We start from the raw sequence: 72089 nt of genomic DNA, 5'->3' as shown, positions 1-72089 counted from the left end.
CTCACAACCTCTCATAGTTATTTCTACATCATTACTTCCACCACACTGTTGCATCCTACAAACCTTGTAATTAATCAATAAATACAGAAAATAGGCGAATTATAGTAGAAAACACTTCCCTCTCCATCACATCTTAATGCTAAACCACCACTTATTATCATCCTAACCTATTATAACTTGATATTCTATCTACACATCTCTTCACTAAATTTGAGGTGTTGTGTTTTGAAAAATATAATGGCAAAGGAGATGCTCAACCACATGCCTCTATATCTCTTTAGATAAGTTGTTCACAAAATTATTTGTGGTTATTGAAAGATATTATGTTGGGTTGATTTTGCTTGTTATTTGGTCATTCAATTTTTTTTATTTGATCAATTGATAAGCCAATTTTTAAACATTGGCCTCAATGTCACCTTCATTAAATTGGTACACTATAAACAATATGCCAATGAAAAAGTCACAAACACTATTTTTCATTATCAATCACTCTTTTTCAAAAATACCATATGCACTTCTTGATTTAGATGTGTAGAGGGTTTTTATTAAAAACCTTCAACATTTTTTTCAGGACAAAAAATTACTTATGGTGATATCCATCATTCCCTCATTTTTGCACGACCTTGCATGACTATGATGATTGCTACCTAGTTTGAGGCAACTTCTTATGCCTTGTTGGGTCAACTCCTACTTTGCCATCTGGACCATGTATGTATAAAAAAAAGAGTAATAATAATAATAATTTCTTCAAAAACATAATTAACAATATTGTACATAAAGTCGATATAACCACATCATCTTCATTGGAGTTATTTATATTTGTGTGATCACAACAAAACTAGATTGGTTTGCACCACTCTTTGATCCATTACATTCTATCCTCTAACAACTCCTATCCAAAAATTTAGTTCAATTATTGGCCATTCACCCCTAGATGTAAATAAACCCCTTCCCCCAACCTATGACTTGAAGGTCTTCTATCAATTCCACCATGTACCTGTTGTGACATAATCACACATCGCCCCATTGCAAATGGGGCCCCCTCTTTTTCTTATCATATTTGTAGAATAGGGTGTCTTAATTTAAAGTTAGAGTCAATTAAAAAATATAAAAGAATTAAAAAAATATAATAAAAAAATTTTAAAAAATAAAAAATGCAAAAAATGCAAAAAATGAGAATCATGAAAATTTGGCTAAGGCATGGAAAATAAGCAGTGCCTCTCAGTAGCACTCCTACTTTTAAGCAGTACCCCTTGATGCCACTGCTGCTTTTAAGCAGTGCCCCTTGATGCCACTGCTGCTTTTAAGTAGTGAAATAAGTAGTGTCTTTCAGTAGCACTGCTGCTTTTCAGTAGTGCCTTTCAGTAGCACTGCTACTTTTAAACAATGCCACCTCATGTCACTGCTGCTTTTAAAGCGATGTTTCTTAGTGTCACTACTGCTTTTAAGCAATGCTCATTAATATTATTACTACTTTTAAGCACTGCTTTTCGAAAGCATTGCACTCTTCGTGCATTGCTCATCACTGCTTTTAGTGATGCAAGTCACTTAAAAGACTTTTTAGTATTCAATCAAAAGCAAGTTCAAGTTGATGAATGAAGATGGTAGGAGCGTGCAATGCAAATGCTTGAGCAACAATGGCTTGAAAAACTCCCACGATGCAAAGTGTAGAAGACATTCAATTTGCAAGTTGATAAGTGTTGATCATTTAAAGATGTTCAATTGCACAATGAAAAATAAGTTCGATACATCTTTTACAATCAACTAAGTGATATTAAATAATTGGTGTGATTGAGGAGAGTAAGGGTAATAAATTGACCAGGTATGAAAGGTGGCGAACTTAGGGGTTGGCGAATCGGACCTCGCAAAGGTGGCCTTCCACAATGCAAGCGGTGAACCACATTCAATGCTAATATTTTGAGGTCAGAGGGAAATCGCATTATCAAATAAAGTTTGCAAGACATTCGGTTTTTCTATGGTCGAACCGCTAATATCATTTGCAGGACATTTGCTCACATTCGGCGACTTGAACATATAATTCGGAGCCCTTTCACATTGAATATTGAGCTTGACGCCTCTCTAAATTACGTGTAGGGTGGTCATGGCAGATTTGGTTCATTTTTGAGTTTCCATCTTTGTTGTCATGTTATTGATGCTTTATTTAATCAGGACACGGCTATTATTTTGCATTTGATTTAAGTTGATTGTTTATTTGTATTATCAGTACAACTAACTTAAACAATTCTCGCAGGCACATAATGGCTGGATCGCAATAAGCACTCATCAAGAAGGAAAATATTGCATTACGTCACATCGCAAGCTCATGCAAGGAAGGAATACGAGTCACTCCAAACGTGATATGTGCATCAAGGCACAAATGTGGATTATGCATGATGAGTAAATATCAACATCAAGGCAAAGGATAACTCTCAACATCGAGCACTCTAAGGATGTAGAAATTTTCACAATCTTGAATTTCTTTCGGAAATCCAAGAATCATTGTCAGTATAGCTAGATGAAAGCTTGCAAATGCAGGTGATCAAGACATGCGATCATTTAAGAAGAGTTAACCAAAGTTAAAAGATCAACATGAACAAAGTCGTCGTCACATCAAGCGCTCGCACATGTTGAGTATCAAGAGATATGCCGCATTCAATTGCAAACTTGTGATGAGTTACACACTCAATCAAGCTAAGGTGGCGCCCAATCATCATTTAACCAATCACATTATTTTGTGAAAGGCGTCCAGATTCGGTGTATTTAACTCATCCACATGGACACAAAGTTCAATGTACCTACCCTTATCATTCATTGGTTGAATTTTCTAAGGAGGACACGTTTCCCCTCAAATGTAATCATATCATTGGTCAAGCATTAAATGCTTTTTAATGGGTTCAACAAACCCTAATTAGGGTTTCTATCTTTTGATCTTGGCCATTGATCTCAAATTGATCTGAGCCACTGAAATGTAAATGAGGGCACTATAAAAGGCCTCACTTCTTCATTTGTAAGGTTAATAGTTAGAAAATAGTAAGTAGTCCAAGAATATAGAATAGTGTAGCAGGTAGTAATTAGAATAGAGTAGCTAAAGGCAAAGATTCTTGCCAAGATATTGTTGCAAAAGACATGTAAACTTCATTGAAGATATGGTGAAATTGATATGTTGATTCAACAGTTTGCATGTTCTTTATACTTCTCAATTTGATTTCAATTTATTTAAATGAATAGAAGAACTATGTGTGATCAATGGTGAAATTCGTATGTGTATACACCTAAAAATGGTCTAAAGATAATTAATTTAATAAGCACTTATTTAATTAATCCCCCTTCCTAATTTAATTGAATTCATTAGACAATTTGATTAAATTCTCCCTTTCATCTACTTATTAATAAATCTAAGGATTTATTCATTAAGTTCATTCCATAGTCCCTTTGATTAATTAATTCAAATTAGTTAATCTTCCCCCCATTTCAATCAATTCTTCTAATCCCCTAATTAATTAAAACAAATCAATTTATGAGTTGTTGAGAATTAATTAGTCTTTTCCTATTATTTAAATTTTTAAATTCAAATTACCCACATGCCTCCTAACTTCTAGCCACCTAACCTAACCATCCCTCTAACCTAACCCATTCCACCTAACCTTGGGTTTAACCAACCCTATCCTATCTTGCACATTCTAACCTCCTTATCCTAACCTCCTATGGTGTGGATATTCTTCCCTTAAGACACATGGCACTTTGGCCACATGTCTCCTCTCTTGGACACTTGCCCTTTTATGAGCAAGGCTCCTTGACACTTATCACCACAGAGATGATAAGTGTCCCTTCCTCCAACCTCTTCTCCAACCTCCTCCAATTTTACCCTTGATATCTTCAGACTCAATCTTGACCGTTGATTCTTGCCACCTCACCCCTGGCCTTGGAAATCCTATAAATATCCCCTATTTTGGAGCACAAAGGATTCCATCTCATTATCAATTTAGACAGTGTTACTATAGGCATATCATTTGAGCACTGTTGTTATAGGCAATTGCATCTTAGATTTAGTTTAATTTGATCATTTTCTAGCATAATTGTTGAATCATGTAGCTTAATCAATCTCTTTTCTAGCATAATTGCATCATCATCATCATAGTTTAATCATGCATATCATTAACTTAATTAGTCTCTTGGATCAATCTAGCATAATCAATCTCATCTTTGCATATCATTATCATTTCAAATCCTCCATCTAGGTATAGTCAAGTCACTGGGATTGCTTATCCAGATCTGAGAGCAAATCCATACTCGCATCTCTTAGGAGGCGATAGGTCACTTTGTCATGGTTCATCTTTCATTTTCTTCTTATTTGCTAACCATGCTTGTAATGATCTATTGAGTGTTTATGTTGCAGCTACAGGTATCACACTTCACAGGCATGACATTTTGGCACCCACCATGGGGTCGAAAATCTCATTTTTGGCCTCTTAGTATCATCAAATTTCCAATCTAGCAAGTTTATGGCTGGGTCTGATTCAAAATTTCGTACGAGTTCCCTTTCTGCCTCGTACGAGTTCCTTTGTGTCCTCGTATGAGTAGATGAAAATTGTCGTACAATCAGGTGAGAATTGTCGTACAAAATTACGCTTCTTTGTTTTCAAAACAGATTGCATTTTAGGGTTTTCATGCTTCAATTTGATTATTACTAATTCTAACCCTGGTCTGTTTGTGAGTTTTTCGATAGCCTAACTGGTTTTTGCAGAATGATTATCGAAGATTATGCTTGTCAAAGCTTCATTTCATCTAAACATCATGACTACTAATGTATCTATTTTGCAGGTTGCCTAGGAGGACTCAACCAAACTTTACATCTTATTTAAATTTTCTAGGCACACTTGTTTTTACTAAAGGGAATGAACAAACATGTATTATGTGTTTTGATGATAGGCGAGTATGCTCTCACCTTTCTTAGGTGATTAGAAAGCTAGACTCATCCTTTGCTTTCAATAATGCATATCTTTAATAGGCCAACCCTCCCAAGGAGCCTATAAGCCCAAAGCCATTAAGGTCGGTGAGAGGGGAACGACCCAAGTGGGAACGACTAACGCCAAGTACTCCAACCCACTATAAAATAAATGTGATTTGATGAAAATCAAGTCAACGACAGTGCTCGGGAATATCTCTCCTCCATACCTTCGGGTATATCAAACCTTAGTTTTCAAGGCTAGGAGACCTCCTAATTGAGTTTATACCTCGACGCGCTGAACAAATCCCTTACTAGTTCCAATTAAAATTAGAAGCTACCCGATTCACCTCCAAAAGGGGGATAATATTTGTGCAAGAGAGATAGTAACTCTCCCAAGACACTTGCCATATCATGCCCCCATTAGCATTTGGAGTCGGATAATACGACATTGAGAATCCATTGCGTGAGACTCAGAGGCCGTATTCTGATTAGCTATTGGGTGTGTACCTATGTTTGCAAGCAAATGTTTTCTCTCTCAACCAACTTCCTTAGGTAGCGTACTATGCTTGAGGTCACTTATCATATCACGTGTTTGCTGTGTCTTTGTCCCTAAACCAAAAAATCAGACATCTAAAAAACTGGAAAATAGAAGCAAAACATCAAACTTCATTAATCAAAAATCTATCCAAACAATTTTTTTGTCTATGTTCTATCCTCGATCGTACACGTTTGTTAGTTTGTCGGGCGAGGCATCTAGTTTATCATCCGGTCCAGTGAGAATTGTTGTACAAGTCATCTTAGCAGAAAATTTTGTGTTATCTTTTATCATCTGGCCCAGTGGGAATTGTCGTACGAATCATCTTAGCAGAGAATTTTTTGTCATCATTTGTCGTCTAGTTCTGTGAGAAAGCTCGTACGAGTTTATGTCTTTTGTCATGCGAGATTTCTGGTTTGTCGTATGAGCCTGTCTAAATTGTCGTTCGGGGCTGTATAATCTATCGTACGAATTTATGTCTCTGTCTGTCCAGAACTGTCTTCTTGCATATCTTTTTCAGATCTATCATATTTGCTTGGTCAATTTACAATGAGCATAAACACCTGTTATCTATCATTCTGTGCTTAGATTATCTCCTTGGATCTCTTGGTCAAGTTATCATCTGTCAAATCAGACTCTACAAATAGACACCTCAATATTTTCAAGTATTCGCCTTCAACAAGTTCAAGATCTAACATCTCAAAGTGCATTATCAGCCTCTTGGATAAACTGATCACTCAAAACATAGTTTCTCATCAGGATCTATCATCCTCTATCACAAAACTACAACATTTGGTCAGGACAATTTTGTCCCACATCGTAGGATATATCGTTCCTGTTGGACTTGGTTTTTATCAAAATCATCATCATTGCACTCCAAAACCGAATATCCAAAAACTTGCAAACTTTTAAACACTTGAATCATCTTTTCATGTCATATCACTCTATCACATTTATATTGACAGTTGATCACTTATCAAAACAACTTTTGGAAAATCAAATCCTAGCACAATATCTAACACACGTGTATGCTCGCTTTAACCAGGGCTCAGAGATGAAAGATTGTGGAGACGAAAATCGAAACATTGGAAATAACTGAAGATCATAGAACCATGGAACACGAAGATGAAATACAAGTTGAAGAGAAAATAATAGAACATGTCAAAGACATCAAAAAAGATCCTCAATTCGATAAATTTATACAGAAAATATTGGAGGGAGAAAAAGAAAAATATTTCCTAATGTTAGCAAAATCTAGTGCTACACTCCCCCAAGATTTTCATGTGAACAAATTGACACAAAAGAGAAGTGACCCCCCCTAATAATGAAGAATATGAGGATATTTTTGGTCTCAAAATTAATGACACGTCAATTCCTAGTAACATCAGAACCAAGGAGGAAACTTACATTCCCAAAAGGGATGACGTAGAAATTCTAAATAACATTCAATCAAATGAGGATACAAGAAGGGGTAGAGATGATACAAGAAGAGATCAAGATCCTCCTAGAAGGCAAAATCATGGTTATGCAAGAACAAATCATGTTGATAATCCTATCACAACTCTCACACAACAAATACAAACACTGCAAACACAAATTCAAGATATGCAGAGAGGAAATGTTAGAAGATACTCGCTTCAAGAAATTTGTCCTTATTCATTCGACATAAATCTAAACATGATACTATTTCCTATAGGTTGTGAAACTGCTAGATACAAAAAATATGATGGAAGCATTGACCCTCAAGATCATATACGAGAATTTTGCACAATGAGTATGAAGTTTGCACATGAGGATACCTACTTGATGAGATTATTTCCGAAAAGCTTAACTGGATTAGCTATGGAATGGTTCTCCAAACTTCCACCTGGAATCGGATCATTCTCAGAATTGGTGGATAAGTTTGTTTCACAATAATCTTATAACATACAAGATGAAGTAACAATGCTAGACCTATGTAATGACAAACAAAAGAGTGGAGAGCCTTTCATGACATTTTTACAGAGATGGAGATGGTTAGCTTCACGATATCCTTGTACAGTGTCAAAGTATGAAAAATGGACATATTCATCGACAACCTAAATGATCAAATGAGTTATCATCTAAAAATGAAAGGACATCAAAGTTTTGGAAAGATGATTGATAATGGAATCAAAATGGAGGAAGCCATGATAAAGAAGGGTGAGTTGAAAATATACAAAGAAGGAGTTCACCCTCCTAACAACACTAACAACAACAACAATGATAAGCCAAAGTTTTGGAATAGAAATCATAATGTCATCAATGATGGAATAGTGGATAACAACAATGTGAAACCAAAACAGCAGGTTTTTAAATTAATCCAATCACTCAACAACGACTCGGCAAAACAACCATCACCAAAAAGAAACTATCAAAAATTTCTTTTGAAAGCAATTTACAAACATTGGTGAACCCCTTGGGTCAGCACTAAAGACACTTCTCGCAAACAAATTGATTAATTTTCTAGAAGAAAGGAACTACGAACCTCAAGTAAAACCCCCTTGGTGGAATGATAACCATTATTGTGATTTCCATCGAAACAAGGGACATCACACAGATAATTGTCAGCGGTTGAAACATGTCATCCAAAATTTGATTGATAATGGAGTAATAACTATGGATGGACATACAACAAACGAATCTCATACAACTTTTAAAACTCCACTTCCAAACTATGAGAAGGGTGAATCATCAACAACAAATAATGGTAAGGGTAAAGAGAAGGTAAACTACGCTCATACGTATGATAATGTGGTAAATGTGATTGTAGTTAAAGGAAAAAAAAATCAAGAACTTGCTCATGCTATCACAAGAAGGAAAGCTAAAGTTATTTTGCTAGGTCCTACAACAAACATGTCATCCACTACAAAACAATATAATCTAGTGGAGCAATTGCAGAAAACAGCCGCACAAATATCCATCTTAGAACTTTTAAATCTTTCACCTGCACACAAAGAAATTCTTGAAAGAGCATTAGTAGATACAACAATATCTAAAGATCTGAATATATATCAATTCCAAACCATAGCGGGACACGTCACAACCCCTCACTGCTTATCATTCACCGAAGAAGACGACATGTCCTTGCAACATCCCCATAATGTTCCCTTGCATATCGAAGTCATCATTCATAAGATGCTAGTTAAACGTGTCCTAATAGATGGAGGAGATGGCTTAAACATTTGTTCTTTGAGTCTAGTCTGTGCTCTAGGTTATTTAGAAGATGCAGTTGATCCCCCCAAAAAGATCACCATTAAAGCCTATGGTGAAGAAGAGCGTTACTGTAAAGGAATTGTGATGTTACCCATCAAAGTGTGACCTTTACAGAAAGACACAACATGCCAAGTTCTAGACTTGGACTTATCATACAACATAATCTTGGGAAGACCCTGGATACATGACATACAAGTTGTGCCATCCACATATCATCAGTGCCTAAAGTTTCCCTACAATGGGCAGGAAATCACGATATCAGCAGATTCAAATCCATTTCAGTATTGTAGTAATCTCAAACCAGCTAAAGAAGTCATTGTTCCTCATAATAGGGAGGCATCATCTTCGAACACACAATCTAAAGAAAAACCATTTGCCTCAATTTTGTCAAGAATGGGAAAACAAATGCAGCTAAGAGATCGAGGGAATGGAGAATATTCAATATCACAATTACCACTTTCTCCTAAATCCTTTGGAAAACCATCAAACTCTCAACCAATTGTGAAACATCTTCTGATATTTGATGGAGCATTTGTTAGTGTTGGGACCTTATTAGAGGAAACAAAAGACAAAGATGTACTATAGTGGCTATACAAGGATGAAGGAGTTCAACAAAAGATCAACAATGTCTGCATACCTACAAAAAAGTATGGAAAAGGATTTAACATTCTCAGAAAAATGGGATACACTGGAATAGGTCCTATAGGTAAAATAAAAGAAGGTATATCAGAACCTATCCAACCTCATACTCAACAGGCTACAGACAAAACATGCTTAGGGTATGAAAAAGTTACTCTACTAGAAGACACATCTTTTAGCCAGCAACAAGAGGAATATGAAAACAGACAGGAACAACTTGCAATTGAAAGAGAAGAAACATCAGCTAAGCAACAAGCACAATAAAACATGAAATGGGAAAAGAAGCAAGATTAAAATCAATAGGAAAAACAAACTAAAAGCACCTCCCAAGCAACCTTAAATCTTAATCAAAACAAGCACGAACTTGGTACTAATCAAGGAGAGCTCATAACAAGGTTGACAAAACTCAATCTCAGTCCAGAAGAGGTTGAATATGAAAGAAGAAAAGATATAGCAAGAAAAGATGAAGAAACAAATCAAATGCTATATGAACAAATCTGTAGATTACAAGCTGTAATTGAGATGAATTTTAACAAATGGGAATGGGATTCCTATCATTCCGAAGAAACAGCTGAAGAAAATTGCTTTGAAGAAGATGTAGGAGTTGATGTAGCTCACACATATGCAAGGCAAATGTTAGGAACTAGCCCACTTGAATTAGAATCACTTGGCTGACTTGGACTTAATCGAAGATGATCGAGAGCTCCTTGTGCGAGGTCATTCTGATGAGGGTACCATTATAGACATTGATATACATATCAAAAACTTTGACATATCTATCATGACACTTGATACCCTCGAAACATCTCAACCTGAGGACCCCTTACCTCTAATCCATCCCAAACTTATTGATTGGGAAAATGAAGGACATAATGGCATTGATACCTTTCCGAATGACCAGTCCATATCCGTATATCTTAATGCAATCAAACCCGCAACAAATTTCACTAGGAATTTCAGCAATGCATCTTCCAGTCAAGTGGGTGCCAAATCTCCTAGTCACAAAAAGGAAAATAAAGAAAACAATATCAGCTCTAATGCCGAAAACCATTTCTTGGCAACACTAGATCAGGAAAAAGTAAAAAGAAAGGTCACATCTAACGGTGAAAATCTCCTTGAGATGCTGAAAGATGGGAGATTTGACACTTTACCTACGCACTATCAAGAAAGGTCATCCATTTTAATCTAACACATAGAGGCAGTTAACATTGGGACAACAGAGCAACCAAAGATCCTACATCCAACAACTTCTCTATCAAAAGAAGAAATGCAACAATTTATGGAATTATTCTAATGAAGACAAATCAATTTTGCCTGGTCATATGCAGACATGTCAGGGTTGGATCCATAGCTTATTAGGCATCACTTAAATGTCAGTCCAAGAGCCAAACCAGTTAAACAAAAAATAAGAAAAATGCATTCACATATTGCTCTTCTAGTCAAAGCAGAATTAAAGAAATTATTGGATGTCGGATTCATCAGACCTGTAGCTTATCCTCAATGGGTATCCAACATCGTTCCTGTTTCCAAACCAGATAAAAGTATCAGAATATGTACAACTTCAGAGATCTTAATAATGAATGTCTAAAGGATGACTTTCCTTTGCCTAACATTGACATTACTGTAGATTTAACTGCTAGACACTCCATGTTTTCTCTAATGGATGGTTTCTCCGGATACAATCAGATTAAAATAGCACTTGAAGATCAAGAAAAGACATCTTCCACATGCCCATGGGGTACTTTCTGCTGGAACGGCATGCCTTTTGGACTAAAGAACACAGGTGCTACATATCAGAGAGCTATACCAACGATATTCCATGACATGATGCATACATTCATGGAAGATTATGTGGATGACATCTTGGCAAAATCATACAACAGAGAAGACCATATAGGTATACTAGAAAAGATCTTTGACAGGTTAGAACAATACAAGCTATGACTCAATCCCAAGAAATGTGCCTTTGGTGTCACTTCAGGCAAGCTATTGGAATACATTGTATCAGCTAGAGGTATCTAAGTAGATCTAGCTAAGGTCAAAGCAATCATGGAGATGGCATCTCCCAGGAATATCAGTCAACTCAGATCACTCCGAGGCAGACTCTAGTCAATCAAAAGATTTGTTGCTCAACTGGCAAATAAATGTCAACCATTTACTCATCTATTACACAAAAATGTTCATTTCAAGTGGGACCATCAATGTGAGGACGCATTCAACAATATCAAGGCATATCTCATGCAACCACCCATCCTAATGTTACCAATTCCAGGAAAGTCGTTGTTACTCTATGTATCGACCACTAAAGTATCATTAGGAGTTCTGCTTGCACAACATGATAATGAAGGAAAAGAACGATCCATCTACTACATCACCAAAACATTAGTGGGATACGAGCTCAACTATTCTTCAATAGAAAAAGCATGCTTAGTGGTAGTTTTTGCTTCTCAAAAATTAAGACACTATCTACTATCTCACTCCATCAAGTTGATAGCTAAACTCGATCCGTTGAAGTATTTACTCAGTAAAGCAACATTAATAGGATGATAAAAAAAATGGATCATGATATTGAGTGAAATTTGATATTGAATATGTTGATAGAAAAGCTATAAAGGGACAAGTCATTGCAGACAACCTAGCCGAGGCACTGCTTCAGGATAATCGTCCTTTGCAGATTGAATTTCTCAATGTTGATATCCTAACGACCACAACAAAAACATGGCAATTATACTTTGATGGTTCATACACACAACATGGATCAGGAGCAGGTATTCTATTCATCACACCACAAGGTCATACAATTCCAAAAGCTTACAAATTAAGCTTTCCATGTACCAACAATACAATAGAATATGAAGCTTTGGTTACAGGTATCAAAATGGATATAGAATGGAACATTACACAACTTCATGTCTTTGGATACTCTCAGCTCATCATCAATCAAATCAATGACGATTATCAAACAAATGATGAAAAGTTAATGCCTTATAAAAAGATGGTTGATAATATCAAGAAATACTTTGTAGAAATAACTTTTCAGTAGATTCCAAGGAATGACAACAAAGAAACAGAGGCCATGGCTACACTTGCTTCTCTCCTTCAAACACAGGAAAATCAACAATGTTATGAATTCCTGGTGGAAGAGTTGTTTTACCCTGCTCATAATTGTCCCGATTCCCAAACTATCTGTCACCTTGTTGGCATGATTCCTCCCGCTATGGCCCAACTTACACATACCTGAAAGATAACACCCTACCTCCTGATTTATCAATAAACCAAAAGAGAAAATTTATTTGGCAATCCTCCCATTATAATCTTGTCACGGATACCCTTTTTAAACAAGGTTTAGACAATACTCTTTTAAGATGTCTCGAACAAGAAGAATCTGAGAAGGCCTTAAATGAAGTCCATAACGACATTTGTGGCACTCATTCAAGTGGTCTTACCCTTTCAAAAAAATTCATACGCTTGGGCTATTATTAACCAACTATGGAACAATATTCTTTTCAGATAACTAGAACATACAAACAATGTCAAATCCATGGGAATTTGATTCATGCACCGTCGTAAGAACTTCATGCTTTGGAAACATCTTGGCCTTTTTGCCAATGGAGTCTTGATCTAGTAGGAAAGTTAAATCCTTCTTCATCTAATGGTCACAAATTCATCCTTGTAGCTACAAATTATTTCACAAAATGGATTGAGGCAGTACCTCTCATCAATATCACAAGAAAACAAATTGTTGCATTTATCTTGAATTACATCATCTGTCGCTATGGAATACCCATGAGTATTATCACTGATAATGGATAACCGTTCAAGAATCAAGATGTCCAAGAGCTATGTGAGAAATTCAAGATTCAACATATATTTTCCACACCCTACTATCCACAAGGGAATGGGCAAGCAAAAGCATCAAACAAAACTATTCTGAAAATCCTCAAAAAGACAACGAATGATGCTGGCAGAGATTGGCATATTCAATTGAACCCTACTCTATGGGCCTACCATACTAGTATCCGCACACCAACAGGTGCCACACCTTTCTCTCTTGTCTATGGATCAAAATCAATACTACCAATAGAAGTGGAGATACCTTCTATGTGAGTATAATTAAAAGGTCTTATTCCAGATGAAGAACAACGAGTATCTAGATTGTAAGAGTTAGAATTGATCCATGAATGAAGACAAAATTCCTTTGATCATTTAAAGGTATATCAACAAAGAATGTGCCGAAGTTATAATCACAGGGTCATACCACGAGTCTTTCAAGTTGGGGAACTAGTATTCAAAGAAAATCCACAAACCAGTCAGATCGAGAAAAGAAAGGAAAGTTTGAACTGAACTGGTTAGGTCCATTTGTGGTCACAACAATATTTGGGTCAGGAGCATATCGGCTATCAACACAGGACGAGGATCAACTCAAGGAACCCATCAATAGCATGCATCTGAAGAAGTTTTATGTCTAAAAAAATAGAAAATCCAAAAATAGTGAAAAAGCAAAAAAATCCAAAAACATTGAAAAAGTAGAAAATCCAAGAATAGTGAAAAAGATGAAAAATCCAAAAACAGTGAAAAAGCAGAAAAATCCAAAAATAGTGAAAAAGCAGAAAATCCAAGAACAGTGAAAAAGATGAAAAATCCAAAAACAGTGAAAAAGTAGAAAAATCCAAAAACAGTGAAAAATCCAAAAACAATGAAAAACAGAAAATCCAAAAAAAAAAAATCAAATATGAGAAAAGTGCAATAAAAACAGATGGTGAAAATCTGACAAACAGGCGCTATTTGTCTGCTAGCTCTTCCATCTATTAATTCATGCATCCTTCCGCTTTCATTCTTTTCCGTCAGCGTTGTTCATATCCATAATAAAGCCTTTGTACATACGTAGACATCCCAGATGGCTTCTCGCCATGGTTTGGATCATTCGGTATATCATAACGAATTTGTTTCTAGGCTTGGGGCAAAATCTTGCACCTAGATGCGGGGAAATTTTTTAATCATTTTGAGCTTAATCAAACAGGCAGAACAATAGTCGGGCAACACTTATGAAGCGAAAATTGAGACACATCCAACATCAAACACGAGATCAAATTGTCAACCATCAAACTATCGCAAAGTCAGTCTAAGCACATCACACACTTTTCAATGGATGGTATCTTTTAGATAATGATTTTAGCATGATTACATTCAAATTTTCTATCTTGATTTTCACTATCATGATTTCTGAGTGACTCCAAGATGTCTTTGATTAGAGGAACAAGGAAGGAACATGATATTTTTCTTGTCTGTTGTTTGTAAATTAATCATTAATATGTGCAAATTTATCTCGAGACATGATCATCAGAGTATCATCGAAGACATTTCTGATTTGCGTATTGAAATGATTAATACTACCTGTTTTACGCAAGCAACACTCAGGTCATCTTGGTTCAATTATACCTCAATGCTTGTGCTAACTTTTCATATCAAAATCTAGGAAAGTAGTGCTCAGGTCATCATGGTTTAATTATACCATTGATGTTTGCACCCACTTCCCACATTTTAAAAAGCTCAATGATGAAAAAACACAATAACCCAATGACTGGTCCGGTCGTAGCTTTGCATTTCATTTGTATTTAGCTTGCATTTCAAATGAGCATGGGATCCCACATGCTCATTCTATCAAAGGTTAAATCTATCGCAAGAATCATCAAGGTATTATCATAAGTGTATACGCAATCAGACTGATGACTCATCTCTCTCCAGAAATTGTCGACCCAACAAAAATTTAATGTTATTCCCTCAACAAAACCAACATTAGCGTATATGAATCTTCCTGCAACTTGATATCAACAAATATGTCAGTTCTTTATCTAATCAACCTTATCAATTCTATCGATCGATCACATCTAAATCAAATCTATCATGTCTTATACAAGATGTATCTTTCCTGAAACTAGACGTTCTGATCATGTCTTATACAGGATATATCATTCTTGAAACCAAACGCTTTGATCATCTTTGTCTTATACAGGAGGTGTCATTCCTAAAACCAGACTGAATCTCAATTTTATCAATCTAATCAATCAAGCTTTATCAATAATCAAGAACCACATAACCGTGATCGTAGAACTTGCACTTTCATCAACCACAGTTGCAGAAATCAAATCATTTCTAATTGGAATATCAATTTCGCAAAGATCCAAAAACTCCAAAGGTCAATTATCTCAATTGATCTCCCAAGGGGGCATCATCGTATCATAATTTATCAATCAATAGCTGGGGCATCCTATAGAACCACTATCATCATCAAAACAAGATTATTTTTTGAATCAATGCGTCATCACACCTTGCTTCAAAGAGGAGCAAAATGTATAACCTAAAAATGGTCTGAAGATAATTAATTAAATAAGCACTTATTTAATTAATCCCCCTTCCTAATTTAATTGAATTCATTATGCAATTTGATTAAATTCTCCCTTTCATCTACTTATTAATAAATCTAAGGATTTATTCATTAAGTTCATTCCATAGTCCCCTTTGATTAATTGATTCAAATTAATTAATCTTCCCCCCATTTCAATCAATTCTTCTAATCCCCCAATTAATTAAAACAAATCAATTTATGAGTTGTTGAGAATTAATTAGTCTTTTCCTACTATTTAAATTTTTAAATTCTAATTACCCACATGCCTCCTAACTTCTAGCCACCTAACCTAACCATCCCTCTAACCTAACCCATTCCACTTAACCTTGGGTTTAACCAACCCTATCCTATTTTGCACATTCTAACCTCCTTATCCTAACCTCCTATGGTGTGGATATTCTTCCCTTAAGACACATGACACTTTGGTCACATGTCTCCTCTCTTGGACACTTTCCCTTTTATGAGCAAGGGTCCTTGACACTTGTCACCATGGAGATGACAAGTGTGCCTTCCTCCAACCTCTTCTCCAACCTCCTCCAATTTCACCCTTTATATCTTTAGACTCAATCTTGATCGTTGATTCTTGCCACCTCACCCCTGGCCTTGGAAATCCTATAAATATCCCCTATTTTGGAGCACAAAGGATCCCATCTCATTATTAATTTAGGCATTGTTACTATAGGCATATCATTTGAGCATTGTTGTTATAAGCAATTACATCTTAGATTTAGTTTAATTTGATCATTTTCTAGCATAATTATTGAATCATGTAGCTTAATCAATCTCTATTCTAGCTTAATTGCATAATCATCATAGCTTAATCACACATATCATTAGATTAATTAGTCTCTTAGATCAATCTAGTATAATCAATCTCATCTTTGCATATCATTATCATTTCAAATCCTCCATCTTGGTGTAGTCAAGTCACTGGGATTGCTTATCCAGATCTGAGAGCAAATCCATACTCGCATCTCTTAGGAGGTGATAGGTCGCTTTGTCATGGTTCATCTTTCATTTTCTTCTTATTTTCTAACCATGCTTGTAATGATCTATTGAGTGTTTGTGTTGCAGCTGCAGATATCACACTTCACAGGCATGACAATATGTCCATACTACTAGTAGTTTTCTAATTATGGACTTGCCTTATGTAGTCAACTGGAATCATTCAGCTAAAGCTTAACTTCAATTGTCGCTTCTTCATTGATATGCATCGACTTGATGGTGTCTATGCTTGTAGCGGTGATTTGAACATCATAAAGCTATCCTTAGAAGATCGCACAAGCCTTGTGGAGATATTCATAGCATGTCGAAGCAAGACTTAGTTAGAGTTTCATCAAAGATCATTCATTGCTCCTACATTCTTAGGATTACACTAGATTTCTCTCAACCCTTTTTCTTTTTCCTTTTTTAAATCAAATCAAGCGAAATTCCACATTTCAACATCATTCGAGCATTCAGGTATTCAACGTAAGTCCCCTCGCAAGTACAACAAATAACATCATACACCATTGAAGCTATCCAACATGTTAAGACCCAACATAAAAGAACCTTGGAGTCATCTCAAGTGATCCTTTGCAAATCTTCAGTATTTGAGAGTCTTTTTTATCAAGAGATGATAGAGTGCCTTTGGTATTTTATTATGTGTTCAATAGTGCATCAAAACACTATCAACAATACCTAGGTGTGACATAGAGAAGTGCATGTTTCTACCACATGTTCTTGAATATCTCATTAATTCTAATTTCATCTAGGTAGTGGACATATATAATAAAGGTTACCAATTTGTCACCCAACCTAACCAACTTTTAAAAATATACAAACCCATTTCCACCACAAACTTCTAATTTGCTTGTTCCGCATTCACACATTTGTAAATTCTACTCAAGTCCCATATTGGATAGTGAGTCTCTTCTTCATCAGCATGTCTTTCCATGGTGAGCATGGTAGACATTCAACACCCAATTTCTTAGGTTGAAAATATTCTCGATCCCATCATTGTTTTTTTTGCTGATGTGCCTACTAGTTTGTATGATGGCCCTTTCTACATGCTTAGGTTAATCAAAAAAATGTTCATGATGGTTTGGTTGACATAGTTAAAATGGTGTATATAGCGATAGAGGAATTTTTGTGCATGAACCAACTCAACAAATATGTGAATTGTCCTTCTATTATCTTTTTGCGCATGCATGCCAAACTCTTCATTCCAACCATGGATTATATTATCCTTACTATCTAGATTAGACCAAAGGCCCTGTAAAACTCCTTCAACATCATTCCTACTTTAGATCACTTTCACATCCGCTTGGGCCATCCATAGCTTACTTGATGAAATATTTCACCTATTGTTCATAAATGTTTGAAGTTCCCTTATAATGGTGTAGTGCATATTTTTTCTCATATTGTATACTATCCATTTGCCATTTATGATAACTTTTCTCTTGACTATTTTTGGCCCACTCCTTATGGTTCCCTCTAGCTTTGAATTGATATTCAATTTAAACTCTATTAGAAATAAAAGTTGAATCAAAATTCTTCCCCAATTTCTTCATAATCTCCATTTGCATGTCCAAAGGTCACTTGACCTCAATTGGTTATTTTGATTTCTCCCTCTCCCATTTATAGGTTAGGGAACACAACTTGTGTTAGATGATTTTCCCCATTCTTCTTCTATATCTCAGACATGTACTTGATGTAATCAATTGGCTAGAATACAAAAGTGTTGATGTCATACCACTACTCATGCTATTATTGATCCATCTCCACCTCCTCCTTTCAACTTTGTACCTCCTACTTCCCAAGATACTAAGAAAAATAAACCATGAAGAATACAAGTAATCTTAGCTCCTTCTATTGACCCTACTCTTCTTCTATGGATTCTTAAATCCTCACTATTTTCTAACTTGCTTGGAATACAAAATGCAAGTGTTATTTCCAACCCTACTCTTTCACCCCCTTGACCCATTCATTTGTGTTCTCCATGAAATATTCCAGGAACTTTTCCCTTCCACTCTTGACATTGATGTCCCCCATCCACCTCCCAAACAAAAGATTGAATGTTACCCTAGTCACTTTCTTGGTAACTTAGGCCAAAACCTATTTCAACACCTGTAAGCCCCTCTATATTAGTTCTCTCTAGTGTGGACCTTTTTCCACTAGTTTCCTACTCCTACTACTCAAGATCTTGTTCTCAACAATGTAAACTAGTCTTTAGTTACATATCTAAACATTAATTTATCCACCCTTTCTTTAGAAGAATGCATGTTTGAGTTTGTTTAAGACATTTATATGATTCTTGATACTTTTCTTTGCCAATTTTTTTATGAAAGACATTACTCTTACTATTTCACAATATCTAGTTGTTAGCTCTACTATTCCTTCCATTCTTATGATCGGTTGACCTACTATAGCTTGAAATTTTTTTACGCCCCCATGTTTATTTCCTTGCCTAAACAGTCAAGTAGAAAATCCAAAATTTTATCTAAGTGAGAAGGCTATTAAAGTTCCCAGCTTGTAAAAAATCCAAATGGGTGCCACCATTTAAAATGTGCAAGAAAATTGGATAAAAAATAGTGAATTTATAGTAGGTTGGAATTTTTGGGTGTTCCAAGAATAGCCATAACCCCAAATCAATTCTCACTCCTAATAAAAATGACAACGAGCCTTTGATGACAGAGTTCTTAAGTATTAAGTATTTTTGTCATCAAGCCATCATTGTTTCCTTTCCATTCACCCATTTTCGACATGGGTTGTACTCCATTCCCTCAATCCTCGAAACCTACCAAGTATTCACACCTAAGTGTTCATCCTTTTGATGTTTTAGTGATTCCAATCACACATGAGGCATTATGCCTTCTTGACAACAAACCTCAGAGAAGTTATGATTATTGAAATTTTAAAGGGATGTGAAACTATTATTGACAATCGATGAGGTTATTGGAACCTCTATCAGTATTGATTACAGTTCTTGGAATTATTATTGGCTTCAAAAAGGGAAGGAGTAAGAAATTGAGGTGGTTCCCAATACCCTAGAAGCCCTTGAATGGTTCCCAAGTAACAATAAAGTTTTGACGATGCCTAGAAATAAGACCAAAGTGATAAACAAGATAGAAAAGAGATTGGAGATTTTGGGTGTTTCAATAACCCCTGAAACTGTTGACAAAAGGTTTTATTTCTAGTTCCTAATGTAGTATGAACCCTTGATAAAGCATATCAATCATGCATTTTGTAATAATCAAAGCTTCAATATGGGGGGACGTTATAAGGACATCTCTAGTTTTAGTTTGGAAAAATTTCAAGTGAATTTTCCATGCATACGAAAAGTCATAGCTTGAGATGGTTCCAAGAACCATCATCAATGTTTGATAGCCTTTTTGAGAACTGTATACACATAAAATTGGCTATGAGCAATTAAATAAAGATTTTATATTTATTTAATAATTATTCTTCTATTAAATAGTTAATTTGAAAAGATTAATTCATTTAATTCATTTCATGTCCTTCTATTAATTAATTTAATTGAAATATTTTATTAATTAATTCATTTATCCTTTTCTTCTAATCAATTAATTAAATATCTAATATTTAATTATTCCTCTAATCAATTAATTAAATATCTAATATTTAATTATTCCTCTAATAAATCAATTAAATATCTAGTATTTAATGATTATTCTTCTATCCTATAGTCTCAAATATTAAATAATTTCTTAAATTATTTAATTCCTTTCCCAACTCACCTTCCATCTCCACTTCGTCTTTCCTTTGCCAACTCATCCATCATGTGGCTAAATTAATTCAACAAAATTAAAACAAATAAAACATTTATTAGCCACTTATCTCCAACTTCCAAAATAAATGAAATATTGTGTATGTACACATATTTCCTAACCTTCTTCTATATTCTCTCCAACATCCCTATATCTTAGGAGGACTTGAGTCCATTTGTCCTCTCATTCCTACATGTTCTCCAACTATCCTATATCCTCTCAAGTTTTCAACTCAGTCAAGGCAAGATGAGTGACACTTGTCTTCACCTCCCCCCTTTCTCTCAACCTTCCGCTTCTTGCTCATAGCCATCCAATTTGCAAGATTAGGTCATGATCGTTGATCTATGCCACCTCAGCTCATGCACTCAAAAATCTAGAAAAAGAGGTCTCCTAAGAAATTTTGAAATTAATAGAAAAATAGACTAATAGCTAATCATATAGTCATCTAGGAGTCTTCATATTGCATCTATGAGTTTGAGTTTGAAGCAAATAACATTTTAGAGTTTTTGAGCATAAATCATTTTCATAGCATTTTAGCTTAATATCATTTGCATATCATAGTATCAATTAACTATCAGTCAATTCTTCATATGCCATCTTGGAAGCTACCAATGCTTGTCTGAGAGAAAATCATTTGCAACCAGGAACAATGGAGTTAGGACACAATGAGACTTAAATCATGAAGGTAATAATGTTTTTTATTTTATATTCATTTCATGTAGTTTCATTGGTTGAGTTTGGATTTCTTGTAGTATTTCATTTTTATTTTGTGAAGCTAATATGATGTCGGTAGCATTCTAAAGATGAAATTCAAGTCGACACATTTTGGCGCCCACCAGGGGGCTGGAGCCTCACATATATCTTTCTAATATCCTATCTAGTTCTCGTACACATAAGTTTAACGCGTCTATAATGCAGATTCACACCTGTGTGAATTATGATAGCACATTCATTTAATAGATTAGCACTTTTTGTCTCGCAGGATAACACATTTGACATTTAGGTTAGCTCTTTTGTTTGCAAATCAACGCATTTAATTATCAAATTAGTGCTTTCCTCTTGTAGATTAAAGCATGTGGCATTTAGGTTAGCGCTTTTGCCTGTGAATTCACACATTTAGTTCACAGAGCAACACTTTCATATCACAGGTTCACGCATTTGTCACCTAGGTCAACACTTTTGAGGTGGAAGACAACGCATTTGCTAAGATGGCGCTTTTATTCTCAACTAATAAACTTTTCTGCAGATCCGAATGTCCAAGAACTGTAAATTTCAAACTACTAACATATCTATGTGCAAGGTTATTTTAAAGCAAATTTCATGCATTTCCTCACATAGTTAATTATGAGTTTTATTTTGGAGAGTAATACATCATATCTTGCTCATTTAGCTTAACTAAGGGGACAATCGACAACATGCAACTTGAATTTTGAGTGAATTTTTTAAAGTAGTTGCACATAGATTGTAGAAGGCTCAAAAAAACTTGTGTATTATGTGTTTGATGAAGTAGTAGACAAGTATGCTCTCACCCTCATACGATGATCAGAAAACCAGACCTACTCTATTTTATGTGTAATATTTAGAGGGCCTACCTTCCCGAGCTGCCTTGAGGGGGCCAGTGAGAGGGGAACGACCCAAGTGGAAACAGGCTAATATTGAGTCCTTCTGATCCACTCTAAAAAAAATTATGTTTGTGACAAAAGTAATAAACAACATGTGCTGATAAGTTCATACCGACACTATGTTTTCCCATAAACCCTATGGAGCGTAACCTCTATAGGCTAGGAACCTTCTGTATTTATAGAGCTGAAAGTGCCTCATGTATGGCCACATGACTGAAAGCCTTACTAAAAATCACTTGTACTAGTTGCCAAAATCCTTCTAATTGTTAACGCAGGAGGTCGGACCTCTGAAGTGGCTCACACACATATGGTTCTTAGTAGAGATATAAAGTTTGCCATGGGGAGTTTTCATGAAAACCGGTGCTTAGCTACCCCGTAGAAGTGAGTGTCGAGGGTGGAGTCAAGCATCTAAATATCTTCTCTTTTGGGGAGTTAAACTAATGTAACACCCTCTATGTTTTTTCTTAATTATGATCTTTTGGATTCATGTTGACTTTAGTTGTGTATTGTTTATTGGGAGTAGTCATACACAATTTATCTATTGAAGGTTGTTTATGCTTAATGACAATGTTTAGGGACATGATTATGTTATAATCATTTATATAGAAGGACCTATTTATGGTACTATGGTTAATGGTTATAGTTATGATTTCCTAATGATTTTGATATGATGAGGATATAACAATAATATAGGGTTTGATGCTTATAAATTCTTATGGCTATATGTGAGATGATGTATTATGTTTATGATGGATTATGATGTACTAACATATGTTTCAACTAATTCTATTTGAGGATTGATTATGATTACTAATGTTATTATTAGACATATATATAGATATATGTGTGGTGTAGGTGTTTTATGTTTTGGGTGATGCAGGCACTAGGCATTGACTCCACCTAGCTTTACAAGTATGGGTGTACCTAAACAATCCTCGATGGTGGTACATGGAGATAGCATTAAGGCCCGAGTGACCTAACACTAGCCATTGTCCTGAATTAGGGCAATAACCTTGGTCTTGAGTTTAGTTGTTTAGATTTCCATAAAGCCAATGTTTGTATCATTAAGTCAATTGGCTTGGTTGTGTGGTGTTTGGTGTTTTAATTTTGGCAATATTTTTATACGTTTATTTTTTATTTTTTTAATATTATTTATGTTGCGATTAATATCCTTTATGGTGTAAATATTTATTATTATTATTATATCATTATTAATATTATTAATATTATGTGATATAATTGCTTATATAAATATTGTTTTGATTGCTCTATTATGTAATTGTAAGCATAATTAACATCTGTTAATACATTTATGGTGAAGGGGTAATTAATAAATAATGTTTTTCACCTATATAATTGCATATAGGTGGTGGTAAACTATATTTATTGACTATTAATTCATTTGGCGGGGGTTGGTTGAAATGGGAAACAATTAATTGAATGGTTTATTTAATAATCTTGGGTTTTTTATATTTTTTGGTTATTTGGTCGTTGTGTTTCCCGTACAAGTTTTTGCGAAAGGAAATATTATTTCTTTTCTTTTCTTTTTGAGACGGGGTTGTTGCAAATTTCAGAGTTTTTTAGAAGAAGACTGAAGTGATTTTGAAAGGGTTTTCAGAAAGAATTTCTTGCATTCTTGAGTGGATTTTTGGAGGAGATATTTGGTGATTGGTGTTGTGTGATGGATTGAGGATTGCATGGAGTTTATTATTGCTTCAATTTGATTATTTCCTGGTTGGAATTTGTTGTTGTCTGTGCGAGTTTTGTTGTGCAATCTTCTTATTTCTCCTTCTTTCTCCTTATTTTTGCAAGATTCGAGGTAGGGTTTATTACCCTCTTTGTTTGATCTTTGTATGTTATTTTATTTTTTATATTTGAAATGGAAAAATATTGTGTTTAATACATTTATTTTCAATATAGAAATGGTTTTAATTTTTGGTTATGAATGTGAAGTTATATGTTGAAAGGTTATCATTTTCTTTGTGCAAATTAGGGGTTGTTTGAGAGTTTGTTGTCTTGTTTTCTATGTATGAGTGTCGGGGCTGATTTGGTTAAGTTTTGGAAGGTAATTATACCTATTTAAAATGGGTTAGTTCCTAATTGAGTGCCCGAAATCACCCCTATTCAAATGCGTAGGGTTATGTGCAATTGCGCAGTTTCTGGCTTCAACTGTGTAGTGTTGGGATAAAAAATGTATATTTATAGGCTAAAAATATGTAGCAATATCCTTCAAATGTGTATAATTAACCTAAAAATGCACATGAATTGATATCAAGTGCACATTTCTTTGTTTGATCTTGTTTCATTCCTGGATCATCCCAGAGGCTCAGTTTGATCTTGCACCCTGTCTATCATGTGGTTTTGGGTCTAATTAATCTTATTTGGGATAATTTTATGTTCATATTCCCTTTCATATGTTTTTTTATGGAATAATACAATTTTTATTATTGTTGGAAATGGTTTCATTGATGAATCTTAATGGATAAGATCGTAGAAGGCCTATGTCTGTGATTTATGATTTAGTATCCTGATTATGGACTTATGTATGATTCATATGAGATATCTATGCTATTGATTTTTATTTTTCCTTGTAACTGAACCCTAGGTTAGAGGTGTCTAGGTGAAATTTAGGAGAGTGGCTCTTAATGGGGATCAGAGCCCTAAAGTAAGTGCTAGGATAACTCATTTAGGGTTTTGTAATTAGGTGATAACCTAATTAATGAACTAGGAGGGAAAAACATAATAACAAGATAATATGGTGCCCCATCCATGGCCTTGAGTGCTTTTACAGACTAAGGATGGGATTGGGAAGGCCTATCCATCCATGGGGCATTGATATAGCATGATCAAACATCCTTGTCTTCATGAAATTATTGTTTGGTTCTACATGACTTGTCAAATGGGGGTTGGGGCCTAGAGAGGTATCCAAGGTAACTCATATTTAGGATATACAATGAAACTCTTATCTTCTTGTATTCTAGAGCTCTATCCTATGTGGTTGTGAATAGAAGCCTTTGGTGGAACCTTGATGTGTATCTTACTTATACTGGTGTATACCTTATGTTCTCATGGATGTTGATGATTATGCTTAAGAATAGACCTTGTTTCTCTTTCTTATTGTATTGTTTGTTTGGGGCCTTGTGTCTATCTCTTAAGCATGGTGGGGTGGACGTAAGGGTTCCACACGGTCAAGTGGTTGTTGCCAACCTCCATTGGGGACCGGTGGACTTGTTCAAGTGCTTTGGATGGATCTTGTCATCTACTTTCTAGTACCTCCTTATTCATGATGTTGATTATTTAGGTATTGTATTAGCATATGTCATGTATCATTATGAAGCAATGTAATTGTAATTATTGTTATTGTATTTTGGAAGCTTCATATGGAGGCTGATGTAAACTGGATTAATGTACTTTGTATTCATGTAATCCTAGAGTAGAGTTGAAGTGGTTATGTGTTGGTACCAACTACTCCTATGTGATGGATGATTTATCATATCTTATGCAAAAGGGTTATAATAGGAACACTTGATTTGGTTTTTAAAATAAACTTAGTGATAGTTGTAGTTGTTTAGGTTTTATGTAATGTTATCATTATATCGGTTATGTTTTATGTATCATAGACCTTGTTTAGGAGCGTTGCATAGTAGCAACGTTAGGGAAACTATAAGAGGACTTAGTTTCTTTGTATGTTTATCTTTTGCTTGTGCATATTTAATGGTTAATCTTGTGATGAGTTTATAGATGCGATGCATTATTTCGTTTAACAAAAAATATTCCGATGTTATTTCAATTAGTAAGTTGTTAGTCCTCTAAGGTTCCTTCGCAAGTCATTATAGGCTCAAGGACTTTATCAATCTTAGTCATAGTAGATAACATTGTGAACTTGAAAATAATTGCACTTTATGAGTATATAGGGCTATGAACAACAAAATGAAAAGGAGATCACATATGAGATGGGCCAAAGTATAAAAAGTAGTCTTTTAGCATCAAGGTGTAGGGACAAGTTATTCACAAATAAATGGGTTAGATATGATAGTCTCCTTGAAAACTATTAACATGCATAAGTTGTCAAAGACAGTCTCTTGGCAAGGTAAAGGGCACTATGAAGAGGTGACAATTTTGAAATATCCATCAAACAACACTTATTTCTTGCATTAAGAACATACGAAACCTAAGTGTAACCTTTGCATACCAATCTTACCTTGTTTCTTACAACATGTCCATCTTCATCCAACTTATTTAAGAACACCCACTTTGTTCTAATAACATTCTTATTTGTTGGTCTAGGGACTAGTTCCCAAGTCTGATTCTTCTCAATCTGATCTAACTTTTCCTTCATACCCTTCATCCAATTTTGATCATTACATGTTTCTTCAATTGTCTTAGGTTCAACTTTAGAAAGTAAACACAGAAGAACTTGTTCTTCAACAACTTTTCTTCTTGTAATAACACCTTTGTGTTGGCAATGTATTGTCATTGATGTCAACTGATAAGTATGTCAACTGGTATGCAAGATGTTGTTACCGACATTGGAGATTGTTGGCATGTTGATGTCAATCAGTATGGGATGTCAATCGGTAAGTATGTCAATCGATAAGCAAGAAAACCTGATAAGTGCGGTCCGAGATAGCATGTTCTAAACCGACAGAACAAAGAAGTGCACGATATGAAGGTTAACTGGTTAGTGTATATCAGTAGCATGTTCAATCGGTGACCAAACTTGAACTAACACAATCAAGTGAGATGGATGTTGACAGAGATGTCACGTGGACTCTAGGTGGTGAACGTGCAGTGGTATGTGAATGGTGTGTCAATGAGGTAGTTGCCGACTAAGTCTGTATTAAATGTCAACTGTGAAAAGCATGGATCAGTTGTAAAGGATTGTGGCTCAAAGCACATCGAAGGGCAGAGATTTTATTCTTTGACATCATGATCGAAGTAGGATATTTCATCATCTTGTTGATATGGAGAAAGAAACTGCTAGATCATTTATTGTGATCGACAATATCAAGACTGATGAATAGAGTCCAGTTTACTAAATATAGTAAATGTTCATAGGAAGAATAAAAAGAGGACAGTGCTTTTTGTTGTACTATTGCAAGTTGTCGATTCAAGAAAGATGAGATCTGATTTGATATGGATTGAGGTCGGTAAAGAAAACCCTAAGCATTTGAAGTTTGAGTTTTTATTTTGGCAGGAAAGCATATATATAAATATGTAGATAAAAAACTTAAGTAAGTTTATAGAGGATGCTTGATGAGAGATTCATGATAAAGTGAATCTCTGTGAGGCAAGAGTTTATTAGTCTGACTGTGATAGAAAATATTGAAGCGACTGAGTGTTGGAAAAGAACCGGTAAGGAAGGTTTAACCAGCAAGGGTTAAGGTAATCGATAAACTGTTATAGAAGTTAACAGTTTGTTAATCCAACAGTGTTTGAACCGGTAAGAGAGCAGCATAGAATGAAGGAGAGAAGAGTGAGTTTAAGAGAAGATTCGACAAGGTTGAAACTGATTTGTAGAGGATTCAGACAGTAAGAATAGAGGACCACTAGAAAAGAGAAGCAGTGTAACATAAAAGAGTTCAACCGAAAGAGTGAATAGTTTCCAGATGTTACAAAACCCATTTTTAACCAGGTGTTTATCATTGTATTGATTTATATCTTATTGTATTTCATTGAGTGGGTGCTAGGTGCAGGGGTTGGTGCCCTAAACATTGTAAAACTATTATTTCATTGTGAGGTTGGATTGGAGCAGTAGATCTCCAATAATTTTTCTCACCGAGGTTTTTCCCACATTGGGTTTTCCTCGTATATCTGGTGTTATGTGATGTTCTCTTGTATGTGGTTGCTTGTTAGTGCTTTCATTATCCTATCGATTGCATACATTGTTTGAAATTGTCTATAATCACTAATTCATCCCCCTTCTTAGTGATATCTTGTGTTCTACAATTAGTATTAGAGCCTTAGGTTCCCTATTTGTCAAAGCTTTCTCTAGCTTGGGTAGATTCTGGTTTAATAACACAATGGTAAGGAATGAATCCTCCTCCTCCAAAGCTCCCATGTTTGATGGTACCAACTATGCCTTCTATGAACAATGGGTACACTCTCCCTAATAATCATCCTATAGATCTAGATGCTAAGAAGTAGTATGAAAACAATACCAAGGCCAAGCATTCTATTTTCAGTGGACTGTCTGATAATGAGTTTGTTAAGGCTATGCACTGCTCATCCGCCAAGGAAACTTGGGATAAGTTGAAGAGATTGTTTGAAGGAGATGTCAAGTTTAAGGAGACTAAATTTCAAACACTAAGAGATCGGCTTGAAGGCTTGAAGATGAAAGATGAAGATAATATTGTTGATTATCTTCACATAATTGATGAAACTATGAACACTATTAGAGGACTTGGAGAGGATATAGCCGATGAAGTGAATATCAAAAAGGTACTTAGATCACTCACATATAAGTATGACATAAAGGTCTTTGCAATAGAAGAAGCCAAGGATCTGAAAACCTTTTCAATGGATGGTTTATTTGGGTCTTATGAGATGCGAACAACCGGTAAAGGAACTTCATAGAAAGAGGCTGCTTTCAACTCCATCAAAAAGGGTAAGGAAGAAATTAATCATGGAGAATCTAGTGAAGTCTTGGGCATAATGGTAGAAAAAATTGTAAGGAAGCTTAAAAGAGGATCCGATAGGTACAAAGGAAAATTACCTCTCAAATGTTTTAACTATGGTAAAATAGGACACTTTGCTTCAAAATGTCTCTATGCTAAGAATGTTGGAGAGGAGCAACAAAGCACCACTAGACCTTCGGGCAATGATAAAAAAAAGAATGCTTACTGAAAAGATAGAAGAAGCCACTGGAAGTAGAAGAACATGTATACTATTGAAGATGATGCCACAGATGAAGAAAGCGCCTCAAAAAATGACTGTTGTGAGGATGAAAGAGAAACTAGTCTCTTTATGGCACTAGATGAAACGATTGATGAAGATAATGAAGATGAAGACATTGAAGCTGAAGTGGACTTGGAAGGTGAGCTCATAAGTTCTCTTGAGGAGTTAAGTAAAATGAGAAGAGATCTCAAGAAGGTTAAGTGTGTTTCTACAGAAGAATAAGACCTTTTGAGGCAATCCCTGGATGAGTCCAAGAAAACAATTTCTGATTTGAAACTCCAGTTGGAAGAGGCCAAGAGGACATGCAAAGTTACATCCTCTGATTTGATAAGGAAGGAGAAGGAGCATCACAATCTCGAAGAAGAAATTTTAAGGCTCTAAAAGGAACTTGAAAAGAGCAAAGATGAATTGAAGATCAGAAGCAAGTATGGGGGCAACACTTAAGCCTTGGACAAGATGTTGAGTAAGAAGAAGCACTCAAAAGACACTGGAGGTTTAGGATTTGAAGAGGAACATAGTTCAAATAGAAAATACACATCAGATAAGGAAATACAATTTACTTCATCAAAGTGAGAGTAAAGAAAAAAAAACCTTTACTGTCAACAAAGCTACCGAGAAGAAGACCTATGCTGAAGCAGCTACAAGAAATATGCTTGTGAACCAAAATGCTCAGAACTGGAAGGCTCACTCTCTATACGAGAATGCAAATCATAAAGGAAAGTTCAATATTGATGAAGAGGGGTTCACTAAAGTCAATAGCATGAGAGGAAAACATTTAGTGAGACAAAGGTTTGTCGGTCCAATGCACTGAGATTGGTATGTACCCAAATTCCATGGTTACTATTACTAGTGTAATAAGTTTGGTCATATAATTGTTGATTGTAGTTTGTTGCACAAGCCCCCTACTAGTTTTGAAAGTATAAATCTGTTTGCTACACTCCAGGAGATGAATGTCACTTGTTATCAATGTAATGGTTGTGGTCATAAGAGTTATGAACGTAGGAGAAGTCAACCAATATCCTACAATAGTTTTTTAAATTCATCATTCAATATCAATGTGAAATGCTATCATTGTCAAAATGTTGGCCACATTGAAAAGCATTGCAAACTCAGGACTTCCACGAAAAAGAAGTCAGTACCAGGTAAAAAATCAAAAGAAAAATCGGAGCAGAAAATTGCAACTGACAAGAAGAAGGAAGCCAACCCAGTTTGGGTTGAGAAGGATAAGAATAAAACCAAATCAAGTCTGATTGTGTAGATTGCCCTGCATGTAGAAAGAAGAAATTTATGGGTTGTAAACAATGGATGTTCCAATCACATGACTGGAGACAAAAAGACGTTCATCAAGTTTGATGATTGGAATGGAGGTTCGGTGAGGTTCGGAGACAACTCCTCCATCAAGATAAAAGGCAAAGGTACTTTGAACATAAATGGAAAATTAAAAGCACATGATGTATACAATGTGGAAGGACTAAAATATAGTTTGCTAAGTGTGAGTCAAATGTGTGATAAAGTATACAAATTCACATTTAACTCATAAGGAAGGATAGTACTGGACAAATTGTTGCAGAAGGTAAAATGATAGATGGAAATGTGTACAATCTGAAGGAATTCTTTGAATCCCAATGTATGATGGGACAAGTAGATGAAAGTTGGCTGTGGCATAGAAGATTAGGCCATTTAAACTTTGATAATTTGGTTAAGGTGAGCAAGAAAGGTTTTGTGAGACATATACCACCAATTATCAAACCGACAAGTACTTTTTGTGATGAATGTCTAAGAGGAAAGAGGACTAAGGTAACCTTCAAGACCAAAGAACATAATACCTCAAGGCTCTTAGAACTTGTGCATACAGATCTGTGTGGTCCAACTAGAACAAGAGCTTTAGCCGGTGAGAGATACTTCATGTTGCTCATTGATGATTTCTCAAGAATGACATGGGTCACTTTCCTACATGACAAATCATAAGCATATGAGAGGTTCAAAATATTCTGGAAGATGGTTGAGAAGGAAAGTGGATGCCAACTGAAGTGCATGAGATTAGACCGGGGTGGTGAGTTCACATCAAATGAGTTTGTAGACTATTGTGAGGCATGGAAAAAGACAGTATTCGACCCCAAGAACACCACAACAAAATGATGTTGTAGAAAGGAAAAAATAGACTATCAATGAGATGGCTAGAAATATGTTGAATGAGACAAACATACTGGATATGTACTGGAAGGAAGTAGTACATACTGTTGTATATACATTGAACTGGGTTCAGCTAAAAACAAATAGTAGAATGACACCTTATGAAATATGGTATGACCGGAAGCCATCAGTTAAATATTTCAAAGTGCTTGGAAGTAAATGCTCCATCAAGAGAGATGAAGATAGTTTTGGTGGTTTTGATTCTAGGAGTGATGAAGGCATCCTCTTGGGTTACTATACTCATAGAAAAGCCTACTAATGCTATGATAAAAGACTAAGGAGGGTCATTAAAAGTGTGCATGTAAGAGTTGATGAAGATTTGCATAAAGGAAAACAAGCACATGTAAACCGGTATTATGATTCATGTGATGAAGATGAGGTTCAGTTAGAAAATGAACTGGGAGAAGCACCCAACAAGACCCCTAATAGATATGTGCAGAAAAATCACACGAGAGAGAAAATTATAGGAAATAAAAGTGACGGTGTACAGACAAGAAGAAGACTTGCCCGGAATAATGAACAAGTGAATTTCTGCCTCATGACTGAAATGGAACCCAAGACATCAATGAGGCCAACAAAAGTGACAAATGGATGGAAGCTATGGAAGAAGAGCTACATTAGATTGAAAAGAACAAGACTTGGGAATTAGTTCCTAGACCAGTAGATGAGAATGTCATAGGTACTAAATGGGTCTATCAAAACAAGATGAATGAAGAAGTTAAGATTGTCAGGCATAAAGCAAGGTTAGTGTGCAAAGGGTTTTCTCAAGTAGAAGGAATTGATTTTGAATAAACATTTACACTGATTGCAAGACTTGAGGCTATTAGAATGTTCTTAGCATTCTTTGCCTTCAAAGGATACAAGGTCTATCAAATGAATGTTAAGTTTGCTTTCTTGAATGACAATTTGGAAGAAAAAGTCTACGTAGAACAACCGAAAGGTTATTTGTTGCATGATGATGAAAATTTTGTATGCCGATTGAAGCTAATATTGTATGGTTTAAAGAAGGCTCCAAGAGCATGGTATTTAAGGTTGGATAACTATCTTAAGGAGCAAGGTTTCAGAAAGGGAAGTGTAAATAGTAATCTATACATAAAAGCAGATGGAAATCACTTGGTTATTGTTGTTGTATATGTGGATGATATAATATTTGGAGGCAACAAGGATATCTTGTGTAAAGAGTTTGTTGATCAGATGCAATCAGAGTTTAAGATGTCAATGCTTGGAGAGCTATCATATTTTCTTGGTTTACAAATTTCATAGCAAGATAAAGGAATATTTATATCTCAAACCAAGTATGTCAGAGATATGTTGAAGAAGTTTCAGATGAAGACAACAAACCGGTAAGTACCCCCATGGTGACAGGATGCAAGTTGAGCAAGGCTGATGAGTCACCGAAAGTGGATCAGACCCTGTATATATCCATGATTGGTAGTCTGCTATACCTTACTGCCTCAAGACCAGATATAGTGTAGGCATTATGCATGGTGGCAAGATTTCAAGCTGCACCTAAATAGTCACATGAGAATGCAGTTAGAAGAATTTTTAGGTACCTACAAGGAACAATTAATTATGGCTTATGGTATCCAAAACAAGTAAATTTCACAATACAGGCCTACACTTATGCTGATTGGGCAGGTTGTATTGATGACCAGAAAAGCACAAGTGATGGTGCATTCTTTTTAGGTGGTCAGTTAGTTTCATGACACATCAAGAAGCAGGATTCAATATCCTTATCTACTACCGAGGCAGAATATATTGTTGTTGCTACATGTTGTTCTTGAGTGTTATGGATGAAGAAAACCCTCAAGGACATTCAGATAGAAATATCTGACCCTATTTCATTATGATGTGATAACTCAAGTACAATCAATATTTCAAAGAATCTAGTTATGCACTCAAGGACAAAGCACATTACTATCAAATGCCACTTTCTCAGAGAGTTGGTTGCAGAGCAAGTAGTGAAGGTAGAATATGTTCCCACAAGTGAACAAGTTGCTGATATCTTGACAAAACCTCTATTGGTAAACAAATTTGAGTGTCTAATACACAAGTTAGGATTTTTCTCACCAGCTTTATGCACTTAAATGTGTATGGAGATCTGGGGTTCAAAGGGAGTTCATAGCCATATATTTTTTTGACTCTTCGACCATATGATGGACACAGAGGGAGATCGGACGTCTGTATGGCAATATCGGCTGGTTTGAAGCTTTGGGAAGTTGTCTATTCAACTTGTCTATCTACCAAAGTCACAATCAGCTTGACTGGGAGAGTAACTTCATCAGGGGAAAATGTACTCATGAGTCTATGTTTGTGGTTTTTTCAGTGTCTATTCAATTTGTACTTAATAAAAATCACAAATTGAACCGCAGGGTGAAAGGGAAAAGTGGACTGGCCTACTGGTAATTGGTGTCTGCTGTAATACCCTAAAATTGGTCATCTAAACCATGGGCCCCTAATCTCGACAACATCACCAAGGTCCTAACCAAAGGCAATTAAATCAATCTTCAACACATTAATTAATTCTTTAATAATCAAATGTTACATGACAAATCAAATAATCAATATTAATTAAATATTTATTTAATTAATTGAATCATTCCAAGAATATCATTTTGATGAATTATCCTATTTTAATTTATTAAATATCCTAGCATATTTAATTAATTAATTAATTTTCCATTTAGTCATAAAAAAAGAATTAATTTATTACAAAAGAGGAATTAATCACAAAGCAAGAGTTAAATTGAAAATAAAATAAAAGAATTGAATTGAGAGAAATCAAACTTGAGATATTATTTCTTTCTTCTAAATTGAGATAACTTGAAATCAAAAAAGCAAATAAAAGGAATTTAATTGCTTTTTCTAAAATTGGAACTCAAAGCTTTTGAGAAAAAAAAGAAGTTCAGTTACATTGAAAAGACTCTTTTCTTGAATAAATCAAAGAATTATCTATTTTTATCACAAATGCATGGAATTAATTAAATCTTATTTCTAATGCAACTTGAACTTCTTATTTAAATGCATTTCAATTAAACTATAATTGGAATCTATCTCAAGGTTAACTGAATCTAATTTCTCAATTATTTCATTTATCCTAAATTGTGCTTTTTCTTGTTCTCTCTTGTAATTCTCTATAAATTCAGCCTTCAGTGCTCATTCAAAACACCCTGGAGATTTATTATTATACACTTTTCGTTCTGGAGTCATTGAATATATTGTGCTTGCTTTTTGAGATTATTTGCATCTTAGTTTAGCTTTTTTCCATATTTAGTTTATCCATGATTGCTTGAATCCATTATTGCTTGAAACCGTTATTGCTTGAATCTTTCATCCATCTTGCATCCATTTAGCTTAATATCATGCTCATATAGATTAAATCCTTCGTCTTGGTGTAGTCTAGTCACTAGTATTGCTTATAAAAATCTGAGAGCAATCTTATACTCGCATCTTTTAGAAGGAAATTAGTCGATTTGTTATGGTTTTATTATTCATTCTTATATATGTCTAACCATACTTGTAATGACTTAATTGAAGTGTTGTTCCTGCAGCTATCAGACTTATTTCAATTTTTCACACACACATTTCTGGCGCCCACCGTGAGGCAAAAGACTACATTTTTCGGCCTCCAAGACTAACATACATACATACATACATATATATATATATATATATATATATATATATATATATATATATATATATCAGATTTTTTACTTTTCGAATTTTTCGTCCATACAGTTTCTGCGTAATATCGTACGACATTTCCTATATGCCAGAATGACAAATCACAAGTGTCATACGATTTGGTACAATTTATCGTACGACCTGGTAAGAATTGTCTTACGATTCTATACTTTCTTGGTTAAAAAGAAATTTTCATTCTTTCGGTTTTCTGTCCAATTTGATTATACTGACGACTGACCTTGGCTTCTTATCTGTTTATTTGAAGAATTTTCATAGCCTAATCAGTTTCTTGCAGAACGCTTGTTGAAGAATATGCTTGTCGCACAAAGACAATATGACTACTGATTCATTGTCTTTGCAGGTTGCCTGAAGAGATTCAACTAAACATTGTGTATTCATTGAATTCATTATTTTAGGCACCTAACTTTCTATCTGGTTAATGAACAAATCTGTCTTTCATGTTTTAAGAAAATTCTGAGAGGTAGGAGAGTATGCTCTTGTCTTTATAAACAAACAGAAATCCAGACACTTGAGGCCTTTTCTTTAAGTTTGAGATTTGTATATCTTTAGCAGGCCTACCCTCCCGAGGAGCTAATAACTCTATAGCCATTACAGTAGGTGAGAGGGGAATGACCCAAGTGGGAATGACTAAACGCCAAGTACTCCAACCCACTATAAAATAAACGTGATTTGATGAAAAATTAAGTCAACGACAGTGCTTGGGAATAACTCTCCTCTGTACCTTTGGGTATATTAAACCTTGGTTTTCAAGGTTGGGAGACTTCTTAATTGAGTTTATACCTCGACGCGCCGAACGAATCCCTTACTAGTTCCAATTAAAATTAGAAGCTACCTGGTTCACCTCCGAAAGGGGGGATAATCTTTGTGCAAGAGAGATAGTAACTCTCCCAAGATACTTGTCATTTTGTGCCCCCATTAGTGTTTGGAGTCGGCTAATATGGTGTTGAGAATCCATTGCGTGAGACTTAACGACCGTATTCTGATTAGCTATTGGGTGTGTACCCGAGTCTACAAGAAAATGTTTTCTTCTCTCACCAAATTCCGTAGGGTTTGCATGTTGTGATTGGAGTTATTATTCATATTACGTGTTTGCTGTGTTTTCATCCCTCAAAGTAAAATTGGAATACCAAAACTGGAAAAAACAAAAAATAACTCAATGATCAAAAACTTTGTTTGTGTCGAAACTCTGTCCTAAACTGTTCTATCCTAAACTGGTCTATCCTAGTCAAAACTTTGCCCGTGTCTAAACTAGTCTATCCTAGTCGAAACTCTGTCCAAAACTGGTCTATCCTAGTCAAAACTCTATCCAAAACTGGTCTATCCTAGTCGAAGTTATGTCTGTGTCATAAAAATAGTATACCTTAGTTGTCAAAAACTCAATCCATCTCAAATCTAGTCATACTCAGTCATTGAAAACCTAGAATTTTGCCTCTATCTAGAAAATAGTCGTACGAGTCTTCTTATTCATTGTCCTGGTTCATATTATGTGTCATACAATATTCCATTAGTCCTAACAGTCTTTCATTTGAGCCTTCATCCTATGTCGTATGAGCTCTGATTGTCTGTCGTTTGGTTCTAAGAATTATCGTTTTACCTTGCATCTTGTGTCATATGATAAAATTTTGCACTACATAGTCTATCGTTCCAGACATACCCATATGTCGTATGGTATTAGGCAACAACTCATACGAAACACTATTATTATTTTCCTGAAGGTAGCATGCTATCGTCTGGTCCTGTAAAACCTATCGTATGGATCTTTGATTTTGTCAGTCTAGAACAGTCAAAATTGCCTAAAACAGTCTACAACGAGCATAATACTGGTTACCATCATCCTGAACATAAATAGATCAAGACAATGTACCTCTACCATTTGTGTTGTACGATTTGGTCGATCATCTTTCAGCTAGTTCAGTCAACTACTTATCAAACCTTAGTCACTTAGATAACGTCTTATACAGGATAGATCGTTCCTGAACCAGACTGAGTCTTAGTCACTTCTCTCGAGTCAACTTAGATAAACGTCTTATATAGGATAGATCATTCCTGAAACCATACTAAATCTTAGTTGCTTCTCTCAAACAATACGTTAACCGAACAACTAGATCTGAATTTGATCTTAAATTCTGCATCTTAAACAACTTTAGGTCACACCAATCAATAAAAATGCCTATTCAAACTAGGAGTTCTCATAAGAAAGATGCCAAAGGTAAAGGGCAACCCTTTTCATATAAAAGATAATCCATTTTATGAAGAGGATCCTCTGACTAATAAACCTTCGTCATCAGAGATACTAGTTTATGATGAACCTTTATCTCCCACTATACCTAGAACAAAACAAAATAACAAAGACAACCTCAATATTCATGATACCGACAATGATTCCTTATCAAGTGAATCTAAAGACTCTGAACCTCTAGAAAAAGATATTCATAGATGTCAAAAGGATAAAGATTTCCAAAAAATGATGAAGGTTATCATGGCTAGAGAAAAAGAAGACTATTTTCTAAGGCTAGCAAAACAAGGTGCCAAACTTCCTACTGGATATGATATTCAGACTCTCGTTACTAAAAAGGAAGAATCACCTATAATAATGGTACACAGACAATTACAAGCCTTGCAGACTGAGATCACAGAACTGAAAAATAAGGATAAGTCCCCAAAACAATATTCTCTAGAGACAATATGCCCATTTCCATTTGACAAAAACCTATAAATGCCTCCATTTCCTTCATGAGTTGAGATCCCAAAATTTTACAAATATGATGGTAAATGAGATCCCGAGGGCCATATCAGAGAATTTTGTGATTTATATATGGAGTTCATGCACGACCAAACGTATCTCATGCGCCTTTTTTCGAGGAGTTTTGGAGGACAAGCTATGGAAGGGTCCTCAAGTCTACCTAAGGGAATAAAAACTTTTGAAGAACTAATCCAACTGTTTTTAGAACAATACTCCTATAACATTCGACATCTTGTTACTATGATCAAACTTTGCAATACCAAACAAAAAATAGGAGAGGCTTTTCTCACTTTCCTCCAACGTTGGAGAAAGATGTTCTCTAGGTATTCACGACCTATCCCAGGTTATGAGAAAATGGATATATTCATCAACAATCTGATCCCTGAATTGAAATATAGTATCCAAATGCATGTGCACCCATCATTTAACAAAATGGTAGATAATGCTATCCGAATGGAAGATGTCCTTATAAAGAAAGGAGATATATCACCTTGGAAAGAAACACAACCAGGATCTAGCTCTAAAGAGTCGAACAAGTATTGGAAGTATGGCAAAGACAACAACAAGAACGCTATTAATGACGGAGTAGTAGACACTGTTAAAACCAACTCAAAGCCCACAATATTTAACTTGGCTAGTGCCACACAAGAACTCAAAGCCGCTGAAATTGCAGCAGAAAATCTTGCGAAGAAAGAAAAAGAGTCGTTTAAAGAGAAACCTTGGCTTTCAAAACCTAGACATGAATTCAATCCTCTGGAAGAATCATATGAATCCGCTTTTAAAACCCTATTGAAAAAACAACCTGATAACGTTACCAGATAATTCTAGGTCATATGATCTGGAAGTCAAACCAAAATGGTGGAGAGAAAATGAATACTGCTACTACCATTGAAATAAAGGTCATAACACAAACAACTGTATGAAGCTCAAGCATGAGATTCAAGATCTCATAGACGCTGGTAAAATTGTTGTTGGGAATCACCCGAAAAATGCAGATCATAAATCTTGTAAGGACCCCTTACCTGTTTACGAACAAGGTGATTCCTCAAAGACAAAAGGAGGTGCAAAAGTAAATTATGCTTATACCAGCAATGACAACGTCATCAATATGATTGAGTCTTCTCAACCTGAATATTGCAATGCGATTATAATCAAAGATAAACAAAATGAATCATGATATGCAAAGGCTATGACCTGTTCTCAAAAGAAAGTCACTCTCCAAGAAGCTAGTTCTTCAACTCTTGCTCAAACAAACCTACCAACCTCGTCAAACAAACAAAAAGAATCAACATTTGACAAATTTAAATAGCTAACTTCATCATCATCCTCTGGATATAGCGTTGTTGAACAGTTGAAAAAGACAAATGCTCAAATCACCATCTTTGAATTGCTCAAAGTATCTTCTGCTCTTAAAGAGATCCTAGACAAAGCATTGCTCACCACTAATGTTCCAAAAGATTTAGACATTGATCGGTTTAAGTCTATGGTTGGTCATCTAACTTCACCTCACTATCTGACCTTCTCTGAAGAAGATGACAAGTTGCTAAATCATCTACATAACCAACCATTTCATATTGAAGCCATGATCCATAAACAGAGAGTTAAACATGTTTGATAGATGGAGGCTCGAGGTTGAATATCTGTACTTACAGTCTGCTTACACAACTAGGGTTTTCTAAAAATGTTGTTGATCCGGCCAAGAAAATATTAATTAAAGCCTATGATGAAGAAGAAAGGACTTCTAAAGGTCTGGTATCATTGCCAATTAGGGTGGGATCTATAGAAAGAGATGTCATTTTCCAGGTACTTGATCTTCCTTTGTCATACAATATCTTACTGGGCAGGTCGTTGATTCATGAAATGAAGGCAATTCCATCTACATACCATCAATGCCTTAAAATTCCCTTATAACAGAGTTGAAGTCAGTATCCCTGCTCATACAAATCTCCCCTGTAATGCATTGACAAAAGGTGTTGATACCTTTGTGCCTCATAATAGGGCAGCCTCTACAAATGAAAGTCCAGAAGCTCTGATGAAGGACTTAGAAAATAAATTGAAGATTACAAATACTGGCATGGACAGATACAAGATAGAACCAGTACTTTCATTAGTCTCTCTTCCTCCATCACCCAAATAGTTGGACAAACCATCAGAGGCCATGAGAACACAAATTCAACTCTGGATATCATATATGATGGTCTTTTTGTACAGTATTCTACTTCCCTGGTAGATGAAATAGAAGAGGACGTTATTCCTAAGTGGCTTTTCAAGGAAGATAGTCATAATGAGGAAGTACGACATTGTGAGATTTCCCCAACCCATGGGATATTCAAGCACTGGTCCCCTAGGAAAACATCAAGAGGGTATTACTGAACCAATTCAACTGCAAACAAAATCTACAAATGATAAGGCTGGACTGGGATACAATCCAAAAAAGACATCAAACCAAAAACAAGCTTCTAAGTCTAAGTGGAAGAAAATGATATTGCCTTCAACATCACAGGAAGTCGATGCTCAACAAACAAAAGAAGAGTTTAGAAAAGAAAAAGAGGAACTACCAATCAGGAGAGAAGAAACAATCAGTACTCAAGTTCCAATGGTGTCATCTACAACACTATAGGGAGTTGAAATTCCAGAAGATATGAGAGACGAAGTAGAAAGAATCAGAGAATTGTTTGCACCACTGAAAGTTTCAGTCACATACACTGGTAGGCAACAAGTAGATGATTCAGAAACTGACTCAAACGAGTATGAATGAGGTCCAAACCACCTTTCAGATACATATAGTACAGAAACTCCAGAAGAGTCCAGTGACATCACAAATGATATTCAAGAGCTGATGCGCTTAAAGCTAGAAAAGGAGATACAAGAAATCAGACTAAAAAGACAAGCAAACTATGAACAAGGGCTTAAGGAAGGAAGAATACTGGAAATTTTTTCATCTATTATATACCCCTCTAATAAAATAGAACAAATCAGGTATAAGACTACACAAGAAGAATTGGAAGCTATAGAAGAAGAACCAGTCATTAGTCCAGAGGAAGTTGAATGGAGTAGACGATAGAGAGTCACATAACCATCAAGATCATGTCAACAGGTGTGTCAAATACAAATGATAAATGGTCCAAATCTTGAAGGAACTTGCAACATTAAAGATGTTGGTGTTAATACCATACATATATTCACTCAACCACTTGAAGAAGACTTGGAAACTTCATCCGATAACTCTAATGACTCTGAAAATAGTCCTATTTATGATAATATCTACTCAACATCAAACTTTGAATCCTCTAATGTAAATGGCGAGAATCTGTCTACTGATCTTGTTACTGTCGAACCTCGATATGAATTCTAGTTTAGTATAGAGAACGATGCTTAAAGTAGGTCTATAGGATTAGGTCAACTAAATATTAACGTGCACTTTAATAATCATGTTCTGACTCTTCCTGGTCTTGAGACATTTACGCAAGGTAGTCTTCTAGAACATGACTTTTCGATTCATAGTTGTGATGACAATACCATGAACTCCCTCAAACCTATCCACTCTCTATCCTTGGTACATCCTAAATTAATTGATTGTAGTCTACAAGACCAACCCATGAATGTACCCTACTTTTTCCAATGACTACACGCTAGCCTATTACCTCAACGCAGTTGAACCCATGGACTCTTCCACCAACAAACGAAGTGAAAATATGACTGAAACAAATATCAAGTATCTTAGTCGTAAAAATCAGAAAAATAAAAATAAAAGATCTGATGGCGAAAACCACATTGTGGTGGTGTCAGAATCTAAAAAAGAGAAAATAAAGGACATGCCTAAGGGTGGAAACCTCTCTGAGGGACCTAAAGGTGAGATACTTGACGTACTACCAAGTTATTTTCAGGAAAGGTCTTCTATATTGATCGAGCCAACTTAGCCAATGAACATTGGGAGTCAAGAGGCACCACACATCATTCATATAGCTCAATCATTATCAGCAGAAGAATTGAAATATTTCACTCATCTCTTTTTAGAAAAGAAGATCAATTTTACATGGACATACTATGATATGCAAGGCCTTGATCTCGATCTTATCATGCACCAACTTTCTATCACACCAGGAGTTAAACCAGCCAAGCAAAAACTCCGTAAGATGCACCCTCACATGGCACTACTAGTCAAGGCTAAGCTAGAAATACTACTAAAAGATGGATTTACTAAGCTATAGACTATGCAGAATGGATTTCAAACATAGTACCTTTGTAAAAGGTAGACAAATCTATTAGGGTTTGCACAGATTTCAGAGATCTCAAAAAAGCTTGTCTGAAGGATGACTTTCCATTACCAAACATTGATATGATAGTTGATATGACTGCTGGGTATGAGATGTACTCACTAATGGACGGATTCTCTAGCTATAATCAGATCAAAATAGCTCCTAGGGATCAAGAAAAGACAACTTTCATCTGTGCATGGGGAACCTTCTGGTGGAACATCATGCCATTTGGGCTAAAGAACGCAGGAGAAACTTATCAAAGAGTAGTAACTATTATATTTCATGAGATGATGCATAAGAATATGGAAGATTATGTTGACAACACTTTAGTGAAGACTATGAAGAGATCCACACATATTCAATATCTAGGCCCTATACTAGACATAATGGAAAAATTCAAACTCCGGCTAAATCCAAAAAAGTGTGCATTCGGGGTAACATCAGGGAAACTACTTGGATACATCATTTCAAAGAAGCGAATAGAGGTTGATCCTAAGAAGGTCCATGCTATAATGGAAATGCCACCTCCGAAGAACATCAGTCAAATGAGAAGTTTACAAGGACATCTCCAATCAATTAGATGCTTTATTTCTCAGCTGGCAGACAAAGCTCAACCTTTCACAAAGGTATTAAGGAAAGGAGTAATATACAATTGGGATCAAGAATGTGAACAAAACCTTCAATAGATAAAAGAGTACCTATCTAATCCACCAATATTGATGCCACCAATTTAGGGTCAACCATTGATCTTATACATATCAACCACTGATTCATCATTGGGTGCACTTATAGCACAACAAGATGAAAATAAAAAAGAGAGAGCTATATATTACATCAGTAGAACATTGGTGTCTTATGAAATGAACTACACTATAATAGAAAAAGCATGCTTGGCATTGGTCTTTGCATCACAAAAATTGAGACACTACATGTTGGCACATTCCATCAAGCTAGTAGCTAAGATTGATCCTCTCAAGTATCTTCTCAACAAAACAACACTAACCGGAAGATTGGAAAAATGGGTCATGGTTCTTACAGAGTTTGATATTGAATATGTGGAACACAAAGCCATCAAGGGATAGGTAATTGTAGATCAACTTGTTGAAGCTCCACTTGAAGACACTCAATTACTGCATATAGAGTTTCCAAATGAATCAATAATGCACATTACTCAACAATCCTAGAAGATGTTCTTTGATGGGTCTTTCACTCAAAATGGTTCCAGTGCTGGAATACTTTTTATTACTCAAAAATATTCAATCCCAAAGGCTTATACGATTCTTTTCCCTTGTACAAACAACATTGCAGAGTATGAAGCTCTGGTAAACATGATCAAGCTAGCTATCGAATGGAAGGTTGTTGAATTACACATCTATGGAGATTCTTAGCTAATCATCAATCAAATAAATGATACATATCAGACTCAAGATGAGAAAATGATGCCTTATAAGAGAATGGTTGATAATCTCAAGAAGTATTTTACTTTTGTATCATTCCAGCAAATTCCCAGACCAACAAACAAAGCATCAAATGCTATGGCCACCTTGGCATCTATACCAGAGTTACAAGAGTCTAATTTTCACTTTGAATTACTGGTGGAAGAGTTACATTACCTTGCATATGATTCTCCTGAGTCCCAAATAGTCTATTCTATTATTGGACATGACTCATCCCGCTACAACCACATCTACTCTTATCTGCATGACCAAATTATCCTAGAAAATCTTACCTGTAATGAGAAAAGGAACCTAACTTGAAATGCTTCACAGTACGTCATCATTGCTAATGATTTGTTTAGGTGAGGTTTGGATAGTACATTGCTTAGGTGTCTAGAAACTAAAGAGTCTAAATGTGCATTATCAGAAGTCCATGAAGGTATTTATGGATCTCATTCGAGCGGTCTTAGTTTAGCTCAGAAACTACTACGGGCTGGATACTACTGGCCAGACATGGAGAAGGACACTATAACATTTTCTAAAACTTGTGAGAAGTGTCAGCTACATGGAAATCTCATACATGCTCCAGGAAGGGATCTCATACCCTTCATCACACATTGGCCTTTTCAGCAATGGGCCTTTGATCTCATTGGTCAGATATATCTTGCATCATCAAATGGACACAATTTTATCATAACTGCAACTGAGTACTTCACTAAGTGGGTAGAAGCGGTTCTGCTCATTAAAGCGACCTATAAACAAGTAGCTTTGTTTATCCTAAACCATATCATCTGCAGGTATGGGATACCTTCATCCATCGTGACTAACAATAGAGGACAATTCAAGAATAAAGATCTGGACGAGCTCTGTGAGAAATTCAAAATTAAACAACACTGGTCATTTGTATATTACCCTCAAGGTAATGGATAAGCTAAGGCATCTAACAAAAACCTGTTGACTATCTTACACATAACAGTGAACAAATCTAGGAGGGATTGGCACTTGTAGCTCAATCTTGCATTATGGGCTTACCGAACAAGTATCAAAACATTTTCTAAAACTTGTGAGAAGTGTCAGCTACATGGAAATCTCATACATGCTCCAGGAAGGGATCTCATACCCTTCATCACACATTGCCACCAAAGCAATTGGATAATCAAAGGCATGCTCAAAATTTGGACACAAGGAAACCCCACATCAAATTTGGGGGCAACACACTAGAACAAACTCATGACATGCCTATAGAGTATGGTATACATGGACAAAGCAGATATTCCATTCCTCGCCATGACTCTATACCAAGTGGTCCATATACGCAACATCATTATAAACCTCCCCCATAGGAACATGTGTATGATCAATATCATCCATATATGCAACATGCTCCTCCTCCAATTGGTGCCTCAAGCATGGGGTAAGATTTTCTCTAAGAGTTTCTTTGCAAGGTCTTGTTACTGACGAATACTACATAATAGCTAGATTGCAAGAGCTTGAATTGCTGGATGAACGTCAATAAGTGGCGTTTGATCATCTAAGAGTGTATCAAAAGAAAATGTCTAGAGGATATAACAAGAAGGTTCGACAATGAGAATTTTAGGTTGGTGACCTAGTTCTGAGAGAAAATCCTAAAAAATTAATAGTTTCGAGACAACAAAGGGAAATTTGAACCCAACTGCCTGGGTCCCTACATTGTTACTGTAGTCTTCGGCTCCGGTGCCTATCAACTCTCAACATCGAAAGGAGAACAAATCTATGAACCGATTAACACCATCCATTTGAAAAAGTTCTTCACTTAGCATTCTCTGATGTCCTGAAAAAATAATCTAAAAATCATAAAAAGCCATTAAAAAAAGAAAAAAAAAGAGAGAAAATGCCATGGTGAAAACCTGGTAAATAGGCACCTTGGTAAAAAAAAAAGGGATCTTTGCCAAGTAGGTGAAAACCTGGAAAACAGGCGCCTCTTGTACTCAAGCGCTCCATCTATCAACGCAACATTGACATTTCCCGTTTTCATGCATAATTGCTTTCACTTGTACATATATTTCATTCACTTTTGTGACATTCTGGTTCGTTGGAACCCTCATGGCTTGAAACTGATCAATGTCCTAGTCTTAGGTTAATCGACAGAGCACACTACATGTCCTAATCAGTATCAACCAAGTCAACTTTACATCAGTGATACCTAGTCATCCACTCCGAGTCAGTCACCTATCTCCTGACTACTGAAGAGTTTTATCACTGAGTACACAAGCAAAACAACATAATAGAAAACAATCACTAAACAGTTTGAGCTATGCATGGAAATTTTCTTTGTGTGTTGTCTTTTATATTGGTTTTCAATTATTATCCCTCTGAGTAACTTGAGGAAGTCTATCTTGACTAAGAGGAGCTAGGATTGGGGGCATAATATTTTTATTTATTTTCTGCTTGTAGGAATGATTTCGATGATCTGGAAACATCTAATCAACTGGGTGTATGTGATAAGAGCCTTCACATCAAGGTGAAATCGCCACACATACCTCAACTCTGCTTATTTATATGGTACAGGGAGGTTCACATCATTTCTTTGTCTATTTTGAGGGAATTTCTTTATCATGCAATCCAGGTCCCTACGAAATTTGTCCAAGGATATGAATGGAAAAAAAGGGTCATTGCGGACGAGATAATTAATATTGCACATGAAAAGAAAGGAACTCTAATCTGCATGCTATGTTTGTTAATGCTCAGTGATGAAACTTAAGCATTTCAAATCCAGTGACTAGGTTTAGGTTGCATTTCATTTTGCATCTCATTTTGCATTTCATTCTATATTTTGTGAATTTAGAGTGATTTTGGTATGGTAATGATCTCTTTATCTTCTGAATGAGATTTGGAAGCATCATCCTTTCTTAGCTAAGTGGTCTCTTCTTCATCACTTCTCCAATCGAGTACTTGTGTATTGAGATGTTTAGCTACATACATAAGAATTTTATATAGATTCATACATTCATTATCACTCATTTACATTTATCTTATTGCATTAATTTTTATTTTTTTTGCACTACTCATTACTCATTTTCATTCATTTTATTTGCATATGAAAAGAAAAAAAAACAAACATCCATATTCATTTGCATTACATACATCCATGCTAAATAGATATGCATACATATAGAATAAAACATATAGAAAGACATCATAAATTGACCGACACAAGTATAATGAAGTCAAATCAAGATCTTGTATATATAATCATCAGTATCTCAGCGTACAAAATAATGTCAACTGACATATACAATATCCCATTGGAGCAAGAATCGTAAAGGCTACAAAAAATGGGTATGTCTACAAAAAAACAAAATCTTAGAGCTACAAAAAGAATATCTAGCTCTCAGCCTCTCCTTCATCGCCAGGTGGTGGAGGAGGTGCGACTTGTTGACTCGATTCTTGCCTAGGTGCCCGAGCTCCCTTCGATTGAGCCATATATTGAGAATATGGTACAACCGGCTGCACTACTGGAACTGCTACGCTATAAGCCACAACTTAATAGGTTGCCCAACTTGTCTGATGAAGAACCTCCTAATGCAAACTATCTCTCTCTACCCTCATCTCTACTAGTTGTCGGTCTCACTCTGCCAACTGAGTCTGTGCCACTATCAACTATGACTGTAAACCTTCCAAACGCGCTCTCATCAACCGCATTGTGTTGGCCCCCTACTCCTTCGCAGGCTCTCCACCCCCATCTCCACCATCTTCACCTTCGGCTCCACCCTGCTCCTCTCATATTTGCCTGACCTGTCTCGAAGCTACTCACTCCTCCTCACCTCCACCCTCAGGCACTTTCTCTCTACTTAGTCTCACCCCAATAGTCCCTAGGGATCCACCCTCTCCTCTCTATTGCCTACCTCCTACTTGTACCCTGCTACTGCTAGCACCAGGATCACCACCTACTTGCTTCAAAGCCTCGGCTCTCTATCCCTACCTCTGTCCATGTCCCTGTCCCTGTGCGGGGGCATCATCCTCTACCTCCTCTATGCGAGGTTCCTTCTCAGCCAGATCCGTAAATCTCAGGAATGGATGCTGCTAAAACCAATCCCTGTACTGGGGCAATACCCCTGCATCTGCAACATCATCCATATAGTCCCAACTAAGTCGTTGTAACCCAGTCAGATCCTGCATACCTAGGGCATAAGATAATCTCGGTGCCCATCCCCGCCTCTCCTCATCTGCATAACACACGTATGCAGTGAAATCCTGTGAGATCCTTTGAGGTCTACCATACTACTTCATCACTTGAGTAACAACAAACTGCTCGACCACTGTCTATGATCTGCCTATGAGAGGTCGTATCATGAAGAGGTCTTTGTGCACAACTCTCCAATCATCCCAAGGCTCAATACCCCTATACAATTTCCATATCATGACTATCAAGTCATCTAGCTGTCATCTCTAATAATCAGTCTTGCCCAGATGGGGTTGCGTAATATATCCAGAATAGCGGTAAACAATAGGCTATTGTGGATCTATGGCATCAGCTACAATCGGTCTACATACTGGGAGATGCTCCCAGGCCCATACCTGCAAAATCAGAACTCTTGCAGCCATACTCTTCCCCTCCCTATACATAATCTCATGCATCTCGCGATACATGTGTGCCAATATACAAGAACCCCATCGTAACCTTTGGGGGTGCTCAACAAGCCTGTCCAACATCCTACCCCATCGACACAAAAATACCTATTGTCCCCTGTTCGACATAAGAAAACAACCAATGAAACCTGCCAAGATGAAAGGAAGTGGAAAGTCCTCACTGTACCTGGTCATCATAACATCCCAACTGATAGAACGTGTTAGAATATCAGAATCCCTGAAAACCTGTCTAACAACTAGTAACCCAGGAAGCTGCACTGCATCATAATCAACCTTATCCCCAACAAAAGGGATATGAAGAATCCTGCAAACGTCCTCGAGAGTGATAGTCATCTCCCCAACTAGCAAATGAAACATGTTATGCTCTGAATGAAACCTCTCAACTAATGTCGTGAGCATATCATGATTCACATGGATATCAGGTAACTTGAGAAGATGAGTCAATCTGCACAAATCAATATGTGCCCAGTCTACATCTGATAACCGATGAACTAATGTCATGGTTAGTGGATATACACATCTAAACAACACATGGGGCAATTGAACCTACGAAAATCAAACAAGGACGCATCAGGAAACATTTCAAATAAGCCTATAAGAGAAGTAAAACATCACACAAATCCAACTACAACAACTGCAAAATCAAAATTTCAAGTTTGCACCTTCAAAAATGCTTACTGTTTTCCATACGACATAACACAGTAGAGGTAGCAACTCATACGAGTCAGGAATAGGCCTAATACGACAAAAGAGTCTCATACGACACATGAATAGCTCTAGAACGACAAAATGAGCTCTTTTGAAGGTTATTTTGCGACACAAGGGTAGTTGCAGTATGACAAAACTAGTAGACTTAAATGAGAAAACAAACTTAATAAGTTTGTCGTACTAGATAGGATCCTGTCTCGCACGACAAAACAATAATGGGTGACTTCTTCATGCTAAAAATTAAAAAATTCAACAAAAAAATTCAAAATTGGAACAATAAAGAGGCTTAAGATCATCACTTACCGTTGGCTCATAGTTTTGAGGTCGATTATGTTATCTCTGGTGCTAAAATCGATGCTCATGAGTGGGAACCACCATTTTTCTTCACAGAAGGCTTTTTGAATTTTCAAACTTGGAGGGTTAAAATGAATTGAAAATGACACTTTTACCCCATATATAGCCAAAACCCTAATTTTTCAACTTGCTCCGATGGACATGAAAATTGTACCCTTAGCTAATTTGCTCGTCCTGATTCCATTTTTAGGATCGAAATTGAAATTCGAGATCAATTTGCAAGTCAATTTCACACAATTTGGACAACTTAGAACTTTTCATCAAAAGCTCATTCTTTCTTCAAATTGAGCTTAATTTCTCAGTAATCAACGCTGAATCTCAATTTTATTCTACAAAACAACTTTGCGCTCAATTTCTCTCATCAATCAAAGCCAAATTTTCAAATATTCCTCTGAATCATTTGTTCTCAAATTACTTATCATCACCAAAAATTGCCTATGATCATCATGTACCCTCGCTTTCCTTCGATTTCGCTCCCGAGGGGGCATACTCGTGACCTCATGACCTCACATCTTCAAAGTCGAGAAAATTTTCAAATCTTCATCAAAAGATGAGCCAAAAAAAAAAAAAATCTTTTCAACTAAAGAAAATCAAATTCTTATTGCTAAGGGGCATCTCAGCTTCATCGCTTCATATCAAGTTGAGATCTCTTGATCATATGAGTCAAATCAATCGCTAGGGGCATATTAGTTTCATCGCTTTTCATCAAGCTGATATTTGCCTTCATCTGAATCAGTCTCTTAACGTTAATCAGTTTCATTGCTTTTCATCAAGCTGATTATTAGTTTAAAGTCAATCAAAAGTTTAAAGAGTATCTTTGATCAGATGCTCAATCTAAGCAGGTGTTCAGTTTCATCACTTCAAATCAAGCTGGGCAATTTGTCTTCGCTCATCATGTCCTGATCCATCAAGTTCAAGACCAATTTTATCTTCGCTCACTGTGTCTAGATCAATCAAGTTCTAGATCAATAAGACCCGCTTCTTGATCAATCAAGTTCAAGTTCAGTATCTTTGCTCTCTATCGTTCCTAGTTCGATCAAGTTCAGGATAGGTTTTTCTTTAATCAACTCTGTTCAGCTTCATCGATTCAAATCAAGCTAAACACCTCGCTCTTCATCTGGCTCGTGATCAATCAAGTTCAGTACTGGTATCTCCTAGACATCAACTATTCTTTGAACTAACGCGCTGCTCACACATTAATTCAAAGAGGGACAAATGTAATACCCTAAAATTGGTCATCTAAACCATTGGCCCCTAATCTCAACAACATCACCAAGGTCCTAACCAAAGACAAATAAATCAATCTTGAGCACATTAATTAATTCTTTAATCATCAAATGTTACATAGCAAATCAAATACTCAATATTAACTAAATATTTATTTAATTAATTGAATCATTCCAAGAATATCATTTTGATCAATTATCCTATTTTAATTTATTAAATATCCTAGCATATTTAATTAATTAATAAATTTGTCATTTAATCATAAAAAAGAATTAATTTATTACAAAAGAGGAATTAATCACAAAGCAAGAGTTAAATTGAAAATAAAATAAAAGAATTGAATTAAGAGAAATCAAACTTGAGATATTATTTATTTTTTCTAAATTGAGATAAACTGAAATCAGAAAAGCAAATAAAAGGAATTTAATTGCTTTCTCTAAAATTGGAACTCAAAGCTTTTGAGAAAAAAAAGTTCAGTTGCATTGAAAAGACTCTTTTCTTGAATAAATCAAAGAATTATCTATTTTTATCACAAATGCATGGAATTAATTAAATCTTATTTCTAATGCAACTTGGAATTCTTATTTAAATGCATTTCAATTAAACTATAATTGGAATCTATCTCAAGGTTAACTGAATCTAATTTCTCAATTATTTCATTTATCCTAAATTGTGATTTTTCTTGATCTCTCTTGTAATTCTCTATAAATTCAGCCTTCAACGCTCATTCAAAACACCATGGAGATTTATTATTATACACTTTTCATTCTGGAGTCATTGAATATATTGTGCTTTCTTTTTGAGATTATTTGCATCTTAGTTTAGCTTTTTTCCATATTTAGTTTATCCATGATTGCTTGAATCCATTATTGCTTGAAATCATTATTGCTTGAATCTTTCATCCATCTTGCATCCATTTAGCTTAATATCATGCTCATATAGATTAAATCCTTCATCTTGGTGTAGTCTAGTCACTAGTATTGCTTATAAAAATATGAGAGCAATATTATACTCGCCTCTTTTAGAAGGCAATTAGTCAATTTGTTATGGTTTTATTATTAATGCTTATATCTGTCTAACCATACATGTAATGTCTTAATTGAAGTGTTGTGCCTGCAACTATCAAACTTATTTCACTTTTTCACACACACATCTGCGCCCTTTGTCATTATTGTCAAAGGGGGAGAAAGAATGTTGTTGGAGATAGTGCATATTGCGAGTCTGGGTTATGGAGGTTAACCCGATAATATGTGTGTTGCCATCAATACCAAAGGGGGAGATTGTTGGCACTATATTGTCATTGATGTCAACCGGTATGCAAGATGGTGTTACCAAAATTGGAGATTGTTGGCATATTGATGTCAACCGGTATGGGATGACAATCGGTAAGTATGTCAATCGATAAGAAAGAAAACTCGGTAAGTGTGGTTTGAGATAGAACATTCTAAACCAATAAAATAGAGAAGTGCATGATATGAAGGTTAATCGTTTAGTGTATATCGGTAGCATGTTCGATCAGTGACCAAAGTTGAACCAACATAATCAAGTGAGTTGGATGTTGACAGAGATGTCACATGGACTCTAGGTGGCGAACGTGCAGTGGTAGGTGAATGGTACGTTGATGAAGTAGTTTCCAACTAAGTTCGTATTAAATGTTGACTACAAAAATCATGGATCGGTTGCAAAGGATTGCGGCTCAAAGAAAATCGAATGGCAGAGTTTGTATTCTTTGACATCATGATCGAAGCAGGATATTTGATCCTCTTGTCGATATGGAGAAAGAAATTGCTAGATCATTTATGGTGATTGAAAAAATCAAGACTGATGAATAGAGTCCAGTTTGCTAAATATAGTAAATGTTCATAGGAAGAATAAAAAGAGGACAGAGCTTTTTGTTGTACTATTGCAGGTTGTCGATTCAAGAAAGATGAGATCCAATTTGATATGGATTGAGGTTGGTGAAGAAAACCCTAAGCGTGTGAAGTTTAAGTTTTTGTTTTGGTGAGAAAGCATATATATAAATATGCAGATCAAAAACTTAAGTAAGTTTATAGAGGATGCTTGATGAGAGATTCGTGATAAAGTGAATCTCTGCGAGGCAAGAGTTGATTAGTCTGAGTGTGATAAAAAAATATTGAAGCGACTGAGTGTTGGAGAAGAACCAATAAGGAAGGTTTAACCGAAAAGGGTTAAGGTAACTGGTAAATTGTTACAGAGGTTAATAGTCTGTAAACCGACAGTGTCTAAATTGGTAAGAGAGAAGCATAGAGTGAAGGAGAGAAAAGTGAGTTTCAGAGAAGATCCGACAAGGCTAAAACTGAGTTGTGTAGGATTCAGACAGTAAGAACAGAGCACCGGTAGAAAAGAGAAGTAGCGTAATAGAAAAGAGTTCAATCGATAGAGTGAATAGTTTCTAGATGTTACAAAACTCATTTGTAACTAGGTGTTTATCATTGTATTGATTTATATCTCATTGTAGTTCACTGAGTGGGTGCTCGGTGCAGGGGTTGGATCTCCTTGAGTTGGTTCTCAAAATAGAATAGGGGTTGGTGCTCCTTTGGGTAGGGGCCCATAAATTTCTAGGGGTTAGTGCTCCTTGGGTTGGTGCCCTAAACATTGTAAAACTATTATTTCATTGTGAGGTTGTATTGGAGTAGTAGATCTCTAGCAAGTTTTCTCACTGAGGTTTTTCCCACATTGGGTTTTTCTCGTATATCTGGTGTTATGTGATGTGCTCTTGTATGTGGTTGCTTATTAGTGCTTTCATTATCCTATCGGTTGCACACATTGTTTGAAATTATTTATAATCACTGATTCACCCCCATCTCAGTGATATCTTGTGTTCTACACTTTGTTCGTGTCTCATAATTTGATTCTCATAGTGATTCTTTTGACCATACCTCAGAGTTTTAGATACAATTGTCATAGAAACCTGAGTTCATTTCTGTTATTATTCTTCTCTACTGTTAGCCTCTTCTTCTTTACTTGCGGACTCATCAGATTCATATCCTTCTTGTATACCTGAGTCTTTAGAAATGTTTTCATCAACCTTCACATTTGCACTTTCAACAGTTTTATTCAATCTCTTGTTATGACATTGGTAAACCTTGCTCTTTGTAGAATATCCTAGGAATATATCTTCATCTACACTATTGTACAAATTAGCCAGATTTCCTTTATCTCTCCAAATATAGTATTTACTTCAAATACTTTGAAATATCTCACTGGTGGAATCAATTCCATGACATAACTCATATGATGTCTTCTCATATTTCTTTTGAAATAGAACTCTATTGAGGGTGTATACTACAGTATGTATTGCTCCTCTCCAGTAAACTTACGGTAGGTTTGCTTCTTTGATCATACTTCTTGTTTCTTCTTGTATAGTCGTGTTCATTATTTCCACTACACGATTCTATTGAGGTGTCCTAAGGGATGACAAATGTATCCTAATCCCATATCTCTCACAAAAAGTGTCAAAATCATTGGAAACAAACTCTCCTCCTCTATCAGATCTTAAGAATTTGATTCTTTTATCAACTTCATTCTCAACTCTAGCTTTGAATATCTTAAACTTTTCTAATACCAATGAATTTTCTCTTAAAAATACAATACTTCCAAATACTTTGAAATATCTCACTAGTGGAATCAATTCCATGACATAACTCATATGATGTCTTCTCATATTTCTTCTGAAATAGAACTCTATTGAGGGTGTATACTATAGTATGTATTGCTTCTCTCCAGTAAACTTATGGTAGGTTTGCTTCTTTGATCATACTTCTTGTTGCTTCTTGTATAGTCGTGTTCATTATTTCCACTACACGATTCTGTTGAGGTGTCCTAAGGGAAGACAAATGTATCCTAATCCCATATCTCTCACAAAAAGTGTCAAAATCATTGGAAACAAACTCTCCTCCTCTGTCAAATCTTAAGAATTTGATTCTTTTATCAACTTCATTCTCAACTCTAGCTTTGAATATCTTAAACTTTTCTAATACCAATGAATTTTCTTTTAAAAATGCAACCCAAGTCATTCTAGAATGATCATCAATTAAGAGCATAAAATATATCTCACCTTGTAAAATCCTTGTTCTGGTCGGACCACAAAAGTCTATGTGCACAAAATCTAACAGTTTGATAGAAGATTGTTCCTTTCCTCTAAATGTTCCCTTTGTTTTTTTTCCCACTTGACATTCTTTGCAAACATTGTTAATTGGTTTAGATAGTTTCAATAAATCTCTCGCAACTCTTGTCAAACTAATCTTCACCAAATTATCAAAATTGTTGTGACACATCCTTTGATGCCATAGCCAACTTTCATTGATATGGGATAATAAGAAATGTCCCGTAGTAGCCTCTAATTGATACATGTTTCCACTTGTCCTTTTTCCAACAGCAATAATAGTTCTAGATCTCTTCTGGATCTCATAACTACCATCCTAAAAAAGCAACATTGTAACCATTTTCGCACATCTGTCCAACACTTAAGAGATTACGATGTAATACTTTCACATAGTATACATTTTCAATGTTATGTTTTCCATCAAAAGTAATAGAACCTATTCCAATAATCTATATCATCTAATAATATTCAAATCTAATAGAACCACCATCATACTTTTCAAGTTTTACAAACTTACTTTTGTCACTGGTCATATGATTTGAACATCCACTATCAATCAACCATTCCTTTCTACCTCTTCGAACATAAAATTTTGATGCAACAATTTCAACAACCTTAGATATCTCCTTATTATTGCTAGATTTAGATTCATATTTTTCTACCAAGAACAAACAATCACCATCTTCATAGTCGGACTCATCATCCTTAATATCAACATCATCTTTAATATAGTAGGAGTTCTTATTTAATTTTTCTTTGTTTTCTTTAAATTTTTGTTTTGTTCCTCTCTCCAGACATATAGATTTATAATGACCAATCTTTCCACACTCAAAACATTTAAGGGGTAACATACATTTATACTTGTCGATTCCTCTCTTCAACTTTCTTACAAAGTTTTCTTCCATTTCATCTAGGCTCTCATACTTTGAATCTTCATCTGAATCTTAAATGTAGCTTTAAATGTTGTCTCTGTTCTTGTTTTGTCTTTACTAAACTTCCTCAACTTAAATGGAGTTAGGGTGTCATACATCTATTCATTGGTGAATTTGGATGGATCATAAGTTTCTTCAATAGCTAAAATATTGTCGTTGTACCATTCCAACAAAGTCCTCATAATATTTTCCATCACATCCTTATCATCCAAGGTACCACCAAGATCTTTGATCTAATTCATTGTGTTTGCAACCTTCTAAAAGTAGCTTGTTATGTCTTCACCTTCTTTCATCCTCAAGTTCTCATATTTGTCTTTAGCAGTCTGCATCTTAGCTAACTTAAATCTGTCATTACCTTCATATATATTTTTCAATATTTCCCAAACTTCATAAGCAGTATCTAATGCAGCAACCTTTGCCAATTTAGTTTTAGATAGGGTAGTAGGACCATTTGCCGACATAACATACTTTGTCTCCATAACTTTCCAAGTCTTGTAACTCAGAGAAATCAAATATCCTCTCATTTTCACTCTCCGAGAACTATAGGTGAATCCTTCAAAGGTAGGAATAGTCAATTTATGTGTCATTAGATCTTCCTCGAGTAGTTAGTCTCACTTTCTAGGAACTAAAGCTCTGATACCAATTGTTTAATATCTCGGACAGCTAAGATTGGGGGGGGGGGGGGTTAATTACTTGTCAATTAAAATCTTATACTTATTCCACAAAAACAGATATGATAAACAAACTTTTAATGACTTAACCATAAATAGATATAAGCATGAGAGAGCACACACATGAAACATACAAATGAAACACCAAATTTTACATGGAAAACCCAAAAAGGAGAAAACCACGGAGAATGCTAATTCTCAATTATGAAACACCTATTAGGGTGACATCGATTAAGGTGATTTTTACAAAGGGTGGCTCACTTCTAGAATGATCACTACAGGTGGGCTCAGTGCTCGACTAAAACCACCTGAAAGAAACAACTCATTGTCCAGAAGAAGAAGAAGGAAAAAATAAATAATCCACCATCAAAGCACAACTACCACAATGCTACAATTTCGAAAGAAACCTTTGGCTCAATGCCTCTGGTACCCAACAACAAAAGCAAACAACCACACTGCTCAACCACAACTTCACATAACCTCACACAAGTTCACACCAATAGAAAATAGATCTTTTTCAATTCACTTGCTTCTATATATTCTTCGTTACAATCATCCTTTATTTATATTAATCTCTTCAATGAGGAATATCCCAAGTCGGCCAAAAACAATTCACTGAAACACAATTTGAAATAGGTCAACACAAAACATTCCCGTAGTGGAAAACAAATGAGAAGTGGACCACACCACAATGAACTACATCGATCAAAACAACACTTATCCATACACCACAATCATCGAAGCAAAACCAAAAATATTCAAGGTCACCAGACCTAGAATGAACATATTAGCAACCACAACTCTAGAGCACATCATCACGTCCCAAATCAAAATATCAAAGATAAAGACATGAAAAAAATAAATCCAAAAATCTCATCATCAGAACTAAAAATATGAAGAAATGTGGAGCAGTACAAATATTGTCAAATATTACCATCATTGAGCACACTTCCAGAGCACCAAAACATAAGAATGACATCCCAAAGCAATTTCCAATAACATACCAAAACCTCATGATTAAAACTACAACATATCATAAATGTGGAGCATAAACCAATCACCAAAATACATAATCAATATGTTGATATCAATGACAACCATACTGACACACCATCATCTTCACATTTGCAATAGTAGGAAAAACATCCATTTAGGGAATTCCCTCTAAATCAACCTAAATTATGTGGAATTTGTGAGAAGAACCCTATAAAAGGTTATAGTTTACTTTTCAACATTAAGAAACACCTAAAAATAACTTCAAAAGTTGAATAAAAACTTAAATTCATTAGACAAAGGAAATCTAATGTAGGTTTTAAATGATACCCCTAGAAATTTACCCCCAATACCCTCGAAATTGGGTACAAACCTCTAGTTTGTACAATGGATTACCCTCCCTTTACTAATACTCCTGTACAAATACCACCACACCACCTGAATGTACTACTCCATCTTGGAACACTCCTTAATGGAAAAATCAATATCAATAACCCTATACACTTCAATTGAATCAGGGATAGATATGTTGTCAAAAGAAACCTCAAGAATTACTATTTGGCTCATCTAAACCTCTATCTTCCAATAATAATGAGAAAGTTAATCAGCTATTACTAATTTTTCATCCTTTTTAGAATTCGAAAAATAATCAACCTCAACAACTAGAATATAATTTGGATCTAATACAATCATGTTAAGTGTGACTGATTTAAATGGAATTCATTTAAGAGCACATATAATTTAAATGAAACTTTCTTATAAATAATTGGTAAACTTATCCTATAATGGTGAATATGAAACCCAAAGCTAAAAGAATCTAAAAAACATCATTCATAACCTAAAAATAGTTCTTTTTTTATATGATTATTAGAATGTTCTACAAGATTCTTAGCTACTCAAACAACTCAAAAAGTTTAATATGGATTTTTTATTTATCATGGGATATTAAAGAATACCTAAGATCAATCGAGCCATCAAGACTTTATGCATGAAAACCTATAGAAGAAAAATGAATTTACCAACCACTATCCAAGTAGGAGGAAAACTCTAATATTTTATGCAGGAGCATCCCCGGTTCACAACAATCTTGCATCAACCAAAAACATTTCCTTCTGTTTTGTTTGTAGTTTCAGTTTTCCTTTCTATGTGTCCCGATTTTGGCTCACTGAATCCTGTGGAGTTGGATTCTTCTTCAAGAATTGATCATCTTTCTTTCTTTCAAACCGCATCTCATTTGGATCTCTTACCGATAAGATATCGCTACCCGTTTCCATGACAGTTTCTTGTTACCGGTTGTCCCTTTGTTATCGGTTGCCTGACACCTATTATGGTGATCTGCCATAACCCATTCCAAAGCTTGTGGAGCCTTGAGGATTTATCTTGATGTTTCTTGGCGTGTGGCCAAACTTCTATGTTTCATTCTTTGGATTTTCCAAAGGAATCTCTTGGTGGAGGTTGACCTTGTTCATTTTGCACGTTAGGTCTTGTTCTTCGGGATTTGATCCCTTTTGGGCTGACTAGATCCTTTGGATTGATATATATATTTGTAATCATTATTTAGAATGTAATCAATTAGAATTAATCAAAGTATTAGATAGATAGACTGTGCTTAGAAGCTAGATCTTTGGATTCAAGGTCCCGGTTGTGACATATTCTACCAGGCCTATGTGTCAGTATGTTGTAACCCGGTTGGATGTAATCAAATTTCATGCAATAAAACTATCTGTTTTGCATTTCCTCCATCATATCTGTGTGTTTTCGTTGTGCTTAATCTTGTTGACCGATTTGGACTGATCCCCTAGAGGTCCCTCCTCACCGGTGATTGCTTCATCCATTCACTATTTTTGCGATTATCTATTCACTATCATGTTCATTGGATGTATAGTATGTTGGATGTTTGAGGAGATTTATGCAAATATGTGCTTTGATGATATCTGAGAGATTTGTTGTCATTGATGTCAACATTTTCTTTGTCTGTGACAGTGTTGTAGTGAACGTCAGTGAGTTGGCTTGTTCAACATGTTGATGATTAGAGTTTATGGATTAAAGGGTTTGTAGAGGATTGTGTATAGATGATTCGGTTCAATTTTTAGTGGTTTGCATGAAGATTTGAGTGAGTTATGGTTATTTGTGTTGTGATTGGTTTTATAATTGTTCAGTTGTGCTAGAGTGTTAGTAATTTGATTTGCATTTCTTCCCATTGTAATATATTCATATGCGGATTTGGAGGAATGTTTGGGACATTGATGTGTCTTCAATTTAAGTGGTTCATGGTTTAATGCTCTGCAAGTGATTTTTCCAAGTTGACAATTGTTTCAATTAGTGTTCTTAAAGTTTGATATAATGATGATGTGATATTGTAATTTGAGTTGTTGTGGTAGTAATTCATGATGCTTATGGATGTTTCTAGATCATGTGCCTTTTGTGTTGGTGGTCCACATTGATCATTGTGCGCGTAATTGATGATTTTCTCTGGTGTGTTGGTGTTCTTCATTGTTTTGGCCGACTAGATGCTTGTAGCATCTTGCAGATATTCGATGCATAATTCTTGGAGGTGTTTCATATTTGAGACATGTGATATGGGTCTCTGCTATGTCTTAACCGATATTTCTTAGTTTGCATATGATTTTGTGGTGTGTATGGTGATATTATGTAATTAGGTGATGAGTGTTGAGTTGACCTTGTTAATCTTTTTCAAGGTTGATGTCATGTTTAAATATATGTAATATCTTTTGTAATTACATGTGGTATGGAGAGGTGATATGTATGGATGACAATCGAATGCATGAGGGAATAACGTATTAATATTTTGGAGGAAGAGAAGATTGAAGAAGAATTTGTGCTTAACCAAAACTATAACCAGGCATTAGGAGATGTTATTTTATCAGTTCATGATCTTTCAGATGTGATCTGAATTTGTTTGTAAGATAGCAAGTCTTCCCTGAGTTGTGACCCTTTGTTGTTTTTGAGTAGTGAGCTCTAGAAAGTGTCCCTGAATGCATGTGCATTCTCCATTGTAATATTTCATATACTTCTAATGGAGTATCATCATATTGTGGGTAGGTTCCCACTATGGTTTTTCCCTTGACCAGGTTTTCTATGTCAAAAATCTTGGTGTTATGTGTGTTCATGTTGAGTTGTTGATTTATTCTTTGATGCTTAATAATCAGATCTGAGAATAAGTTTAATATGTGCAAGTTTGTGAGATAAATGATTCACCCCCACCTCCCTCAGTTGTTTGCTTGAAATCAGTCATATTTCATCATAGTATGAGTTGTCACCTCTTTCTTTATTAATGACAGTCATCTCCATTGCATTTTCAAGAGAATTTGTCTTCACTTGCCCTATGTTCCTTCATTATGGCTCTTCATTGAACTCTATTATTGTCTTCAGGTATTTATTTTGAAGAAACTTATGCTCATGTTTCCCGAATGGAAGCATTAGGTTATTTTTGGCTTTTGCAGCATGTAAAGATTTCAAAGTTTATCAAATGGATGTGAAGTTAGCATTTTAAAATGGAGAACTAAAAGAAGAAGTCTAAATTGAACAACCAAAAGAATTTAAGTTCTCAGATGATCTAAATATTGTTTGCAGATTGAAGAAAGAACTGTATGGGTTGAAGCAAGTACCTAGAGCTTGGTATGGAAGGATAGACAAGTATTTATTGAATCAAGGATTTCAAAAAAGGTTTGCCAATAGAAATATTTATTTTAAAGTTGAATCAAATAAGATCATAATTTTTTTTTATTTAAAAAGCAACGTTAACCAGGGCACTAACCTTTTACATAGCCAAGAGCTATCAACAACACTTAAACAACACTAATAGTTCAAAACATAAAAAAAAAGATGAAGAGAGTTCAATAGAAAAACAAGAGGATCCAACCCCAAACGAAAAAAAAAAAAAAGACCAACAGCCAAAGATATAAGGGGACAATTTACGAACCCCAGTCACCTCTATGAACTTATTCTAGTCATCATAAAGGAGCTTGTACAACTCCCTAGCCACCTATTTATCAACATCATCCACAACAGTTCTTTCACGAAGGAGGGAGAGTGTCAATGCAGAGGTATGAAGCACATGTAGGTAGAATTTGTTGATATTGACCATCTGCTTGTCTCTTGTGTCTGACCTATGCTTAATTTCCTTGATTTCCTCTTTGATCTTAATAATTGTTATATATGTGGATGACATAATTTTTGGAGGGAATGATGGCATGTGCAAGAAGTTTGCTAGAGAAATGAAAAGGGAATTTGAAATGTCTATGCTTAGTCAGTGGAATTTCTTTCTTGGATTGCAAGTGAATCAAAATAGTAAAGGTATTTTTATATCTCAGTCAAAGTATGTTAGAGAGTAATTGAAAAAGATGGGATTGGAGAATTCTAAACCACTAAATACTCATATGAGAACCAGATGCAAGTTAACTAATGATGATAAATCTCCTAAGACCAATGCAAGCAAGTACAAATCAATGATTGGAGGACTGTTATACCTGATTGCTACCATATTGGATATCATGTATGTTATTTTTCTTGCAGCTATATTTTAGCAAGATCCAAAAGAGTCACATGTTGTTGTTGTAAAGAGAATTTTTCAGATATTTGAAAGGTACGAAAGATTTTGGACTGTGGTATCCCAGATGATCATAATTTACTCTAAAAGCTTGTATTGATGCATATTGGGCAAGAAGTGTTGATGATAGAAAGAGTACCAATGGTGGAGCATTTTTCCTTGTCTCTTGGTTAGTTGCATGGTTGAGTAAAAAGTAGGATTATGTGTCTTTATCAACTGCAAAAGTTGAATACATCGCAGCTACATCATGTTGCACTCAGATACTGAAGAATATTGGTGTGATGTTTGATGAACCAATATCAATCACGTGTGATAATACAAGTGTGATAAATATCTCTAAGAATGTAGTACTGTATTCCAAAATAAATCATATCTCTATTCAGTATCGTTTCTTAAGGGAGGGGGTGTTGGACAATGAAGTAAAACTTGAGTATGTTCCTACAAAGAGCAGGTTGTAGATATCTTTAGGAAGGCATTGTGCAAAGATACTTTTGAGTATCTTCGACAAAATTTGGGAGTATTACCCCTTCCTAGTTTGAACTAGAGTGCATTAGTCTAGGAAAATTCATACATATTTTAGTTTGGACTAATGATTGGGGCTTCCTCTTAGGGGTACATGTGTGGAATATGAAGATGGTTACATGGTTGATTTGGTTCTCACCTTTGTCTTTTATGTCAAAGGAGGAGAGATTGGAGAGATTGATTAGAGATGTTTGGGGAGAGATTAGTTATGAATTTGAATTTTTCATTGATGAATGTTGCCATCAATGATAAATGGGGATGTTGTTGCAAATGTGAAGTTGATGGTGTGTTGGTATGGTTTTCATTGATGTTAGTTGACATATTGATTCTGTGTTTTGGTGATCGGTTTGTGCTTCGCATTTCTGATATGTTGCAGTTGTAATCATGAGGTTTTGGTATGTTGTTGGAAGTTTCTTTGGGATGTCATACTTATGATTTGGTGCTCTAGAAGTTGTGCTCTGCAAGTGTTCTCAGTGTTGGTGATAATTGACAATATTTACAGTTCTCCGTATTTCTATTTCTGATGATGAGATTTTTGGATTTATGTTGTTCATGTCTTTATCTTTGATATTCTGATTCAGGATGTGATGATGTGCTTTGGATTCATGGTTGTTGATATGTTCATTTCAGGTCCAATTGACCTTGAATGTTTCTATTTTTACTTCGATGATTGTGGTGTATGGATAATGTGTTGTTTTGACTGATGTAGTGCATTGTGTTGTGGTCCACTTATCATTCCTTTTCCACTATAGGAATTTTTAGTGTAAACCTATTTCAAATCATGTTCCAGTGAATTTTTTTTAGCCGACTTGGGAGATTCCTAATTCAAGAGATCGATATAATTAAAGATGATTGTAATGAAGAATTATAGAAGCAAGTGGATTAAGAAAGAAGATCGATTTGATGTTGGTGCGAATTTGTACGAGGTTATGTGAAGTTGTGGTTGAGTAGTGTGGTTGTGTATTGTTGTTGTTGGGTACCAGAGGTAGTGAGCCAAAGGTTTCTTTCAACATTGCAACATTGTGGCAGTTGTGCTTTAGTGGTGGATTATTTCTTTTTTCTTCTTCTTTTGGGTAGTGAACCCTTTCTTTCAAGTAGTTTTAGCCGAGCCGTGAGGCCAATTGCAATGAGAATTTTGGTAATGAGCCACCCTTTGTAAAAATCACCTTAACTAGTGTCACCCTAACAAGTGTTTCATAATTGAGAATTACCATTCTTTGTGGTTTTTTCCTTCTTGGGTTTTCCACGTAAAATCTGGTATTTCATGTTTATGTTTCATTTGTGTGCTCTCTTGTGCTTATATTTGGTTATCGTAAGTAATCAAAAGTGTTTTTATTGGATCTATTCAAGTGGAATAAGTAAAATATTTTAATTGACAATTAATTCAACCCCCTCTTAGTTGTCTAGGATATTCAACACCTACATCGAGGATAGTAAATGGCTAAAGTTTTAGTGTTTTCCTTACTTGCTCGAATGCCAAACAACATTGTGTTAAGGTGTAATGCTCACCAAAATACCCTAGAGAAATAAACCTCACAAAACAAACCATTACCACAATGCATTCATAGGCAAATTATAATCAACATTCAACATACACCAATGCCATTTTTTGACAATACAACACACAAATTTATAAAATCATATATAAATATTTTTCCCAAAATATTACTCCCAATTACTGATAATATAATAATCATTCATTCCCAAATCTCCCCAAACAATCTTTTAACAGTCACGAAGAAAACAACTCTTTTCAAAAATCAAAATGCAAGAATGGTAAAATATCTCCAACTTCGAAGTAGAGTGATGGTTTTGCAATCGTAGAAGAGAAAAAATCCAAACCAACAAGGTTTCCAAAATTCAACCCAACCAAGTAATTCTCCCTCCAAGCAATTCTGAAATCCAAAAGTCGTAGAAAGATATCCAAAAGCACCCCCACAAAAATGCTCACAAAGCCAATAAATAGAATCTCATTCAAAACTACAAAAGAATATCTACCAATCAAAATATTCCAATAAAATATATTATATACCAACCCCCTTCCAAAAATCAAGGTAAGAATAATATTATTTACTTACCCTCAAATCTCAACCAATAAAATAATAGGGTAGGTATAAACATAATATTTAATTACTCAATTAGTAACAAGAGAATGTAATAATAATAATAATAAATTAAAGCCTCATAAAATAAATCAAAGGCAATATAAATAAATGCTCCAATTAAATATAAAATCACAAATAATATAAATAAATAAACAAACAATTAAATAATATTATCCTCGCAATCATAACTCCCAAGAGGGCCAATCATAACAAGGGGTAGGTACATTTGCCTCTACGTCAGGTCAGCTTATCAATTGGACTAAAAGTGAAGTTTTTTTCATCAATACCCCATAGAGAAGACAATAGAGAATCAGTAGAATCCTGGAGTGCAGGATTGCTAATCTTCCTACAAACTACCTTGGTCTCCCTATGGGCACTACTCCTCCTGACTCCTTCTGGAGTTCTCTAGTGGACAAATTCCAGAAAAAGTTAGGTGGATGGAAAGGAGCCCTCCTAAGTCAGGCTGGAAAGCTCCAACTTCTTAAAGCTTCTCTTCTAAGTATTATGATATATGCTCTTAGCCTTTTCAGAATTCCAGTTAAGTATGTTGATGCTATCGAGAAAATCCAAAGAAGATTCCTTTCATCTGGGGTTGAGGACAAGAAAAGAATGTCCTTGGTGGCTTGGGACCAGGTCTATAAATCGAAGAGCCATGGCGGTCTAGGCCTGAGGAGGATCCGAACACTAAATGAAGCTCTTTTGTCCAAACAAGTCTGGAGAATATTTCATCTTGATACTGAATGGTGTAAAATTTGGCTAAGTAAGTACTCTCTTCAGTCCTCTTCCCTTTCTTCATTTATCAATTCAGATATTAGTATTAATGGCTCCCACATATGGAATTATGCCTCTAAATGTAAAGAAAGTATAGCTAAAGGAGTGATTTGGAAAGTTGGAAATAGTAGGAAAGTTAAATTCTCGGAGGATCCCTGGGTTTTTGATAAACCTTTAATAGAAATCAATGAATGGGCCCCTTATGCTCCCTCTCGTATAAGATCTTTTGGCTCCTTAGTTGCTAAGTACTGGACTGGTAACAAATGGTAGCATATTGAAAGCATCCACCCAAGCCTCTCTAAGCTCAAGATCCATTTGTCTGCGGTTTGGTTGAACAAAGAGGTTGACTCCCTGATTTGGAAACATGATCCCAAAGGTACCCTTACTGTTTCCTTTATGTATTGTGTTATGTCCCCTAATCCTTTAGGTGATCCCTTCTGATTTAAAGTCTGGATTAGAGGCCTTACCCCCAAGATCAATTTCTTCTTCTGGACCGTCCTCCATAATAAAATCTTCACCCTTGACAACCTTAAATGCAGAGGCTTTCCTATCCCTAATAGATGTGCTCTGTGCCTTCAAGAAGAAGAGTCTATGGACCACCTTACCATTCACTGCCCCTTCTCAGCCTCAATATGGGAAAGATTTCTCAATAGCTTTAGCATTGCCTGGGTGTTTCCCAACACCATCACAGATCTGTTTTCTTCCTGGAACATAAAATGGACTAATTCTTTTTTGAGATCTTTGTGGTAGCTCTCGCTTCCTCACATCCTATGGGGACTATGGAAAGAAAGAAACAATTGAATCTTCAGGGATATCTCCCTCAATCAAGATATTGTGTTCCAAAAAATCCAATGGGTGATTCAGGAAAATATAGAGATCATTGAGGGTCCTTGTTTCTCAAACAATACACTGGAAGGAAATATTTTAAGGGTTTGGAACATGAAGAGCACCGACAATCCAAACCTCAATCATAACAAAAGGCTTGAAGCTAAATGGAAAACCCCCCCTCATGGCTGGTTCAAAGTTAATTTTGACGGTGCTACCAAAGGTAACCTGGGTCCTTCAGGTTGTGGAGTTGTTCTAAGAGATGACAAAGGAATGTGCAAGGAAATGGTTGTTGTCCCTATTTTAATTCAAACTAATCATAAATTCGAGGCTATGGCTCCTCTCCAAGGTATCCTCCTAGCTAAAAAAATGGAATTGTCCCTACCTATGGATTGAAGGGGACTCAAACAATATTATTAACTATCTTAAGGGGGTCCCAAAACCCTCATGGTCGATCAACAACATTATCATCTCTGCTAGAGACCTTATTAGTACCTTTAAAAAAAGCTACATATCCCACATTTACTGGGAGGCCAATGGCTCTGCTGACTGGGTTACCACTACGGCAGTTAACAAGGAAGCAATTACCACGTGGACGGGAGAACAAGGACTCCTCGAAGATGTCAAGAAAATCATTTTCTATGATCATTATAGAAGTACTCCTAAGATACTTGATGGACAGGATAATTATGAAAAGAACTGACTTGAGTACTTTGAGCTATTATAATAATGAGAGACTCGTTTATTATATTACCAATGTCATAAGTTCCCACACTTTCTGGGAAACTTTGATAGTTTTGAAAAGCTCACCAGCTAATCTGCTCTGTAAGTTTCAAAATTTGGTGTCGAACAACGACAATATGGGTGGTAACAGGAGGCGATATGAACCAAGTAGCTGTAAAGAATGGAAACAGAAGGAGGAGGTTTGGGGTATTCTACAGAAGGGTGGCTTCTTGAAATTCATGGAGAGACTCCACGATCAAGATGACATGATCACCAGTTTTTTCTATAAAAATTGGAAGAAGGGCATGCTGAAAATGGGAGACCAAACTGTAGAAATTGATGAAGATTTAATTTCTCAAGCTACGGGCCTCACAAGAGAAGGGTGAAACTTCTACAGAGATAGGAAAGTCAGTAGGGAAGCTATTGAAAGATACCTGGTCACTGACAAAGAGAAGAAAGGACTGGTAAAGTTGAGCAAAACCTACTACCTGCCCAGGGCTTTTGCCAAACCCTGGCGAGAAGTCCTCTTTGTTTTAATGTGATACATCACTCTAGACGGTAGGTTCACTAAAGTTTATGGTTATCACTTTGTTCTACTGAATCACTTTAGGCATAATGATAAGGTTAACTTCCCTTATTTTCTGCTATGTTTGATGAATGCGTCCCTCAAGGCCTACAAAGAGAACCCACGGGGTGATACGACCATGCACCAAGGCCTTATGGTACTAATCTATGACCATCTTAAGGCCAACCAAATTGCTCGGATGTAGCCCTCTACGGATTCTGAGGATGAGGGGTCTGACCCTGCCTTCTCAGAGGAAGAGAGCCTGAAAGTGACCCTTCGACTGATACTTAGGAGAACATGGATGTCTCGGATTATGAAAGTGGGAAGAAGAGGAAACATATGAAAACCAGACCCTCATCCTCTAAGGGCAAAAAGCCTAAAGGTAGGTCCCTATTTAGCATTTATTCGGAAGAGGAGACTTTGGATGACTCTGAGGAGGAGTACCCTCAAGGGCGGTTGAAGAAGAAGGCTAAAGCTCACACCCAGGCCAAGAAAATGCACAAGAAGAAAGAGGAGACTGTTAAGGAACCGGAAGCCCATAAGCAGGTAAGGGCCTTGGAAGATGATCAAAATCTGGAAAAGGAGACCATGGAAGAGGCTCTTAGGGCTGTTGACACAACCATCCAGCACACCCTTAAAGAGGAAAAGGATACTCCTGGAAAAGTTGACCCCCCCTCTAACCCTCCCCCCGAGGGTTTGCAAGGTTTCATGGAAACTATGGAGTGGCTCATCAATGGTTACAAGAAAGTTGCGGACGAAAATAAAAAACTCTGTAACATAATCTTGATCCTAGAAACCATCAATACAGGGGAAGGGAAGACCATGGCCAACTTCATAGAGGACCTGAAAAGTACCATCGCCAAAGCTGAAGACATAAGAGATGCTTTCAACCCCAGGTTCAAAAAAATTGAGAAGGATTTGCTGGAAAGAAAGAATCTTGCTGACACTAATGACAACACTCTCACAGAAACTGTCAACAAAATTGTTAAAATTGAGGAGTGCCTGAAGAACATTGCTGAACAGAGCCTTAGCATCCTGAAGATTTTAGCCAACAACACCAACACTCTCATTAGTAAACTAGATGATGACAAGGAGATCCTGGACATCGATCTAGAAATGGAAGGAACAGGGGAAGCTCAAGGCCCCAAAACCCATACCAGAGGCAAAAAGAAGGACAAAAAACCTAACAAGGATCTGGAAGACCTTAAAGTTGTCGGGGTTACTTACGACGAGCTGGTGACAAAAGCGGAGGACTTGTTGAAGAAAATTTCTATGTAGTGCCTTCTTAGTTTCTTTGTTGTTGTTTGTTTTGTTGTCCTTTCAGTTCATTGGCTTTTTGCCAGTCTTTTTGTATGCGGTCCTTAAGCACTGATGTTTTTGGTGTCTTATCTTAATATCTTTTGTTAAAGGTTTTGGGTCTTGAAAACCTATTTTTTTAATTAATCAGAACAAGGGGTAGGTACATAAATAATAACAAATAAATAAAACAACAATGCAAATAAATAAATAATTAAAACAATAAATAATTAGATAAACAATAAATAATCCAACAATAAATAAATAATCAAAAAAGAAGATAAATTAAAAAATATAGGGACAGACATAAATACCCATCCACTAATTAATAAATCAATAATAATCCAATAAATCAAAAGCTCAAATAATAAATAAAAACCAATGTAAATAAATAATAAATAACCAATAAATAGATGAGCCAACAATAAATAAATAGATGAACAATAAACAAATAATTAAATGTACATATACATATAAAATAATAAATAAATAGATGGATGTACTGAAAAGCATAAATACTCAATTAATATAATTCCACCAATTTAATTATTAATTAATTATAAATTCCCAGTAAATAAATATGTATAAATATATATTGTATTTGTACTAACCATTATTTAATAATTTACGCCAATGGCTATAAACAATAATTTGATTAATTAATTTTTATAATTCCAAATAACCAATAAAATATAAATCCATAAAATAAACATCAATGAATAATAATAATCGCACATTAATACTAAATATTAATGTAATCCATTGATTTAATCTAATATTGATAAACTATATTAACCGATTAATTATTAATTAGTAAATAATTGCAAACTCACAAGGCGACCTGACATAAGGTTGAACAACATACCACATGACACACACCAATGACTCAATCCAAGACACTAATTGACAAGGGTATCAACTTAAGCCTAGAGTATGAGAGGGAAACACATGCCATCTCCAACAACTTGCCATTGGGATAAAGACACGCTCAGACTTGTGAGACTAGGTGGAGAAGATGTCAGGTACCTGCAATCCTGCATCCACCACTAAACACAATACAATATATATATATATATACATCATTAATGATCAAGCAAGTGATAGAGAATCACAACGTCATATTGTGCTCGCAATGAATGGTATGACATCGTCTCTAATCACGAAGACACTAGAAGATAATCACAAACATTGTAGCATCAACTCAGTCATCATAATCATAGAGTAGGGTTAGCGTAATCATAATGTCATCAAAATCCCATAAGCAATATGATCCATCATGAATAATGATCAAATATAGATCCATCATCATATGCAATACCATCATGAAATAGGGTTAGTACATAACATGATACCATCAAATCATATGCAATATCATCATGAAATAGGATTAGTAGATAACATGATACCATCAAATCATCATAAAGTAGACTAAGCTAGATCGATATATTCCTTTGATGTACAAAAAGACAAGATGAATTAGAGAGAGGCACTACATAAGGTGTAGGATAATGTTGTCTTTAAGATTGGTCAATTCCTCCATCACCTTCATAACATAATTGGTACTATCCTTTCCTCTTTGTACGATCCTATGGATAGCCAAATATGAGAATAATTTCTACAAACTTTAATGATTTTCACAAAGGTCATCTTATTAATATTTCCACTCCCCTTTAATGCTTCTCTACATCATCATCACTTTCATTTAGAAATATATTTTTACTTAGGTATTCATCTAGTCCATTTCCACACCTCCTATGGACAAATAGGAAACAATGTACCTAGCCCTATAGATTTTCAACCTCTAATAGTTTCATCCAGAATATTTCATCTTTTATGTCCCTTACATCGCAATAATCTTGGCATATATCTAGGAAGATGGTTTCCATTTCATTCCATGAGTAAATAGAGTAGTTAGTTGTTCCCATAAACTAAGGTAAAGCTAATTCTTTTAGAGTTGAGGGAAAGATACAATTTATTTATCAATCCCGTAATCTTGAGTTTGAAAAAGGAATTTAAATTTAAATAAAAATGATCAAGATATTCTAATGGTTTCCCTCTGAATGTCTGTAATATGAAGGTGGAAATGTTCTTCATTAGAGGTTCATTTGTATTTTGGTTCAAGATGATAAGATGCAAGAAGGTTTGATTATTAGGTTTATAGTCACCTTCTTTGGCCATATTGTTAAGAGGTTTATCAAATGCCTGTGATTTTGAAGATTCTCCTACAATAGGTTAAAATTATAGTTTCTCAATGTGTTTTCTTATCATTTCTTAAGGATTTTATTCATAAAATGTAGATGTTATTAATTTTCTTCATGTACACCTTACCAACACTATATAGCTTAAACTTATCTAAGTTGATTCCTCAACAAGGGTGCCAAAAATGGTGGGGTCATTGTACTCATCAAAATACTAATTATTTAATTCATCAACCCAGTGGTCTCTATAGTAATATATAGTAAGGATACATTAGGGGGTTCACCATTGTTTCTTGATGTTCCATCAACAAAGACATCCATCTGTTTATCCAAATTATGGGTTGTTCTACATCTACTATTGTTAAAAAAATAAAATCTTACTCTACCACACCATTATAAAAATCAAATTGCCTGTAATTACATGACTCAAACAAAAAATGCCACAAACTTAAATAAATGAGATATTAATCTAAGCATACACTTATTCTACCATGCATGAAATCATAAACTCGACTACTGAAAGCACCATAATGAAAAATGATCAAATAAAATTAATTTATATTTTTTTAATGATTATAAGAGGTTTTCAGCCTTTAAACAAAAGAAAATGCTCGATCCTACAATATAGATTTTAGAAGATGAGTATTGACAACTACTTCTAATAGATTACCAAGAATGAAATATCAATAACTAAATGCAATAGATCAAGATAACTACATAATAAATTAAGGAAAGACTAACTATTGATCGCCTTCATCTAGATGAGTGGGATCAACTCTCCTTTAGGAGGGATCTAGAGCTCTAGCAAATTGTGAGAAATATCCTCCTTATTATCATTCACTGGGCCCCAAAAGAGGGTGAATTATATAGGAGAATGATTTCCTTCTTTCTTATTTGAATCAAAATGGCAACAAACTTGAACAAGAAGACAATTGCTCTATTATATATATTCAAGATTTATTCCTAAGGTGATTATGAAGGAAATAGACTGCTAGAAGATCAATAGATCATGATAATAGTTTTATATAGACTAATTAAAAAAAAATGTATTTATTTAGATTGGTAAGATCTTGTCAAATTATAGGGCAAGATGTATATTTGTGACAAGAGGTACTAGGTGGAACTAAAAGTTTCTTGTGGAAATTGAGGTGTTGTTATATATCTAAATGAAGTTTCCTAGACCCAAACAACAACCCTTGGTTGGCCAACTAGGAGTTGGTCAAGTTAGGGTGACGTGCAATCCAATTGTTGAGGCCTTTATTAAAAAAGGAGGAAATTTAGGTGAGGTTTAGTAACTCAATCTATATTTTATTAATTAACCCAAAAATTAACTACAACCTCAGAGATTTTAGAACTTCAACTATGAATCTTGCAATAGCAAAAAATACATAAACATTAGGTAAAGTGAAGAACATAGGTTTGTAAATTTCATAGCATAGATTTGTGTCCCTAATCGCCATATCCATCCTTACACATAATGAACAT

Source organism: Cryptomeria japonica, chromosome 3 (assembly GCF_030272615.1).
Source record: "Cryptomeria japonica chromosome 3, Sugi_1.0, whole genome shotgun sequence".
NCBI lineage: Eukaryota > Viridiplantae > Streptophyta > Pinopsida > Cupressales > Cupressaceae > Cryptomeria > Cryptomeria japonica.
Note: the sequence above shows the minus strand (reverse complement) of the source record.